The following is a 72,089-nucleotide window of genomic DNA, read 5'->3' on the forward strand; positions in this document are numbered from 1 at the left end:
CTGACCAGAGTCTTTCTACGGTCTGGCGTAGCTCATCTTGCTCCCTGTGCAGCCGGGCGATCTCCCTGGTGTCCTGATTCGCCCTCTGCTGTAGGGCCGTGGACCTTTCCTCGGCCCTTAGCTTGAGATCCCCCTCCATCTCTAGCTCAGCTAGGAGGACAATGGCCTGCTGGCTGGCCTCGGCATCCTTTTGGAGCAGCTCATCCTACTCCTTTCAGACCCTGGCGGCTGCCTCCTCGTCCCGCTGCACCCTCATCGACAGATCCTGGAACATCCCATGGACCTCCTCCGCATCCCAACGTGCCTCGGCTTACCGCTGTTGGGCGATAGCAAGCTGGGTGCTCACATCTCTGCATAGCCGGGCCTCCTTGGTGAGGCAGTCCCATTCCACCTTCTGCTCATGGAGGAATTGGGATTTCCCCTGGCTACGAGCAATAAAGGACTTAAAAGAAGACCAATATCAAAAATACAAAAATACAAGAATACATGAAGAAAAGAAGAAAGCAGGAGGGAAGATCAAGCGCATACCTAGCCAGTGGGAATGATGACATCACGTAGGACGCCCCTGGCCTGGCTCAAGGCATCCATCATGGTTGAGCACCCAATGTTGAGACTCTCCCGCTCCATGCTCTCGGAAGCATCATCAAGCGAGAAGATAGTCGACATTGGGTCCTAAGGCGCCATCCACCAGAGCGATGGATCAACCCGCGTAGGCGACCCCCCGCTGATCCTCTCCACCACCACCACTATGCCCGGGGACCCTCTGGTCATGCCCTCCTCTGTCCAGCCTACCTCAGGTGTCGCCGCCAGGGCCACCGGTGGCACGGATTGCGTTGCTCCCTCAGACACCGCCGTGGCTACGTCCGGTTGCTCCTGACTTGGCGCGGTCATGGCCACCTCCGCTCCCTCGGGGGCTCAACTTGCGACACCGTGCCCACCACAGGAGGCGCCACAAGCGTGGGCGGTGGCTCCATCCCCTCCAATGTAGGCAGTGGAGTCACCTCCACCGTCGTCTACTCGGCAACCCCCGAGGGCACCTCCTTAGCCCCGGTGCTCACCTAACCCACTGAGGGCACAGGCGCCACCGCTAGCGGTGCCTGACCGACCGACGAGGCCACAACATCGGCTCCGCTCCTGCTCGAAATAGGAGCGACATTAGGCGACGACACCCGTTTCACCTGAAGAGCGACACTCTTCTTGGGCACCAGCACTAAGGAACGACCCCATCGCAAGAGTCTGCAAAAAGTCAAAAGGCATAAGGTCACACCGAAAAAACCAAAAATAGGAAAAATAGAGGAATCAGTGACTTACTCCGGCACTGTTGGGTGGTAGGGATGATTTGGGTTCGAACCCCCGGTTTCCTGCCCCAACTCATCTAGGCGTGGCGGCAGAGCCACCCCTCTCTGTTGATACCTTGGGCGTGGCAGTAGATCCTCCTGCCCCATCGGCTCGTGGGGCGTGGCAGTGGAGCCACCCCCTCCATCAGCACCTCAGGGGCGGTAGATCCACCTCCCCTCATCCACCAATCCTCCGCCGGCACCCTAGGTGTAGCGACGGATCCACCGGCTCCCACCAGCCCCGAGGACAGGCCGATGGTTTTTGGTGGCCTGCATGGCCGACGGCGACTAGGAAGTAATTAGACATGACGTGCTCATCAGCCATGGCTGATCTGCATGTGGTTTCGTAGAGCATGACCCATAACTCGGGGTTCACCTTGCCATCGTACTTCTGGAGTTTTTCGAGCTTGAAGTTTTTTGGCCACTAAACTTGGTGAAGGTGAGGAGTAAACTGCTTCAAACCCGGAGGGCTGTGGGTAGTATCATATTCCATACGGCGATAGCTTTCGTGGGATGCACGATCGTTGGCTCTTTGGTTAATGCGACCGCGCAGATCACGTTCTCCGAGGGAATGGCAGAGATCGTTATTGCCATCACAGCAATCCCGATTGCCACCCTGGTTGACCCCGTGACCGCGGTTATCACGGCGATTGTCGCGGTTGTCGTGGCATTTATCGTCCCGGTAGTCACGGTGGTTATCGTCCCGACCACCATCATGACCACCGTTTCCGCCTTGACGGTTGTCTGGTGGGTCGTTATTGCGCGAGCCACGTTGGTTGGGTGGCTGTGGGTGACTTGAGTACTGGCGACTACGGCTTGATTCGACTGAGATGGATGGAGCCCGGGCTTGGTTTGCAATCTCTGTGGTTTGGGCTACAGCAGCCGTCAGGTAGGCTTGTACATCATCACGAATTGCCTAGATTTCCAGGATATTGGGTAGTCGTTGTATTGTCGCCATAGCAACAGCTACGTTGGCGCTTGGAGTCCTAAAGACCTGCTTTTCCCCTACCCTATCAAAGGCATTGTTGAGATCACGTGGCTGGAACCTTATGCGTTATGCCTCCTCTTCTGCCTCAGCTTCGGCTTGTCTACGATTAAACCGGTCAATATTGCGTGCTTCGCATGCTAGCCTTTCTTGTTCTGTTTTGCCAACTGCCGGTGGTTTGTCATTACTGACGACATTGATCAAGTCTCCTCACCTTGGTGGGAAGGATGGGAATCGTGGGAACCCCGGGGAGTGGTCTGGGATATCTAGATCATATTCAACTTCTTCATTGTCATGATGCTGAAGCTCAGTGTGGACGGAGCCAATAGATGCGATGCTGGACGGGGAGCTTGAACCGCCCTCTTGAACTATGTGGACCGATCCTTCTTGATACTCCTCAATCCAAACCATGTTGATGAAGTTGCGTGGCTTTGGCCGAGGTCGATGTATAAAACACAGATCCATGCAGCGTTGTATATTGTACGTGTAGTTGGAAGCATTGTTTCGTAGGTCGTAGGGCTGAGCCTGGTAATTCTCCATCAAGGCTTCGCACTCGGAGAGCTAGAGATCCGTTGTGGGGGCTGGTTGGTGACGAACGGAGTGCCCTTTATGAGTAGACGTGACCACGAGATCCATACCAAGTCATGTAGGACGACTGGCCTGAGCTGGTCAGGTAGATCTGTTGTAGGTAGTGGTTACCTGCTCGGTAGGTTGATTTTGAATCGAATCTACCAGAGCTAGGGTTTCAGCGAGCTTGGTGCCGACCTGATCGAAGGAGTCAAGTAGGTCGGTGTTGTCGATCTGCCTCCCTTTATAGTGAGGAAGCGAATGACGGGTTGTCGGCGTGGCTGAAGACAATGCTAGTGTGGCCGGAGCCAGATCCAACATGGTCGGAGCCGTAGCTGATGCTAGTGAAGCAGTGGTCGACACAGATTGGATCTGCGCCTCCTCCATGGTCATGGCGATGAAGTTGTCGGAGCTAGTGGTCTAGGTGATCTGACCAATGGTGAACGTGAGGCCATTTGGTGTAGCCATGGAACTAGGGATGATGACCATCTTGTTCATCTAGGGAGCAGTACGCACACCCCCTACCTAGCGTGCCACTATCGACGAAATATGGTCGGCAGTCTACCTAGGGGTATGCTCAAGGTAGTAGATTATCGGCAGATAGGTGCGCAAGCTACGAACGAGATGGTGATGCAAGACAGACACGAGGTTTTATCCATGTTCGGCCACCGTGAAGGCGTAATACCTACGTCCTGCGTCTGATTGTATTGCTGTGTGTCAATGAGATAATTTTTGAGAGGGGTCCCCTACCCGCCTTATATAGTCTGGGGGCAGGGTTACAGATATGGAAACTAATCCCAACTAGTTACAATTGCCATAGGTTGCTGGATAAGGATTCCTATTCTAACCGACCAGGATCTTGCTTGATCTCCAAGTCTACCTTGATTCCTTGCACGAGACTCTGAGCAGATCGGTAGGGCCGCGTGTTGTCTTCTAGTGGACCGGACCCCCTGGTCCGGGTCGGCCCAAACCTAGCTGTAAGGGTATAGGGGTTAATACCCCCATAGACGCACATTTAATAATGCTCCTGTAGATGCAATAAATCCACAAGCCAGATAGCCTTATATATCCTTGGAGTCTTTTCTTTTCTCCTAATGGGTAAGTCTTGCGGAGTATAATTGAGTACTCAGGGTTTGTTCTACCCTGTTGCAGGTGACAGGTGGATGCTAGAGCTAACACTTGTGTGCGGGAACCTCCTGGTGGGCTCAGCGAGGATTTCCTTAACGTTGCGGACATAGAGTTTAATTGAAACTTCCACCCAAAAGTTTTACCATGGAAAAACTTATAACCTGTTATGATGTATAAAATGGATCATCATGTTAATGTTTAACTTGTCATTACATGATTTTATTTCCGCTAAAACTCTGATAACATGGTTATATCCCGCTGTTATAAATAATAAATATTATACTCTGATGTTGCATGAAAAGGGATGTAAGAAATGGCTAAAATGTTGTAAGCTTTATTCTCCCATTTATGATCTTGTTGAAAATGTGAATTTTCGGGTTCTCCCATGGGGTGTGCTCGACAGAACTGTTTAAATTACCTCGCTCTTGGGGTGTTTAGTGTCTAATGGAAGACAACCACCTCTGGAAGTGAGTTGTTTTAGGCAGTTCTACCACACATTTTCCTGGCAACGACGCCATAAAGCTTGTTGGTATATTTTAACGCACACAGATAAATTTGCAAGCGCACGGATACCGCTGTAGCTTTCACTCGGAAGTATTCCAAGTATTTTATCCATAGGAAAATATGTGATACTAACTATGGTCTAACTTAACGAGGGGTAGTGAATAGGTTAAGGGTTAATTTATCTAGGAGTAGCAACAAGGTTAGGATAAATAGGAGCGTAGAGAGGACAACTGAGGTTCTCTAGTTCTAACTTGGATATGCTTGTCTTCTACTATTCAACTAGGGACATTACTAGGGAAAGACACCAGCAGAGGATGCTTTCCTTCGCAACCACGTCCTACGTGCACCTACAGACAGGAGGTGGACTACAAAGGATTCAATAAGTCTATAAGAGTCACCCTCGCGAGCTACCACCGATCCAGAATGTAGGGTGCATCCACGATTAACCTAAGTCTAAGAGCACCACACTTACACTTACAATTAATACTCTACTCCCTCTAGTGTAGGAATAAAGCACTCAAAAGAGTCATGAACCTGAAGAACAATATAAACAAGATACTTACTTGAATCATAAGTTGATTACCAGAGAAATCTCAGAAGAAAGCTCAATTAGAACTTGAATCCGCCAAGGTACAAGCTGTAGAGAGAGCACTGACAGGCAGACATCTCCTCCAAACTATTCCCTCACTCTCTATCTCACTATTTCTAATTATAAGACTAAATCCTATAGATGACTAATCTTCTCTTGATAGCTAGCTCTGATCCTCATGAGGAGAATATGAATTAGGGTTTTAGGATCTAATGAGGGAAGGGGGTAGGGGCTGCTATATATAGGCCAGAGGTAGAGTAGCGGTCAAGTAATCGATGTGGAGTAAGGGGCAAGGACTCTAGGAGGAGTAGGGGGCAAGGAATTGCCACGTCATCGATCCACGTCATCTCTCCCACCACCAATTGATGAACCGACCTAAAACTGCCTTAAAATCAATTATGTAGATCGTAGGAAGGAGTACGTAGTGGTGGAGGGTGATGGGCCACCCCCATGGCCCGGGTGGCTTCCCTAGTGGGTCAGCTGGCCCACTATGGTGCTAGGTGGGCTACTCCTTCTAGTCGCGAGGCTTGGGCTCCGTCTTGGGTTGACTTTCGTAGGTGTCGCGGGTAGAATCACTTGTTGTCATCGGTTTGCTCATTTGGAGTGTATGACAGTAGCCCTAGGAGTTGTTTTCTGGATGGAGCCACCCTTGGAGCGGGATGGGGCAGCCGCCCCAACTACTGGTGGCGGTGCCTCAGACCCTTGGACCCCTCTTCTTCCTTAGCTCCGGCCTTTGGTTGTTGAGCTAGCAAGCAGAGGTTGTGGCACCGTGACATGGTGACGAGCGAGCCGCGAGAAACGAGCGCGACATGGTGATGATAGCGAGCCTTTTTGTCACTTTAGATTAGCCCAACAAGGCCCAATTTAGTTCCCCAAATCCCCAATCCACCAACACCGCTCAGGCCTTAGGTGCTCCCAATTCCACATCGACGTGGAGCCGTCGCCCACTGCCTGGCGCCAGCCGTGGCTCAATGCCACCCCGCTAACTGCCGCTACCTACTGCTAGGCACTAGCCGTGGCTCACCGTCAACCCACTCGCCAGCCATCGCCAGGCGCCAGCATGACCCACTGCTTGTTCGCCCACCGCCAGGAGCGATGGAGGGAGGAGAGGAGGAGGGGTAGAGGGACACGAACTTGGCGCCGGGGCTGGCCGCGGCCGTGGCCACGAACAGGTTAGCAGCAGAGCAGGAGCAGCATATTGTGTTGTTCATCCACCTTTTCACCATAATTTGTGTCATCTAGCTTTTTCGCTATAATTTGTGCAATCGTATTATGTGAATACGATGCGATTTGGGCCATAAGCTTTTTCGTTCATCTTTGTTTTAGGGCCATAAGCCTTTTTTGTTCATCTTCATGTTAGAACTCGCCCCAACCATATTTTTTTCTAGCTCCGACACTCCCTGAAGATTGGCACTATCAGCCTTTTGCTGGCGATGTTTGTCTTCGCTATGGCATAATTGATCGTTGTCATTGTTCCCAATGCCACCGCTATTGGCAATGGCCAAAACATCAAGGCAAATAGGGAATAGTTGTCTTTGCTATTGGTGGAGAATGTCACCGACTTGATGCGGATCATCAAAGACTCGCCAAGTTGGTTATCCAAGAATTTACCTCAGTTATCCATAGGGGCAAATAAAATACTTTCCCTTGTTGATCAATGTCTACATCATTACCTTTATTTATATTTATATAGGGAACTTAATAAAATTCAGGTGCTTGAATTTTAGTTTCTTTTCAGACGACGTTATTGCACATATTTTTTAATAAAATTGCAGATTTCGTTCATTCTAGTTTCTATAGGCGCAATCAGCAATTTTTGGTACAGACAATAAAAACCCCATTAGACAAAACCACAAACCCGACAAAATCTGATTTGTGTTGGCACAAAGACAATTAACAATTTACAATTATTTCTATAGGCAAACAAGGACACAAATTTAATATGTTATGACACAAAGACAACATATCACAAAAGTAACAATTTACTTGTACTAGTTGGTGGTACAACAGTGTTGTCTGAAATCATCTTAAAATTTAGGTACTTGAAATATAGGAGGAGTGATATTTATAATATATATAACCAGCATGGGCAACCCCTCTGTATTCCTAAAAAAATTAATAACATAATTGTTGACGACAGAAGTGATCCGAATCAAACACCAATAGGGCCTTAGACGCCCAGGCCGCTATGGACCGAAGAACGCAGCGAGGATGTCACTCTTTTGTGGTGAAGAATGGAGAGGTTTACAAGCAAACCACCAAAGGATAACCAATGTGCTTACATGACGAAGAACCGACTAGTTTTCAGGCAAACTAGCAAAGAAACCGTTGAAGCTCTTGCCCGAGAGGGACCCCGTCAGGGCAAGGACGTCACTGGGTTTCCCTAGGTCGGCCGGCAAGCCTAGGGCACCATCCTTGGTCGTCGGATCAAAGGATGAACAACATGGAGATTGGAGAAGAGGGTAAAAGGGTTGGGGTAGAGGTAATAGATTGATTTGTTTGTCGATTGGATAGATGGTAACTCAATTGGCCATGATCCTCTCATATATATAGAGGGGGTGGTCTTATCCTAGTAGGAGACATCTCCAAACCTTATTTTCCAAGTTTCCCATGAGTTTGGAATAGTTCAGATTGGAATCCAAAAGGCCAGATCCGAACAGGATTTTCTGTCAGGTATGTCGGAAGTCCCGACTTGGGTCGAAACTCCCGACAGTCGCAACTTCTGACTTTTGTTAGATCTCCTGACATAGGGATAACCCTAGACACTCGAGTAGATTTCTTTAGGCTTCCCAGAAGTCCTGACACCTATCAGAACTTCCGACAATTGGAAGTCCCAACTTGGGTCGGAACTCCCGACAACGTGGCATCTTTCCGAGGGCATAACTTCTTCATCCGGACGTCGAATTAGATGTTTCACATATGTTTTTTGACCGTCTCGACGAGAGGAATGCAATGGTGAAGTCTGTTTCACATTTTGACAACTTCACAAAATTAACATTTTTGGTTGTCAACATATGCCTCCCTGTTTTCAGGTGAATGATGCATAAACCTAAAAACACTTAATCAAATAAATTAAAACCAAACAGCGATGATACCCATCTCATCGACTCCTCAGTGGTTAAGGACGATGTATACATTGGCCATTTTTTCTAAGGGAGATACATGTATCGGACATTGTTTGGAGAGCACTTAGGCTTCTTGCCAAACACTTGGAAAATACCCTTTCAAGTACCTCCCGTTGAATGCTCTCGTGAGACGTTCACCTTGCAATGTCTCTAGCACATATGAATTTCTGAATATAACTTTGACCACTTTGTAAGGACCTTCCCAATTAGATGACCACTTGCCAAACTGATTGCTCTTCGATCCAATTGGTAGTATGGTTTTTCACACCAATTCTCCCACTTAGAAGGATTTGCTCATGACTTTCTTGTTGTATGCTTTGGCAACTCGAGCTTTATCCTTCTCTATTTCCTTGAGAGCTTTTAATCTCACATCAGTCACCTCATCAATGTTATCTATCATCAAATCATGACACACAACAACTGATAAATCATTTTGTTTAGCAAGCCTGTATGCATCCAAATTCACTTCGATAGGCAGCACAGCCTCTTGACCATATACTAACTCAAAAGGAGTAACCTTTGTAGTATCATGCCTTGAAATGTGATGTGCCTATAGAGCCTTAGACAAAACTTCATGCCATCTCCTTGGATTCTCCTCAATTTTCTTTTTGATGAGCTTGATTAAAGTCTTATTACTAGACTCAGCTTGGCCATTGGCTTGAGCATAGTATAGAGATGAATTGAGCAACTTGATCTTATATAATTCAGCAAATTCCCTCACCTCTTTGGACACAAAAAATGTCCCTTGATCTATAGTTAACGTTTGAGGGATGCTGAATCTATGAATAATATGCTCAGTGATGAACTCAATTACTTCCTTGTGTGTCATATTCTCGGTCCACTTAGTAAAGTAATCCATAGCAACTAACACAAATCGGTGTCCCTTCAAAGATGGGGATATATTTGGCCCATGAAGTCTAGCCCCCAACCACGAAAAGGCCATGGTTTGATGATAGGATGAAGCACAGCAGCAGGCACAAGCTGAATATTTTCAAACTTCTGGCACTCTTTTGTAACCTTTGTAGTAGCAAAAACAATCGACCATCATAGTAGACCAATAGAAACCGGATCTACACAATAACCACTTCATCTTCGGGGCCGATTAATGCATACCATAGATGCCTTCATGGACTTCTCCCATAGCCACTCTTACCTGATCTGATCCCAAGCACTTAAGCAGCAAATCTTCGGTGGTTCTTCGATAGAGCTCATCATTATGCAATACATATTTGAAAGTGCTCCACCGAACACTTTTATCAATTTTGGCACTTGGACCAAACACTTTTATCAATTTTGGCACTTGGACCACGTAGATATCTCAACAAGGGAGTCCTCCAATCTTCTAAATCGGCCCTAACATCACTAGAAATTATATCGGGCCAATTTGATAGCTTCTCGAGCGAATTGACCGGGCTGGTCACAGGGGAGTCAGCTGAGCCAACAGGGCTAGTAGGCTTAGCCAACTTGGCCACAGCAGAAGAGTAGTCAGTTGAGCTGACTTGGTCAGTCAGCTTAGCCGACTGGTCTGTACCTACACAGGAAAAATTGAAATCTTCATGCATCAGTTGTTCTTGAATATGGAAATTATGTCCACTAACATTATAGCCAGATGCTTGTTGAGCTAACATGTTGGCCTTTTGATTTTCATGCCTCGAAATATACTGAATTCGAAATTTGGCAAAATAATCAATAACATCAAGGCAAGCATCAAGACAAGCTCTTAGTGATCCTTCTAAACATTGAAATTCACTAGCAACTTGTTGTACCACTAACAAAGAATAACCATAGGCTTCAACATGTTATACCCCATGGATTGCAATATGGCCAAGCCGAATAAGAAAACTTCACATTCGGCTCAAATGTTGGTGCAGATATAATTTTCATCGGCTTGATGTCTCCAATAGCACCATTGTGAGAAATAATGATTATGCCAACACCTTGGCCTTATTTGCAAGCCGACTAATCACATTGTCACATCCATGAAGTAAATCAAAATGCATATATCATGCCCCCCGGGCCTTATGGCCATCAAAGTAAATTCCATGGGGGCTTTCTAATAGTACGATGGTTGCAAGCATTCATCGACTATATTTTATACTAAGGGCGATATCAAAATATCGGCCATATGAATTCATCCACATAAATATGCATAGCCGAAATAAAATATTTTGGCTCTTGATTATTGGTAAGTAAAATAATTTGGCAACCCTCCATAACATAAAGATCCACACCAAGGATCAAAATAAGAAGCTAAGGGATAACCATGCATACCAGGGGATGAATTCCACATAGGCATAGGCAAAAAATATGGATGATGCCATGACCAATAATTTTGATGATTTGGTGCAAACATCCAACTTGACAATTGTTTCTTAAATCTCCTCTCCTTTGTTTTTGTTGCACCACTTGCTTGAACATCATCCTTCTAGGCTTGAATACTTCCTTTAGGAACCCATGCCAAGCCTTTTCCCTTCGGCTTCTCTGCACTAAGCTTCTGTAACTTCTTCTCTTACCACTTTGGTAAACTGACTGAGCATATCGATTTTATTTCTGTTTTGGATAGCGGCAAATCTTTCTTGATTTTGGGCACTCCCACCTTTTGTTCAGATTTGGCACCTACAATATCAATAGATGATTTCCCCACTTCTTTGCCATCAATAGCCAAATTTTTCAGCAATGTAATCGGCTTTTCAATAGTTGAATTTAGATCTGAACTCTTCTTCTTTCGGCCATCATACTTCACGCGGTAAACTTGCTTTACCGCTTTCTTCTTTGGTTAAGCTCCAGACCAATTTTGATCAAAACAGTCTTTATAAGATGATGATCTCTCTAAATGTCTAGGAGCTGCATACTCTACATATTCTGGCCTCAAATATGGACCAGCCCCAAGATGAATAAGGATAAAAATATGTGAGTTGTGGTCCATACGACATGGGAATTGGCTGCATAAAAGGAGAATATGTTACTGCTGTGTGAGGTTTATCTCCTTGCCGATTCCACTCTTGAGACTTACGCTTTGGAGGCAATTTTGATGAATGAAATTTCTTTGGCCACTTGGTGACATTTGCTTCTCCTATCTTCTCATATTTAGCTAGAAGTTCCTCGAAGATGAGTTTTGGCCTTTTACTTCTTTGTTTGTCACGGCCTTTACCTCCATTAGCTTTACGAGCATCCTCTTTCTCCCCATCTTGACATACATACTCCAAAGGAGGATCCTTAGCTGATTCCCCTTGCTCAATGAGATCAATCGGCTTTTGCTTTGGTTGGAGAGATTTCAGCTGCCCCCTAGTGTCTTCTAGAACTATGATAACTTTGTTGTCCTCTAGAATATCTTCTATTTGCAATTCATCAACAACAACCTTGCCTTCACTTGAGGGCTCCACATCTCTCTCTTGGGTGTTCAAGCTTTGAGCTTTGAGTGAATCAGCTAATACAAGCCGATTCGAAACCTGTTTGCCATCAAGACCAATTGAATCCAATTGGTCTATGTGTTGAGCTTTAGAAAATCTCAATCGTCCTTTATCAATGGCCGATTGGATCACCCGATGAAACATATTGCAACTAGAGGTATTATGATTAGAAGAATTGTGCCATTTGCAATATGTAAGCTCTTCTAAATTTTTAACATATGGCAAAGCATTGTGATCAATGATTCTAATAAAATTATTCTTGAGCAAGACATCAAAGACATGATCACAAAAAGTAAAGACAAAGGTGTACTTTGATTTCTTTAGCCGATTCTTTTGTGGAGCTGGCTTTAAAGCTAGGCAAATGAATGGATCGGATTTATTATCAATCCATTCGGCCACACCTTTGCAATTGCTTACAGGAAGCTTTAGCTTTGACAAATTACCACTATCGGCCTTGCCATATGGAACAATGTCTTGGCCGATAAAATTTGAATTTATTTTATCATCAACAAATAAATTGCTATTCTCAATCGGTCTATTACAATAATTAGCAAGGATATCTCTAATAGATGCAGAAATTAAAATAGTATGACCAGATTGGAATTTGAGCAAAATATTTGTGTTTTCTACCTTGTTGATCATGTTGGAAAGGTGCACATCCTTGATTTGCATGATGTTGCTCTTCATCTCCAGAGAATGATCAACAATAAGTGCTGAATCATCCAAAGATGCATCGATAGCTGCCGAGACCGAGAAAAGCCGACTGGAAATCGGCTAGGCCGACTTGAGCACTAGCAAGGGCAGTCGGCTTGGCCGACTGGGAAGTTGGCCTAGCCAACTCAGGGAAGCCGGTATAGGTAGTCGACCTAGCTGACTCAGGGTAGACAACAATCAGCTCAGTTGACTTTGAAGTCGGCTCAGTCGATTCTGAGGAGGCAGGCAGCCCTCATTTGTTGCTTGTAGGGGCTTGATCTCCATCAATGATGTGGAAATCACTAGATAAGTGTACAACCCCTTTAGCTCCTAAAAAATCAAGTCTAGCTGGTTTCTGGTGTTTTTCATGTTTTTTTGTAGCAAGACTTGTTTTTTGAGATGTGATTGATTCAGAAAGGATATTGTATTGTTCGGCTTTTGTAGCCAAACCTTTGCTTACATCCAAATCAATTCTTTCTTTCATGCCCACTAGCAATCCTCTTTTAGCCGATGATTCAACTGTGATCGGCCTTTTCTCTTTAGTCTTTCCAAAATATTCATAGAATTGCTCCTCTAATTGAGACCATGAACCAATAGTACATTGCGGCAAAGATGTAAACCATGCAAAGGCAATACCTGTGAGAGATAAAGGAAAATTTCGCACTCTCATATAGTCTTCTTTACCGGCAAAACCCAGCTGTGAGAGATATATACTAATATGTTTTATAGTGATTTTATCATCTTCACCACTAAATTCATAAAATCAGGTACCCACCAACCATTAGGAGTTTTCAAGTAATCATAGCATAATGGGTACGGTCTATGATAAGTGGACACCTTCCATTTAGAGGAACCATATGGATTCCTAGCATGGGCTAAATCTTCATCGATTCGGCTTGATTTGATAGCAACAAATGAAACCTGAATCATGATTGTTTGCAAGTGCACACATTGCTGAATTTTCATTGATTCGGCTACAATTATTAGCAATATGTGGAGCCAAATCACGAGTTTTAGCACTCGAATGCCTTGCTAAAATTTCACTAATTCGGCTATGGTCATGAGCGAAATATAAAGCTGAATTGTGAGCATTGATCTTTGCATAAGGTGCTGAATTTTCGTTGATTCGGCTATGGTTATTAGTAACACGTGAAGCCGAATCATAAGTATTAGCACTTAAACACCTTGCTGAATTTTCATTAATTCGGCTCAAGTTGGGAGTAACATATGGAGCCGAATTATGAATAGGAGCATTGGCATATGGTGCTAAATTTTCAGAGCAATTGGCTAAATAATTAGCATTATTATAGCCAATTCTCTCATTCATCGGCATGTCTTGTGGTGGAACCACATATTGTGAACTTATAGCCGATGAATAACAATTTACGTGTTGTATGTTGCTAGTAGCATCAAAACTCGAAGAATTTACAACATGCATCGGTTGTTGACCATAATATTCATAATTATGATGTGTATAATGAGGATCATTAACAAAAGTATTAGCCGATGTAACATATCTAGTATCATTACAGCTAGCAACACCAACATGAGAGCTCATAGAACTTGCAAAATAACTATTAGGATCATAAGATGCATTTGCAAGTTGTACCTCAGTGTGATTGTAGTAATATTGTGATGCAACACCTTGGTACTTCATAATTTATAACTTGACCGCCTTGCTGAATTTTTCGATAAGCAGCGCAACTTGTTGTAAAATCGCAAACAAGATCACAAGGGGTCAAAACCAGATGCGATCAGGCCTTTTGGGCCAGATGCAATGGTAATGGCAAGATCAAGAAGATATATTAACAAGGAGTAAGGCTAGGTCAGAGAGATCAGGCTATAAGAGATAGCCTGAACCAATCATCCCTAGCGGAGTCACCAAAAAGTGTGTTGACATCAGAAGTGATCCGAATCAAACACAAATAGGGGCCTTGGATGCCCTAGGCCGCTATGGACCGAAGAATGCAGCAAGGATGTCACTCTTTCGTGGTGAAGAATGGAGAGGTTTACAAGCAAACCACCAAAGGATAACCAACGTGCTTACGTAACAAAAAACCGACTAGTTTTTCAGGCAAACTAGCAAAGAAACCGTCGAAGCTCTCACCCAGGAGGGACCCCGTCAGGGCAAGGACATCGTCGGGTTGCCCTAGGTCGGCCAGCAAGCCTAGGGCGCCATCCTTAGTCATTGGATCAAAGGATGAACAGCATGGGGGTTGGAGAAGAGGGTAAAAGGGTTGGGGTAGAGGTAATAGATTGATTTGGTTGTCGATTGGATAGATGGTAACTCAATCGGCCATGATCCTCTCATATATATAGAGGGGGATGGTCTTATCCCAGTAGGAAACCTCTCCAAACCTTATTTTCCAAGTTTCCCATGAGTTTGGAACAGTTCGGATCGGAATCCAAAAGGCCAGATCCGAACAGGGTTTTCTGTCAGGTATGTCGGAAATCCCGACTTGGGTCGGAACTCCCGACAGTCAGAACTCCCGACAGTCGGAACTTCCGACTTTTTTCAGAACTCCCGATGTAGGGATAACCCCAGACACCCGAGCAGATTTCTTCAGGCTTCCCAGAAGTCCCGACTTGGGTCGAAACTCCCGACAACGTGGCATCTTTCCGAGGGCATAACTTCTTCATCCAGACTTCCAATCAGACGTTCCACGTATGTTTTTTGACCGTCTCGACAAGAGGAACACAATGGTGAAGTCCATTTCACATTTTGACAACTTTACAAAATGGACATTTTTTGTTGTCAACAATAATACATCTGCTTCTTTTTCTTTCAAAAAAACATTTAATTATGTATATAGAGTGGAAGAATTGCAATGAATACAGTCTTGATATCATCTTCAATGGACAAACATTATAAAACGTGTTCTTCTAATGTCATGGAGAAACACAGTGAAACAGACCATGACGTTGTTAGATGAAAGAGTTCTAGAAGAATCTGCTGTGCGTATCTTGCCTTGTGTAACAAACCGTGTATACAGAGAACAGTCCGAATTTTTAGGATCTCATTGAGAATAGAATGGCGTGTAATTATAGGCTACCAAATATAGCTCCTTGAGTTACAGACTATGATCGGAGTACACCTATTTGTATGCCACAGTTGGGGTTTTTCCAACCATCAATTGATTCAACACGCATCCGCCTGGTACCCAAGATAGGGGCCAGCGTTCCTCCACCTGCCCTCTGATTCATCTAACATGGTAATCAGAGCCAACAAACACTAGAGTTCATCATGTAGATCTGCTCCTACCATGGTGAGATCTTCTTCGACCGCCAACATCAATCCGCTCGCAGGACTCACCATGGCTGAGAAGCTCACGAAGACGAACTTCGCCTCATGGAAAGCGCAAGTGAAGTCTGCCGTGTGCGGTGCCATGCTTGAAGACTACCTCATCGGAGCAAGCAAGGCTCCTAATGCAGAGATCATCATCAAGGGAGCCGACGACAAGGAAGAGAAGAAGCCGAACCCGGCCTATGTGCTATGGCGAGCTCAGGACCAGCAGGTTCAAAGTTATTTGCTGTCAAATATATCACCTAGTGTTCTGACTCAGGTTAACGCAAGTGAAACAGCAGCCGAGGCTTAGAGAATCATCGAGGGTGCGTTCTCATCTCAGTCCCGAGCGAGGGCTGTGAATGTGCGCATGGCTCTCTCCAGCACAAAGAAGGGCAGCATGACTGCCACGGAGTACTACACCAAGATGAAGAATTATGGCGGTGACATGGCGGCCGCAGGACGGCGGCTCAAGGATGATGAACTTGTCGAGTATATCCTTGCTGGACTTAATGAGGAGTTCTCTCCGCTGGTCTCGTCCTTGATCACCAGGACAAAACCAGTTTATCTTGAGGAACTTTTCTCACAGCTCCTTGCATTTGAGACACATCTGGAGCTGCTATATGGCGGGCGCCATAATCATAGCGGCTCAGCAAACTACTTCAGGCGTGGTCGCAGCGAATCACGCGGCGGGCGCTCGTCCTCTCGTGGACGTGGACGGGGGCCAGCAAGAGGTGATGGCGGCTTTGGTCAGCATCAGCCGCCACGCCAATTCAGCAATGGTGGGCGCCATGTTGGCTACAACCATGGCGGCAACAGTAGCAACTATAATCAGCGCAACCTCTACAACACTGCCAACGACAAACCGCTCTGCCAGGTGTGCTTCAAGCCAAATCACACCGCTGCTGAATGTTGGCATCGCTTCAAGGAAGACTTCGTCCCTGACAAAAGACTTGTTGCTACTGCTAATCGTGCACCGGTAGATCCTACCTGGTACACCGACACTGGAGCATCCGACCACATCATCGGAGAACTTGAGAAGCTGCACATCCGTGACAAGTACTACGGCACGGATCAGATCCACACCTCAAGCGGTTTAGGTATGAACATTAGTCATATTGGGCATGCCACTATTCACACCCCTAGTAATCATGATATTCATCTACGAAATATTCTCCATGTTCCAGAAACTCAAAAAAATCTTATTTCCGTTCATCGTCTTGCCACTGATAACAATGCTTTTCTTGAGTTTCACCCGAGTTATTTTTTGGTAAAGGATCAGGACACGAAGAAGGTCATTCTTGAAGGGGAGTGTCGCCATGGTCTTTACCCTTTCCCAGCACCATCCAATAAGAAAGCCTACATCGCCACCAAAGTTCCCTTCTCACGGTGGCATAGTCGTTTGGGTCATCCTTCGTCAGCTATAGTAAAGCAAGTTATCAGTAGGAATAAACTCCCTTTGTTAGGTGAGGCATCTAGTTCTTTAGTTTGTGATGCCTGTCAACAGGCAAAGAGCCATCAACTCCCCTACACTAGATCTGATAGCAAGTCTAGTTCTCCTTTAGAGCTTATCTTCTCCGATGTATGGGGTCCTGCCATTGAGTCTGTAGGGAGATATCGCTATTATGTAAGCGTCATTGATGATTTTAGCAAATTTACCTGGATCTATCTTATTAAGCACAAGTCTGATGTTTTTTCATAAGTTTCAAGATTTTCAAGCCATGGTAGAACGATAGTTCAATAAGAAAATCCTTGCTGTGCAGAGTGATTGGGGAGGAGAATATGAGAGACTTAATTCTTTTTTACTAAAATTGGCATCGTGCATAACGTGTCTTGCCCTCATACACATCAACAAAATGGCGATGCAGAACGTAAACATCGCCATATCGTTGAAGTCGGCCTTTCTCTCCTCTCATATGCCTCCATGCCTCTAAAGTATTGGGATGAGGCTTTCATTGCTGCCGTACATCTTATTAATCGCCTACCTAGCCGTGTCATTCACTTAACAACTCCCCTTGAGCGCCTCTCCAACCAGAAACCTGACTACTCATCCATGCGCACCTTTGGATGTGCATGTTGGCCTCACCTACGACCCTATAATTCTCACAAACTCCAATTCCGATCGAAACAGTGTGTTTTCTTAGGATATAGCGTCCTCCACAAGGGTTTCAAGTGTTTAGATGTTGCCTTGGGACGTATCTATGTCTCACGTGATGTGATCTTTGATGAGACAGTATATCCTTTTTCCCACCTCAATCCTAATGCTGGAGCAAAGTTACGTGCTGAAGTTATTCAACTACCATCGAAAGTTTGGGTTCCAAGTTCCTTCTTTAGGGGTGAATCTGTGGCTAACCCATATGCTAATGTTTCATCTAACCGTATTACTGAGTTGTCTGATGAGCAGGAAGAAAACTTGGCACAAAATCCTGAAGAAAACAACTCAGAAGAGCTCACCGGCGCAGCTAACATCACGCTGCCTCTGGTCATTGAGCACGAGGAGGATTTGCCTCCTGCTGCTGTGGCACCAATGGTCACATCGTCTTCGGGAGTTGAGTCTGGCTTGTTGCTGCCTTCAGGGGCGACGGAGGCCTTGTCTGGTGGCGACACGCGGCTGACACAGACTGCACCGGCGCCCGCACATGCGACCGAGGGGGGTGATTCGCTGGGATCTTTTGTGCCGTTGCCTGCAGCCAGTCCTTCATCGCCAAGAACTAGGTTACAGCATGGCATCCGGCGTCCCAAGGTCTACATTGACGGAACTGTTAGGTATGGCCTCCTTGCTAGTACTGGTGAACCCAACAGTCTTGATGAAGCCTTAGCAAATGATGATTGGAAGCAAGCTATGTAATTAGAACATGATGCTCTTATGAAGAATAAAACATGGCATTTAGTTCCTCCTCAAAAAGGCATGAATATAATAGGATGCAAATGGGTATACAAAGTTAAGAGGAAAGCTGATGGTAGTCTGGATAGATATAAAGCAAGGCTGGTTGCTAAGGGATTTAAACAGCAATATGGCATTGATTATGAGGATACTTTCAGTCCTGTAGTAAAGGCGGCAACCATAAGAATTATTCTATCTATTACTGTTTCTCGAGGCTGGAGTCTGAAGCAACTTGATGTTCAAAATGCCTTCTTGCATGGTTATTTAGATTAAGAGGTGTATATGCAGCAACCACCCGGCTTTGAAGACTCTATCAGACCCAAATATGTTTGTAAGTTGGACAAAGCTCTCTATGGCCTTAAACAAGCTCCTCGAGCCTGGTATTCACGTCTAAGTGCTAAATTGATGAAGCTGGGATTTCAGGCATCAAAGGCTGACACTTCTTTATTCTTTTATAACAAAGGTGACGTCACTATGTTTGTTCTAGTTTATGTGGATGACAATATTGTAGCTAGCTCTACAGAAAAGGCCACGACAGTCCTGTTACAAGATCTAAAAGCAGAATTTGCACTTAAAGATCTAGGGGAGCTTCACTATTTTCTGGGCATTGAGGTGAATAAGGTATGGGATGGAATTATTCTAACTCAAGAGAAATATGCTACAGACTTGCTTAAGAGAGTTAATATGGCCGAAAGTAAACCTGTCGCTACACCTATGGCATCAAGTGAGAAATTGTCCTATATGAAGGTACTCCTCTCGGTCCAAGAGATGCAACTAATTATAGAAGTGTTGTAGGAGCATTGCAATACCTTACTCTTACTAGACCTGATATTGCATTTGCTGTTAACAAAGTCTGCCAGTTCTTACACTCACCAACTACTGTGCATTGGGAAGCAGTAAAGAGGATTTTGAGATATATAAAGTATTGTACACGGCTGGGACTAAGAATACATAAGTCACAATCTACCTTGGTGAGTGCCTTTTCCGATGCAGACTGGGCTGGTAATATAGATGACAGGCGATCTACAGGTGGTTTTGCTGTCTTTCTAGGATCAAACTTAGTGTCCTGGAGTTCAAGGAAACAACCCACTGTATCAATGTCTAGTACTGAGTCTGAATACAAAGCAATTGCCAATGCTACTGCTGAGGTGATGTGGATCCAGATTTTACTATATGAACTCAAATTAATTGCCCAAGAACAGCTAAACTATGGTGTGATAATATTGGTGCAAAGTACTTGTCAGCAAACCCAGTTTTTCATGCTAGGACTAAACAAATAGAAGTGGATTATCATTTTGTCAGAGAACGAGTAACTAGAAGACTTCTGGATATTGATTTTATATCTTCAGGTGATCAAGTTGCAGACGGTTTCACCAAGCCATTGCCAGTTCGGTCTCTGGAACAATTCAAGTTCAATCTCAACCTATCTCGGCTGTGATTGAGGGAGGATGTTAGATGAAAGAGTTCTAGAAGAATCTGCTGTGCGTATCTTGCCTTGTGTAACAAACCGTGTATACAGAGAACAGTCCGGATTTTTAGGATCTCATTGAGAATAGAATGGCGTGTAATTATAGGCTATCAAATATAGCTCCTTGAGTTACGGACTGTGATCGGAGTACACCTATTTATATGCCACGGTTGGGGCTTTTCCAACCATCAATTGATTCAACACGCATCCGCCTGGTACCTAAGATAGGGGCCAGCGTTCCTCCACCTGCCCTCTGATTCATCTAACAGACGTATCATTTGAACGGACGCAGCCTGCTAGGTTCTGAACAGCTCCAGGCAGTGCTCCTGGTCCAGGTTCCTGCTCCAGAACTTCTTGTAGTACTCGTCGTACGTGTAGTTCCTGTACACGGCCGGGGTGTCCTCCGTGACGAGCTTCTGCGCGGGGCCAAGCACGACGTGGTTGCACGGGCACAGGAACGACGCCACCGACATCCGCTCCCGGTCCGAGTTCACCACCGCCCGGTGCCACACACTCCGATACTGCCCGTTGCTCAGCGCCTGCATCATCAGAATTCAGAACCACCGCTGTTCAGTTAGATGATGAGCATGCATGTTTTAATTTGCTTCACTGTCACTGTCTCGCTGAACGGCCGTCAACATACTACTAGTCGTCGGCCACGATGACATGGGATGACAGATAGCGAATATAATCATGAGTCACCTGCAGCTGGTCGCCGATGTTGATGATGAGCGCGCCGGGCTGCGGGTTGACGGCGACCCACTTGCCGCCGTGGAGCACCTGCAGGCCGGCGACGTCCAGGTCCATGAGCAGGATGGTAAGCGCGTTGGGATCGGTGTGCGCCGGGAGGCCGTACGTGAGCTCGGGCTCCGGGCACGGCGGGTAGAAGTTGACTGCCATGTGCTGCTCCTGCTCGCCCAGCGTCTCCTTCATGTAGCTCGCCTCTAGACCCAGGCTCTCCGAGATCGCAGCGTACAGCCTGAACCCGAGCTCCCGGACTTCCTTGCAGTACGTGCTCATGGTGTCCCTGATATGATCATACGTGCGTGACAGTGTCAGGATCAGAAATAACTGCATTCTCACCGACTGATACCGTTTACACGCCTAGGAATCGAGCTACGGAACAGACACTAGGACATGTCTGGATTCCTAGTCAGATCGAATGCTTCTACATGTGGCTACTTTCCTTGTGACACTCTTTGTCATTCTCCGATCCGTGGCGCTGTCCACACTCCACATGCTATTCGGCATGTGCTTCTTTCAAACATGTGGCTGCAGGCTGCAGCGCTGTTAAGACTTGTTTACCTGCTTGCCTGCTAGCTCACGATGGAACCACAGCAACGAGTGGACAACTAACTTTCGCGTGGCAATGTCCCTTGCCGTATATCCTTGAAACGAAAGTGCCGGAGCTCTGCCCTTCTCTCGACCTTGAGTGACGCTGCGTGCAGCGGTGCAGGGCTATCAACCAGCCGACCTTCAACAAGCGTGTCGCCGCCTGAAGCTTGAGCTCTCCAGAGGCTGACCCAAGCTCGATCTAACGGGTCAACCACGGTTCGTTTGTAATTGGAGCCGATCCACACTCAAGCCTAGCTAAAGTAAACCAAACCCGAGTAATTAGCGAGCCATAATCTTTTTTATCATTCTAGATTTAGATAGTCAGAGTCTATATATAGTGTTCAATCTGACATTGATGGCTTTATAAATGAGAAGATAATAGTTGTAGATAAGTCATATATACTTAGTCATGCTGTCACAAAAACCAGAGATAACGATGTCCTAATTGACATTTCGGTCAGCCTCTGTTGTTTAAATGATTTAGAGTGAAATCTATTTTGCCGCCTCAACTTGTCATGAAGTATGAACCCCCCTACCCCCTAAACTCGAAAACCATTGATTGCACACCCTCAAATTGAAAACCACTACAAGGTGAGGGCATTGGGGATGTACTAGTACTACTGACAGGAGGATGAGTGGTGGGTTTATTATCAGTGATAGAAAGAGGGGTGTGTGTGTGGGGGGGGGGGGGGGGGGGGGGGGGGGATCCAAGGACGCATAGAGAGAGAAAGAGGAAGGATTCAAACATGTGGGGTCTCCATGCCATACTATCAAAACTATCTTATAGACCACTTTGAGCTGCCAAATGGGGTAATTTGTTTGATTTTATGATTTGAGGTGATGCACGATGCCTGGTTTAATTTTTAGCAAAATCATCTTAGAGTCTTGGCTGGTAATAATGCACAAGCTTACTCGAGCTCTTGCTTGCTAGGTTCATGATATTTGGCTTAAGCTCGAGCTTGGCTTGTTTATAATCCGAACCAATCTTGAGACAAGTATTAGAGGAGTCAAACACACATAATCTCTTTTGTTCCAAATTATAAGTTGTTCTGACTTTTCTAAATACATAACTTTTGCTAGGCATCTAGATATATGTTATGTCTAGATATATAATAAAAGTATGTAGCTAGATAAGCAATAACGACTTATAGTTTCGAACGGAGGGAGTAGCTCGCAAGCCTCGACTTTTTTTTTATTTGGCCTAACTCGATGCTTGCCGTATTCTCGGCCTTACCCAACTGATCACTGCATGCTGAATTGCTGATACATTTTGCATCGACACCGGCATGAATCACGTTGTTTTGTTTTGATATGTCCTTTTGTGTGATGCCTATCCTGCTATCATGTGAAAGGAAAGGACAGGATGATAGATTTTATGATCATCTTCGTTGTCTATTTGCACTAGAAAGCGTCAGCTCAAATCAGGCCCATCAAAGTTTTTTTGTTCTGATGCTGTACGCCACAACATGGATGTCTGCATCCAAGAAAACAGGCATTCATAATAGGCCTGATTTGCGTGCATGCACAGGATTTCCCTTTATTTCTGAACAGTCTAGGACTGGTTCCCCCACCGCTAAACAAGTGCTTTTCTTTTTTCCCGAAAAATTGACTACTTTTTATGAGTGACTAGACTACCACCGTTTACAAGTAATTGACACTATTCAATTTAGCTGTTTCAGCTGTGTACCATGTGCGGGTGGTAGATGTTGGAACTTTATTTGTTTATTTTAAAAAATAGCTGTTTAAACTATATCAATAATACTTTAACTATATTTTTGTTTAGGGTTATCTGCGCACTATTTACAGATGAACGTTAAACTCTGAATGGCAGTAAAGCCGAGAGTATTACATCTTGTTCGCTTGGCTTATAAGTCGTACTTTTTCAACCAACGAACAGTGTTTTTCTCTCACAATAAATCAGTCAATAGTACTTTCAGCCATGACTTATCAGTCAAACGAACTGGGGCATTAATACTGTACTATTCGTAAACGGTGGTGTACTACTTTCTGGTGTGATGTTGCCCAAAAACAGGGCGGTACATGTGAAGTGGCCCAAAGATGATGCAACTTTCTCTTTCTCCTGTTCGCTTATTCTTGGAAGCAACGGTCCAAAATGCTAGTGACTGTGGATTCAGTATTATGAGACATTCCGCGGAGCTCTCCGCAGGAGCTGAAAGCCTACTATAGAGTGCAGTATAAACTATATACCTAGACTACATGGGTATATAAGTTTCAGATATTATTTCCTTTCCATTGTTCGCTTGTTGTGCTGGTGCTGGTTTGAGCTGGCTGATGCTGGTTTTTTATGAGAGGAAAACACTGTTGGCTGATTGAATAAGCCTGGCTGAAACCAACAAGCGAACAGGATGAATGAAAAAAAAAGTAGTGTGCTTATGCCACTACAAATGGCGACCCTCTCGTCAGGTTCAGATCGTTTTCTTTCCCGAAATTGAGTGTTTTCTTTATTCCAGCTACTGCACATCATTTGAAATGTACATATCTACCTGAACCAATTCCCCCCGATACTTTGCACTAGCAAACCTCCGCTTGCTAGCTGTTTTTAACTACTAGGGACTAGGGAGTAGGAGTACTAACAATAATAATTGAATAAAGTGTGGTTAGTTGAGGAATTAAGCAGAATAATTAAGGACATACTTGAAATCGGGCGGGTTGGACGGCCAATCGGGCACGAACTCGTGGAGGGGATGGCAGTGCAGCCGGAGGTAGTCGCGCCAGTTGTGCACCGTCTCCTTGCGCACGTTGAAGCTCGTGGACAGCCGAATCTTCCTGGCCGGGTCGTCGGAGTACAGCTTGGCCTTCTCCTCCGGCGGCAACCGGAAGAAGTCGCGCCCCACGGCCGTCACCGACGCAATCAAGTCGGCATGTATCCCGTGGTTGAGGACCTGCATACGCACACGCATGCAATCGATCAAATGAGCCACACGCTCACGCGCGCTCAGCAGCGGAACTGCCGTAACTGGCCGGAAGCGTGCGTGCAGATTTGTATTTGGGCAGTGGACCGACCTGGAAGAAGCCGTGCGAGCGGCAGGCGTCGCCGATGGCGGCGACAACCTCGGCGCGGTCGGGGCTCCCTAGGTCGACGACAGGGATGCGCGCGCCGGTGACGACCTCGGCGAGGCGAGGGCGCTGCGACTCCGGCCGGACGTAGTTCCCGGGCAGGGTGTCGTGCACGGCCGTCGAGAGGAGGTGCTCCGCCATGCGTGGTCACCGCCGCCGCGCGCCTACGGAAGTCGTCGGTCTTGCGTGCGCGCGCGCAACCAGGAGGAACCGTGTTGTGCGGTTCGCCTCCAGTCCAGCAGCATGGCTCTCCGGGAGGCGGTCGTCACGCGCTCTTTATAGCGGCCGAACGCGGATGCGTAGCCTGTGGTGTGGTGACTGCGCCGTGGGCCCGTGGCGTCAGCCGCGCCGACGACGACGACCGAGAAGAGCTTAACCCTGCGGTCGTTGGGTGGACTCGGCCGACTGATCTCCCTCGCGTCATCGCCGTGGCAGCAGGTGACGTCACCCCCTCCGCATCACGCCGGTCCTCGGTGGGGAGCTAAGCAGCCTCTTATTCGTTCCTTCTCCGTCTTTTTGTTTATATGCATCTGCATCTGCCGAGATTAGTGACCCAGCACCAGCACCGGCACCAGCACGTGGACGGTGGTTATCCTCCTGCAGCGGATCGCAGGATCCAAGAGGCAGATGACAGAGTGCCAGAGCAGATTCCCCGTCGTGCGAAGATGTCTGGTCGTCACACGATCAATCGGTGCAGTTGGCTTACACCACCAAGTGTGGTGTCCACGTGACGTGCGCTGCCGTGTCGAGGGCGTACGTACTGTGTGTATACAGGAGAAGCTTTCTTGTAGCAGATCTGCATCGTCAGCCCAGAACCATTGTGCGGTGGTCCACGGCGAACGTGGATCGGCATTGGCGCATTTTCCGTGTTCGCCACCATCCGCTTGGAACTTGGGGTCGATCGAGCCAATGGCCTAATGGGTCTAATGGGTGGCTCACGTTTCCTCGTTAAGTCGCAACGCAATGTCTGTGGAGACAGTCGAGAGCATTCAGTCCATTCCATGCTTTGAAAGTTCGTCGTTCCAACACTAGAGTTTTCCACTGCTTTGGAGGAGGGCCACCGGGACATCTTCATGTTTGCAACCGCACAATGTGCTCCTTGCTTACATTTTTTCTTCTTCTTCCGTTTCCGTTTTTCAGGTCGCCAGCTCAATCATCTCCCACGCATAACAAAAGATGAATCAGGCGCCAGTCGTCAAGCGTCATCTCTATCTGACATGTTCTCCAAACTGATTTAGAAGAAGTGGTGAAAGGAACCAGTCTCGGCAAAATACGTCTTTTTTTATTATAGATGATACACTGGATCAAAATTTTTACGTATAGTAACCACATATGTCCCGAGGATCATATAAACGGTTATGCTTGGTTGTGGACGTCCGAATGGAGGGGCTGACCCCGCGCGCATTACGCCCAATAAAAAAGGAGGTGTAGTTATAGCCCAGCGGAGTCCACACACAACAGCGCGTACAGCCACTCGTTCGGGGTGCATGTGACGTGTGGGGGTCCTTGCATGTGCGTGAGAGAGGACTAGTTGCCTGTTGCGTCTGCTGCTGGCTGCACCAGCCGGCCAGGCCCCTAGCCGCACGTGCCTAGGGCCGTAGGCCTCCCTACCATGCTTGCCCTCTGCTGCCTAGCGCCTAGGGCTGCTGCTACTCGCTATGCTGCTCTTTTTCTCTCTGTGTGTTGTCTGCGCCTAGGCCAAGCTGCCCCTGCCGCATGCTGCTTAGCGCGTTGTTGCTTTGGCCGACCAGCTTAGACGCTTAACCAGCTACAGGGCTGGCAAGGCTGCTTGCCGGTTTTGTGAGAGGAGCATGGGCCCACATCTGCATGCCAGCTGAGTGTTGGTCCAAATTTTTTGGTCACTCCATGTCATTTAGCTCCGTATGTTTCATGTGTTTCAAATGTATGTTTTATCTGGATGTTGCATGTGTTTTATCTGGATGTCGTATATGTTGTAATGGCTATACACATATGTTGCAAGTGTATGTTTCAAATATTTCAGCTATTTCAAACGTATGTTGTAACTGTTTCATTTGGATGTTGCGTATGTTGCGATGGCTATACACATATGTTGCAAGTGTATGTTTCAAATGTTTCCGCTGTTTCAAACATAGGTTGCCAAGTGTTTTATCTAGATGTTGCATATGTTGCACTGACTATACACGTATGTTGCGAGTATATGTCTTAGATGTTTCAAACGTATGTTGCAAGTGTTTTAACTGGATGTTGCATATGTTGCAGTGGCCATACACATATGTTGCAATCGTATATTTATAAATGTTTTACATTGTTATCGACAGACACATCTCCTACCACTCAAAAATAATGCCATTAGATCCTAGAATAAATCAATAAAAATACAAGTACACAACTCAAGTCAAATTACTTGAATCTGGGTGGGTTGTTTTCACCGCAAGTAGCCTGCGGCTAATATGGCTCTAGGTGGCTTCACCTGGTGGATGGACAAAATCTGCTGAGCACTTGCTTTGTGGGGTTTTTTTCATCGAAGATAAATACTTGTATTGTCACGTACACGTGCATATAACAGCTCGTAGCTCGGATGCTCCTCTGTTCTAAATTATAATTTGTTTGACTTTTTTATCTTAAATTTACCGTTTGTCTTATTTAAAAAATTTATACAAATATAGTCAAATTTAAGTTATTTTTGAAGAACTTTTGTTAACAAAGCAAGCCACAACAAAAGAAGTGATATTTAGCATAAATTTTTGAATAAGATGAGTGGTTAAACTTGGAGTAAAAAAAGTCAAACGAACTATAATTTAGAACGGATTTACTACATAAAAAATACGAGCCATGTACGTCCGAGCTGCGAGCTGCTATATGCATGAGCCATGTACGTGACAATACGAGTCCGCTCGTAGCGTAAACTTCCAACATAATACGTGCGCAAGGGAGATTGGTTTTTGGACCGTCTATGCACCAAGATGACAAGTTCATGTACCCGAGAGCATATTACAAGTTGTTGGGGGTAATTTACACCGACAAGTCTAGTTCTTTTACCCCAGATGCAATTTACTCTTTTTTACCTTTGTCTCTTTTCATGGGATGCCTAGATTTTCGTGCTAGTCAAATATTTTTAAATTTGACTAGATTTATGAAAAATATTATTAGTAACATTTTATATCTCTAAACAAGTATGTATTATAAAAATATATTCGATGATTCATTAGCGGACCCAGCACTAGGGCAGTCCAGGCCATGGCCCTAGTCGCAGCCTATGTAACAAGGGAGCAAGTCCTCAGTTTTTTAGCCCATCAAGCAATCCAACACAGGCAGCCCAGGCCACGAGTAGGGCAACGGAGACAGAGAGCCGCTCGGCGCTCACTTGCTCGCTCCTTGCGTCGTCGTGAAACTCACGAGTCGCGCAGGGGAGTCGCGACCGCCGCTCCACGGCCGGTAGAGCCAGCAGCCTACGCCCACCGGCCCTCCGCTCCGCCTCCGCTCTCCGGACTCCACGCTCCGGCTCCGACGCTCTGCTGCGGCGTAGCCTCGCCCGCTCCGTTGTGCGCTCCGCGACAGCACGGCCGGTGGCTCCTTTCTCAGCTAGTCAGCCGGGTGCCGGCCGCCCTCCTGCTGCCGGCTGACCCTGACTGGTGACCGCCTCCTTCCTTGCAAGTTGCAACATGTTTGCATCTGAAACTGATTTAATTCCAAATTTCCAATTTTCAAGTTCCCAATTTCAACCCTTTGATTCTAATTTCTCATTACAGTGTACAAGATGAAGAGGAGCAGGACTTTAGTTTCATATTTCTCTCGAGTTCCTGAGCAACAGGGTGCTGCCGAACAACAACCGCAATCTCAAGCTCCTCCACCGCAATCTCAAGGAACAGAACAGGAGACAATTAGGACTAGAGCTAGTGCTGCACAAGCACAGAACCAACCTGAGGAAGTAAGAACAACTACAACTAGTTTGTTTGTAGTGGAACAAACTAGAACTGAAAATGTTGATTTTGTGGAGGAGGAGGAGGACGGTTCCAATCATGTCCTTAATCCTCAAGATATTATTGCAGATCCAGGTTGTCGAAAACCAATTGAGGAAATGCACCCAAACATTAGGGATGATGTAAAAAGGGAGTATGTCTTGTTAGGTCCATGTCAACCAAAAGGTCATGCGTATCCCAAAAGGAAAATATATGGACATCTTACTGTATTTTCAATAATTGAAAACCCGAAAAAAGAAGTTACCTAGTATGTTACGTAAGTTGCTCATTTTCTTATTAACCTTTACTTGCTTATTTTCTTATTAACCATTTTGCTTGCTCCTTTTCTTATTAGGAGTTATTATTGAGGACAAGGAAGTGGACGATGCGAATGCACCAAATCAGGAGCGTCACTAGACACTAGGTATTTATTTTTCAATGTTCCATAATATTTCTTAGCTATTAATTGTATAGTTGAAGAACTTTTCTTGCAAACTTTGCTTGAGAATAATTGTTTTCTGTGACATGTATATATATATATATATATATATATATATATATATATATATATATATATATATATATATATATATATATATATATATGGTCTTATAGACTATGATGTAGCTTTGGGTTTTGGGCCGCTAAGATTTGTCCCTAGTCTTGGCCAAATCCTGGGTCCGCCACTGCGATGATTAATCTAATCATACTCATTACGCTTCATAAATACTCCACATTATTTAGTTAAAGTCCAGTACGTTGGACTATTTGATACGTGAAAACAATATTTAAAAAAGAATGGACAGTGGAGGGAGTAAGTCTCTGCAAAGTCCACGGCATAAGAGACACTAGATCGAGAAAATAGAGAGAAACAAATCGGTGGTCTTGGTCCAAAGTTAGTCCATTTCGTCTTTAACTCTATAGTCAGGCCTCAGACTTGAAACTTTCCAAGTATACGTGAACCTGTCATCAACCCGACACCTGCACGGACTCACACTGTCACACACACCCCACGGCGGCGTTCCACGGACGTTCTGCGAGTCGACGCCGCCGTCGGCAGCTGTCGTTTACCCGTTCTGCGCACGCGGTCAGTCGCCGCCCTGAAACAACTTCGCTCTGTTCGTTTGGCTTATAAGTCATATTTTTTTTAGTCAACGAACAGTATTTTTCTCTCACACTAAATCAGTCAACAATATTTTCAGCCATGACTTATCAACCCAGCGAACAGGACACCAATCGCAACGAAACGGACGACGTACGGCGGCTGAAGCTGCGACGCGGTCATGCAGAATCTTGGATGCCAGTAGGCACTACAGGGGCCGGAGTTGAACTAGTCGCGGATCCGGCTCAAGCAAGTGGCCGGCCGGGGACGCGGCGGTGGACCGGCACATGCATGGCTGCACGCGCACGACGCCGTCGATCGGTGCTGATGTTGGCAGCAACCTCACTGCTCCCACTAGTAGCGGCGTACGGGACGGGGCGAAGGTTTACCTGACAGGCACGTATGTGCTCACCAGTCACCAGGATCATCAGGAGGCGTAGCGATCGAACTCGTACCAAATACATGGTTACATGGTGATTGCCTGTTACCATCACCAAATCTGACATGAAGCAGATTGGAATAGTACATCCCAGACTGACAAATAGCAAACGAACAAATTTCGGCTGGTTGCTGGTTTCGATGGATTCAATAGTATTATATGAGAGAAAATAAGAAGCTGAAATAAGGTGAGATTAGACCAGCCGAACACGCTGTTAGCAAACGGCTGCTTGAGTTCTACTGCCAAATTGACTTAAACTGTACTCCTGGATTACAGCGCGTGTTTTCTCCTGGATCAGGGCGTTTGGTTTCTGCACATGCATGATGACGGAACGGGTATATGAATCCGTTACACGGGATATTGGCGTCTTTCGTAGACTAAAACTGGAAGCATAGATCGCTGGGATGGGACATGTGCGTCGTATACCAGTATACAGTGTCACTATGTGCGGAAAAATGCAGTGCGCAAATCACGCCGCCTAACGAGTAACAGTCTATTCGTTTCGTCGTAAACGATTATGGATTATTTATTGTTGGCTGGTTTGATTGATTTTGTGTTCGAGAAAAATACTGTTCCAGCTTATATTCACGATCGTATAAGCCCAGCCAAACATGCCATAAACCTTCGGGAACGCTATCAAGATGCAAGTGTGGAGAGGAAAATCCAAAACCCGGTATTTGGTGACATAGAAGGGGGGGAGGGGGGGTAAGGAGCCTTTAATCAACATCCATGCAACCGTACTGCTCATCTACATACGACGCACAGGCAATTTATACCTAATAATAAAAAGACAAAATTTCTTTTTTTTTATCGGTCCATTTCTTTTTGTCCATCTTCCCTTAACTAACTCTGTAGATGTGAAAATTATCACTCTTCACGTCGGTCTATAGCTCTCGCATTATATATCTTGGACATATGTATGACATCTTCAAATAACCTGAATATAGGGAGACTATATATTTCACGTGCCTGAAATCTAACATTTTTTCAGGCGACACATAAAAGCCATCAGATCTGCATCCCATGCTCAGGATCTGTTGCAGCTGTCTCCCAGCCACTTATCCGGTCCGCGAATCAACCCGCCAAACCTTAACGGGTGCATGAACCGAAACTCGCTAACTGAAGTTGCTGCTCATTTGGGCAAAAATGCAACAATCGGCCCAAAACTCTGTAGGATCTGTTGTCCATATTGAGAAACAACAGTCTTGCACTCATGGGCTGACTACACTAGGAGCACCAATCTTTTCATTCATTTTAGTAATTGTCGATAGAATATGGTCGACAGTCCTCCGAGGAGTATCCCTCGAAGGTAGATTGATCGACAGAGAGGCGTGTAATAAAAAAACAAGAAGGCAACAGAGACACACTGAGTTAGACAGGCTCAGGTCATCAGTATGACGTAATACCCTACTCCTGTGGTCTGTTGATTTGTATTGGCTATCGTATAATATTGCGTGAGTTTGGAGGGGGTCCCTGCCCGCCTTATATAGTCCGAGGGCAGGGTTACAAGTCGGTTAGATCTAGAGGATAACTGGAAAGTAATAACAGATTACAAGAATCATGGATCATACATATCCTAACAGATATCATAGTATCTTCAGGATATCTTCCCAGTGTCTTGCGGGAGGCGCCGAGCAGAGTCGTGCCCCGCAAGACTTCGTCTTGTGCGCTGAACCACCCCTGGGGGCGCAGCCCATATGGTCCGCCGTGGGTATCTGGGTCGTACCCCCCACAACTAGTCCCCGAACGCCTTGTACCCGTTGTGCAACGCCGTCTTGAGCTTATCCGAGCAGGTGCGAACAAAGCCGAGCAGTCAAACTCATGGTCCGACCACCGTGATGAGCTGCCGAGCAGTTGTGAGCAGTTGCCGAGCAGCATGAACCGTCGCCGAGCAGCGCGATCTGTCGCCGAGCAGTGTGACCCAAGTTCGGCTTGCCATAAGAGTGTAAGGAGCTCAAGTTCATAATCGAAAATTTCTTCACAGTGGACCAAGTGTGCCCACTTAGAGTCCGACCATGAGAAAATGATATAGTCTTCTTTAGCTTCAAGAGGCACGGAGTCTTCCAGAATAAAGCAAACACATTCACCGCGAGGTGAAGTATGCACACTTAGTCCCCGAGCCTGAAAAGTAGGTGACGTTGTCACGTGGTGATAGGGTCCAAAGTAGAAGACCAGCCGAGCAGGCAGCCAATCTCCGAGCATAGCCTCCAGATGAGAAAAGCACATTCACCGAAAAGTGAAGTGTGCCCACTTAGTCCCCGAGCCTAACAGTAGGTGACGTGGTCATGTGGTGCCAAGGTCAGAAACAGTAGTCTGAAAGCTTGCCGACGTCATCTGACATGTGCGTATCAAGACCCCAGACGTGCTGCCCAAAATCAGCACCCTGATTCGAACAGCATGGAGCAGCTTGATAGCACACCGATGAGACGTAGCAAGACCCAACCACCAAGGGAGTCCTCAGCTGAGCTGGCAATGTCCGAGCACCGAGGAGTCCCCGACGTAGCTGGCAATGTCCAAGCATCGAGGAGTCCTCGACGTAGCTGGCGATGTTTGAGCACCGAGGAGTCCCGGCGTAGCTAGCGATGTTCGAGCACGGAAGAGTCCCCGGCGTAGCGGGCGATGTCCGAGCACCGAGAAGTCCCCGGCGTAGCTAGGCGATGTTCGAGCACCGAGGAGTCCCCAGCGTAGCTGATGATGAAGCACGAGCGACGAACAGTCTGGTCAACTGGTGGCGACGCAAAGTGAACATTGAGTAGAAACGACCGACGAACAGTCTGATCAACTGGTCGGCGACGAAATCCATGAACCTAGCAGGTCCGACCAGTTGATCGGTGGAGAAGTCCGAACACTAGGTGGTCCGATCACCTGGATGATGATCCTGCAATACAAATATGTAGAACGGATAGTACATGATGTAAAAATATATAAACTCCGAAGAAAAATCAGCAATGGCGATGAAATAGCGTATGTAGCTCGACGATCAGTTGGTGTGAACACTTAGTGTTATTCTGAAAATATATTTATATTTAATACAAACCTGCCTGACCAGTTAGTGTGTAGCTGAGTCTCCAGCCCTAGTTAACCCGTTAACCATAACGCGGAGCGTGGAGCCCGTGTGCGTGTAGGAAGAACAAAGTGTCGCTAAGGAGCCTGCTACCGACCACCCATAACGCAGAGGGTAGACGCTCGTGCACGTGTAAAGAGGAGCTAGAGACAGGATCGTTTCTAGACGACATCCTGAGCAGTCAACATGATTGTTCGGGGGTTCGAAAAATCGTTTGGAGAGCAAACATAAGAAAACAGTTTGGAGAAACATCATGGCAATATACGAAGATTGAAGAATATTTAGAAGAATATTAAAGCGTAACTTAGCTTTAGACAGAAATGTCTGGTCAGCGTGGCAGCAGGCGGTGCAGTTGTTGGTGAAGACGACATCGGAGACGGTTCCGAGATCGGATCTGCAGTCGCAGGTGCTGGGGTGATCGGCGCAGAATCAATCTGACATCGGCTCGATGAGCTCTCCGACTTCGTCAGCGTTGATGATCCACGAGATCGATCCGACCGTGAAGATCTGACCGAGCTGCGGGAGAGACGAAGAACCTACGAACAGTACTATCTTGTTCGATATAGAAACAACACGCACACCCCTACCTGACTGCGCCAACTGTCGACAAAATATCGTCGGCAGTCCTCCAAGAGGTATCCCCGAAGGTAGATTGATCGGCAGAGAGGTGTGTAATCAAGAACAAGACAACAGAGACACACGAGTTAGACAGGTTCAGGCCGTCAGTATGACGTAATACCCTACTCCTGTGGTCTGTTGGCTTGTATTGAAGGAGGTCCCTTGCCCGCCTTATATAGTTCAGAGGACAGAGTTACAAGTCGGTTAGATCTAAAAGATAACCAAAAAATAATAACAGATTACAAAAACCATGAGATCATACATATCCTAACAGATCTCGTAATATCTTTAGGATATCTTTCCAGTGTCTTACAGGAGGCGTCGAGCAGAGTCGTGCCCCGCAAGGCTTCGTCTTGTGGGCTGGACCACCCCTGGGGGCGCAGCCCATATGGTCCGCTGTGGATATCCGGGGTCGTACCCCACAGTAATTGTCATGAAAGAATAAACTTTAACGATACAATTGTCATGAATCTCTAAACGCAGCTATGGTTCAGTTTCCCACCGACACCGACAATGATGTAGCAAATGATTTATAGAAGGCACTCCAAAAAAAAAAAACAGGCCACCAGATTTGTCACAAACTCTGAAACAACTGAACCAGTGAAATTTACAAGTACCGGCTAACTAAAGATGCTACAAATTATTTGAAAACTCTGCATAAATCAGATATGTTTCAATAACAGAAACAAACAAATTAGAGTTAAAATTTGAACTGCAAAATCACTCTGAACATAAATTAGAGCTGCTACATCAGATATATTTTGATTGCAGAAAAACAAACAAATGCTCATTTTATTAAAAAAAGTTCAGATTTTCTAAAACATCTATGGCATTTGATGGGTCATTTCATTCAAGGAACAACTTCCTCTTCATATAAGCAATAGAAGATCACTAAAGCACAAGCAAAACAAGGCCATTGCAAACAAATATAGCAGAATCAACATAAAAAACTAGGAAACATCTCAACCTACTAAGAACATAATCCAAAGGTAAATGATTGGAGTTAGACAAATGCAGCAAAAGAAATGAAGTCAGAAAAATGAAGAAACAACATAAAATTGTGTTTTCTTCTACCCTTTTCTGAGAGGGGGGCTCAGCTTCGCCTTTGCTCAATCATTTAACCGTATCCCCAGCATCTCTTCTCACCAAATCAACTTTTCCTGGTACGATAAGCAGCATTGTCCTGGTTATCACACAAGGAATGGCATGACCATCCAAGGACAAAGCCACTATCACAGAACATAATTGAAAAGGTTTCTAAGAGAGGAAAGGGAGGATTCCAGTTTGGTACCCATAGGCCATAGTAGCCTTGGTTGCTCAAAGCTGCTTATGTCAGGGTTGTTGATCATTGCCCCACATTGGAATTTTATGGCTTCATTCTTGATGGGCATTTACATATTAGTCCCACAAACATTAACCCAGTACCAGGATCAAATCCAGCAGGAAGGCAGGTGAAGAAGAATAGCCTTAGATCACGGTAGAGCATCAACAGGACATGCAAAAGAACAAGCAGATAAAAGCACACGAGGACAAAATAAAAGACAGAATAAAGTATGAATGGACTCAAAGAGTGGATTAGCTGCAACAGTGGCAAGACCAAAGTAAAATGTCTCAGGCAATTGCAGGGGAAGGAGATCACCACTGCAGCACATCAAGAGAAGTATTCATGTTCCAACCATCCATTAGTAGCGAAGATATGCGGACGACCACTACTCCCAATCAGAGCATCTCCAATATTTCCCAAAACCCACTCCCAATCTTGGTTTTTTGGCATGATTGAAAGAAAGGCCTCTCCAATCATGGGAAAATCGATTGATACGCACATGTGCACATAGAAAGAAATGGCCTGCTCACATGTGAATAGCACACGCATAGAGAAACTTTCACACACATGACCAAAAAAGTACAGCCATGCTCATGGTAATGATTTGACATGTCTATCCTCTTGAATGATCAATCAAGATTCATCAAGGCCATGGCACGCTATTAGGAACACTAACACCAAGGCTAGCAGCCCAAAGGGATTTCCAGGCCAATGCCCAAGGGCTGTTGACACAAATCACAACTACCAATTTTTTCCATAGGAAGACAATGACAAATAAGTTTTCTCTGTGTCGGCACAAATCAAAACTAACAATTTTTTTATAGGAAGACAAGGAAACAAATGGTTTGTCTATGTTGGCACAAATCACAACTAACAATTTTTTTCTATAGGAAGACAAGGGAAAAAAAGTTTTGCCTGTGTCAGCACAAATCATTGTTTTTGAGGCGCCGTGGCGAGGCGCGGCGCCTGACCCCCTTCACAACGCCTAGGCGTTTGTGGCGGACGCCTAGGCGACGCCATACACACATTGTAAGGCGTTGTAAGCTAGAATTTTATATACTAGTGCAGCACATACATACCTCGTTTGTTGCCAATTCTTGAGCCCAAGAACAAGCAGCCATTTGTATATGTGAGTGATAACCCATATAATATAAAAAGTAGGCATCAGCAGTTCATCTTACAATATTCAGAGGCTCAGAGCAGAGTACATACAGGCACACACCATGAGCAAATGCAGAGCAGAGTGCAGAATAAATATTCAGAGCAAGGGAGGAGGCAGGGATAGGCATGCAGCATGAGCATATAATATTCAAATCAATAGCAGAGCACGAGGCATCAGATCAAAAGCAGAGCAGCAGAGCACGAGGAATACTATAGTCAGAGCAAAAGCAGAGCACGAAGAGCAGATAACACTACAAGAGCAAAAGCGGAGGCGCAGACACGAGGCGGACGGACAAGTGCGGTGCGGATGGACCTGTGGACGGCGACTCGAAGCGGACGGACAGGTGAAGTGCGGATGGCGACGGCGACTCGAAGCAGAGAGGAGGCAGGGAGCGTCCAGGCCCAGGCTGACGGCAGACGGTCGACGGAGGCGGGCGATCAGCTGCAGACGGCCGACGAGTACAGGTCCGGCCGGTCGACGGAGATAGGCGAGCAGGTGCGGACCGCTAGTGGACTTGCGCAGCCAGGCGGAGATGCAGGGGCGGCCTCGTGGGAGATGCAGGCAGCCGCTGGACTCGAGCAGACGAGCAGCAAGCGGAGATGCAGGGCCGCCGCCGCCGCCAAGAGTTCCCGCCCTCGGCCTTCTCTTTTCCTCTCCCTCTCTGGCTCTCTCCCCGTGAAGCTGCCCGCACCCGCAGTAAATGCCACCGAGCGGGAAATTTCCCGCGCAAGAGCATATATGCGCTCACTTCGCGCCGCGGGTCTTCTGGCGTGGACGCGCGCTCGATTTCCCGCCCACCCGTGGTCGATTTCCTATCCATTCCCTGCAAAATCGCATCCGGCGTCCCCTACGGCGCTGTAGGCGTCCGCCCGACGCCATTCGCGCCTAGGCGACGCCTAATCCTATGAGGCGGACGCCATACCCGCGGAGGTCGTGGCGACCCCAACGCCCAGCACCTCTACCACGCCTTGTCGCCTAGGCGACGTCTAGGCGACGCCTCATAAACCATGGCACAAATCACAACTAAAATTTTTTTTTCTATAGGAAGACAAGGACAAAACTATGGTGTGTTCTAGCACAAATCACAATAAACAAAGAAAAGCTGTGTTAGCACAAATCACAAGAAACTATTTTTTTTTCTATGAAAAGACAAGGACAAAAATGTGGTTTGTGCTGGCACAAATAACAATAAACAAAGAAAAAGGTGTGTTAGCACAAATCACAAGAAACAATTTTTTTTCTATGAAAAGACAAGGACAAAAATGAGGTGTGTTCTGGCACAAATCACAATAAACAGGTTTGAAACGGAAATTGGTCCCCTTACTGAATGTTTTTGTTCAAACCTTGTGCCATTAAATTTTGAAATAAACAAATTAATTCTAAGCTAATCCATTTGTCTTTTTATATGCAGGGTGCTTCTGCAAGAGATTTGGAAATGAATATTGAAAGTTATTACAAATTCGATTCAAACAATGTGAATGCCAATTATAATGAGGTAAATTCAAATTCCACTTATTGCATATTATGACACCTACAATTGCGGTGTTAAATACTTGTAATTTACACTATTCCTGATTGCAACTAATAACTTAGTGTTTTATTTGTTTTCCTGATTACAACTACTAGGATTTCTGAACCAGCCAGCACAACACCAGCTAATGCGAAGAAGAATAATTTCAAGGAAATGATCAGTCAGAAGTAGTAAACACTTTGGCAATGATTTGGACAATGAAGAACGAAATGATCAATCAAAAGCAGTAACACTGTTTGGCAATGATATGGAGTTTGATGTGTTTACTAAACAAGAGAATTGTTTAAGTTTATAGATCCCTCACCTTTCAACTACAGGCTTTAATGTTGCTTGTTTACCAAATAAGAGAATTGTTTCATTACTGAGAAACACGACAGTTGGTTGTACAGTTCCATTGTCACTAGAGCACCACAATTATGATTGAGATAAAGACCTATAGTATCTGGAATCATATAACCTAATCAATTGATCATATGAAGGTCAGAACATAATTAATTATTTCTCTAGTTTCAACTCAATCACCAGTCACCACATGGGCTTATGCAAATTATATGTAGTTGGGGTCCAGTAAGACATTACACAATTCTAGAAAATATGGAAAACAGACAAACTGTGAATCCCAAACCGTAAAATACTGGAACTTATGCTTTCTATAATCAGCTTCTTCCTTTTGGCCCATGCAAAAGTTGGAGCTCAGGTCAACTACACCATGTACAACCCACTACACACCACCCAGGTCAACAAAGTTGGAAGGATTCTTGTGGAAGAATGATTTCCTTACTAATAGGCAACCCCTGCAAGCAAAAAGGGACATATTGCATATCCTTAGCACTAAAATTGCGGTGCTCGATACTTGTAATTTACAACATTACTGATTGCAATTATTAAGAAACTGAATGTTTTATTTGTTTGTTTTCGTGAATACGAAAGATTAATAGGAACAGAGACTACTATGGACAAGAACAATGGGGCGTACCCAGGCAGAGCTCCGCGGGGTCTGGGGAAGGGTGTTAGTGGCAAGCCTTACCTACGACTATTGTGGATGCATCTTATTTCTTGCACCAACACAACTTGAAAGTAGCTGGAGCAAAAATGCAGGCCAAGCTCTATTAATAGTTTCCAGATGAACAAAAACAACTAGATTCGAAAATCATCAATAACGGTACAGGTCATGATAAACTAGATTTTATCGAGACATGAAATGTACTCACAATTGCTTAAAATGCAGGCCTCAAAGCAGTCATCTCATAGTTGCAACAACATGCAGGAATGGACATTGCAGAACTTTAGCAAAGATGACAGACACCCAATAGTTAATATCTCAATAATAAATATTTGCAAAACAACAATGACAGAGCCTTAGGTTTTACAACAAGATCAAATTGAAACATAAAAAAGAGTTGTTCACAAGAATCACAACATGCATTGTAGTAGAAGATATATTTTGATCCATTTAGAATAGAAAGAAATGAAGGGCGGGCCTGGTGCAAGCGGTAGTCTTACTGCCTGTGACCGGAAGGTCCCGGGTTCGAGTCGCGGTCTTCTCGCATTGCACAGGCGAGGGTAAGGCTTGCCACTGACACCCTTCCCCAGACCCCGCACAGAGCGGGAGCTCTTTGCACTGGGTACGCCCCTTAGAACAGAAAGAAATCCAAGCAACTTAAGTTACAGTGGACTGTAACAGAAGATATAATTCAAATCACAACAATGAGCACTTGTCACTCACTGGAACCTACATACACCATAACCGTAGTAGGCTCCAGATTCAAGTAAAAGAAACAAGCACAGCTATATCCGAATGTCAAACTGAAACATGAACAAGCACTGCATGCAAAACCAGATCTACAGATCCAAAGCAAACACCATTGATGACCATAAGAAACATTTTGTTAGACTAGATCTTGAGAATCTATAGCCAATCCAAGCGGTCATATCTGGTTACTGAAATAGTCATTTGAAACAGCTATTTGACACATAAACAACCAATTCAATCAGCTATATATGATTGCCCAAAATAGCATTTTGAAATCTATTTATTGACACCTAAATAGACAACTCAGTCTGTACATAAACACTAGATATTATTACCTTCTCTGCAGAAGCACCTTCAGAAGTTGCCTCACAACTTACTCTATATTTCCTTCCACGTTTCTTCACAAGTAAATAGGGCGGCATTTCTAATAGTAGGTGGCACCTGAAATTAACAAAGAAACATACCAAAACACTGTATTCTTTTTCTGGAGTTGACTCAAGCGTAACCACAACATATGACAATGTGATAAGATCATGCACAAAAGAGAAAAACTGAGAGAGGATAGAGCTACTTTACACCGCAAACAAATAAAATGATAAGGAAAATAGTCTTGTGAAGCCCCATCTTACAACAGATGCATAAATAATGATGAGAGTGAGAGAGGATAGAGCTCTGGCTGTCCTCTGGCTAGCTGCTGCTAAGGCAGGGAGACAGAGAGAGAGTGGGTGGGTGGAGAAGACCAACATAATGTAAGAGTTGAGATATGCTAGTAACATGCAGAGATTAGTAACAGTTAATAAAAGACCACATTTATGCAACAACTTAGGATCAACCGAATCATAAATGTTAAAACATAAATGTTGTGGTGTGCTCAGAACACCACAGTATTTCATCTCGTCTAACTCGACCACTAAAACTCAATGACCTAAACATTGAACAAAAACAACACTAGGCACAGAGGTGTTCCAGGAGCTCTGCCATTCAGTAGAAGCAGAGGTGTTCCAGGCAAGCGTCGAGCACAAAGGTTGCCCCCAAGCTGCCCACCAAATAGGAGAAGAAACTGACTAAGAGGACGAAAATACACAAACACCCCCCCCCCCCCCCCCCCCCCCGAGGGGCGAAAAGGTAATTGACCAAGCAGCAAGATAGTATTACTAATTGAAATAATGCAGAACTTCTGGCAGTGCGTCATCTCAAATTTTCAGCAGGCTCAAAAAACATAAATTACTAAGTAGCAAAGCTCACTTCCCCATCTGCATCCGCGCAAAGTCAATACAAAATTAAACTGGTTATAGTAGCCACACCAAACAAAACTGGAAGATAATTCTAAGACAATCAGACACACATGTGCACACACTCGCACAAAGGAGGTGGGCCACGCAATATACACACACCATTCATCTCGAAGACATTTGTGTAAAAAGATTAAAAGGAAAAGAAAAGAACAGAATCATCCAATTATCCCAGACACATCAAGTAATAGCAGCATGCAATTTGATATCGGCAGGCAAGTCTGTGATTTTGGCATGAAGGTAAAACAATCAACATATTACAGTTTTCTTTTTAATATAATGATACGCAGCTCCCCTGCATGTTCGAGGAAAAATCAACATATTGCAGTGATATTTTCAAGCTACTTGTATCAAGCTGTTGCACTGAACCATGACTGGAACCTACATACACCATAACCGTAGTAGGCTCCAGATTCAAGTAAAAGAAACAAGCACAGCTATATCCGAATGTCAAACTGAAACATGAACAAGCACTGCATGCAAAACCAGATCTACAGATCCAAAGCAAACACCATTGATGACCATAAGAAACATTTTGTTAGACTAGATCTTGAGAATCTATAGCCAATCCAAGCGGTCATATCTGGTTACTGAAATAGTCATTTGAAACAGCTATTTGACACATAAACAACCAATTCAATCAGCTATATATGATTGCCCAAAATAGCATTTTGAAATCTATTTATTGACACCTAAATAGACAACTCAGTCTGTACATAAACACTAGATATTATTACCTTCTCTGCAGAAGCACCTTCAGAAGTTGCCTCACAACTTACTCTATATTTCCTTCCACGTTTCTTCACAAGTAAATAGGGCGGCATTTCTAATAGTAGGTGGCACCTGAAATTAACAAAGAAACATACCAAAACACTGTATTCTTTTTCTGGAGTTGACTCAAGCGTAACCACAACATATGACAATGTGATAAGATCATGCACAAAAGAGAAAAACTGAGAGAGGATAGAGCTACTTTACACCGCAAACAAATAAAATGATAAGGAAAATAGTCTTGTGAAGCCCCATCTTACAACAGATGCATAAATAATGATGAGAGTGAGAGAGGATAGAGCTCTGGCTGTCCTCTGGCTAGCTGCTGCTAAGGCAGGGAGACAGAGAGAGAGTGGGTGGGTGGAGAAGACCAACATAATGTAAGAGTTGAGATATGCTAGTAACATGCAGAGATTAGTAACAGTTAATAAAAGACCACATTTATGCAACAACTTAGGATCAACCGAATCATGAATGTTAAAACATAAATGTTGTGGTGTGCTCAGAACACCACAGTATTTCATCTCGTCTAACTCGACCACTAAAACTCAATGACCTAAACATTGAACAAAAACAACACTAGGCACAGAGGTGTTCCAGGAGCTCTGCCATTCAGTAGAAGCAGAGGTGCTCTAGGCAAGCGTCGAGCACAAAGGTTGCCCCCAAGCTGCCCACCAAATAGGAGAAGAAACTGACTAAGAGGACGAAAATACACAACACCCCCCCCCCCCAGGGGCGAAAAAAAAAACAGCACTAGGCACAAGGAAATTGACCAAGAAGCAAGATAGTATTACTAATTGAAATAATGCAGAACTTCTGCCAGTGCGTCATCTCAAATTTTCAGCAGGCTCAAAAAACATAAATTACTAAGTAGCAAAGCTCACTTCCCCATCTGCATCCGCGCAAAGTCAATACAAAATTAAACTGGTTATAGTAGCCACACCAAACAAAACTGGAAGATAATTCTAAGACAATCAGACACACATGTGCACACACTCGCACAAAGGAGGTGGGCCGCGCAATATACACACACCATTCATCTCGAAGACATTTGTGTAAAAAGATTAAAAGGAAAAGAAAAGAACAGAATCATCCAATTATCCCAGACACATCAAGTAATAGCAGCATGCAATTTGATATCGGCAGGCAAGTCTGTGATTTTGGCATGAAGGTAAAACAATCAACATATTACAGTTTTCTTTTTAATATAATGATACGCAGCTCCCCTGCATGTTCGAGGAAAAATCAACATATTGCAGTGATATTTTCAAGCTACTTGTATCAAGCTGTTGCACTGAACCATGTTCACCTTTATGAGCGTCAACTACAAGAAAAAGAATCATATATGGTTCCAAATATTACATTCATTTTCTTACAAGACTCCAAGGGAACTGCAATGTCCATAACAAGATGCTAGATAACAATACAGACTTACAGAGACTGTGTGTTGGCACAAATCAGAATTAACAAAGTTCATGAAGTGTTAGCACAAATCACGAGAGACAATTTTTTTCTATGAAAGGACAAGGACAAAAACTTGGCTTGGGCAAGCACAACCACAATAAACAAAGGAAAAGGTGAGTTAGCACAAATCACAAGAGACAATTTTTTTTCTATGAAAGGACAAGGACAAAAACTAGGTGTGGGCAGGCACAAATCACAATAAACAGATGAAAAAAGGAACACTGTTGCTTTTGTGTGAAGGCCCTTGGCAGTTTAAATCGAAACACTGTTGCTTTTGTGTGGGGTCATAAATGCAGGACATTTCTCCATTTCAGACAAAACTAATAACAGACCCAAAACGACACAAATTGACTGCAGAGCAAATCCTAAGGCACTAAAATTGCATATCGTTGCTAATAGGCAACCCTTGCAAGCAAAAAGGGACATATTGCATATCCACGGAACTAAAATTGCGGTGCTCAGTACTTGCAATTTGCATCATTGGTGATTGCAATTAATTAACCAAAAGATTTATTTGTTATGCTTTCTTGAATAGGAAAGATTAATAGGAGTAGAGCACTACGACTACTATGGACAAGAACAATAAACAAAAAAAATTCATTAATATACTGTGGATGCATCCTATTTCTATAGTACTGCACCAACACAACTTCAAAGTAGCTGAAGCATATTTTGAAAGCTGTGAGGTTTTCTGAACTCAAAACTCAGTATTCCATATGTGAGAAAATTTTCTATTAATAGTTTCCAAATAACAAAAACAACTAGATTCGAAAATCATCAATGAAGGTACAGGTCATGATAAAACTATATTTTATCGAGACATGAAATGTACTCACGAATGCTTAAAATGAAGGCCTCAAAGCAGTCATCCCATAGTTGCAACAACCTGGAGAATGGGCATTGCAGGTCTTTAGGAAAGATGACAGACACCCAATGTTCAGAGGAATAGATGCAACTAAAAATCGATGCATACAATCTTACCAAAGGATAATATGGCCACTCAAAAATGCTTACAATGCAGACCTGAAAGCAGCCATCTCATAGATGATGGCAACCTGGAGAATGGAAACATGGACAAAGATCACATTTCTAACAATAAGCAACATATTTCAGATCACCCAATGCAGCATCTATATCCTACCACTACTGCTAGCTTCTATATCCAAGCAAGCCACTAACTGAAAAATAGGAGCTAATAGCACTCTTAAAAGGATGTAGTACCAAGCACGAGAAATATTCAGTTAACCATTGTAATACTCAAGGAGCATAGTTGACTGAACCAGAATTTAGACTTTACATATTCACACAAGGGGTAGTAAATGCAAGCTATATAGCAGACAATCATGTGCTAAATTCGGAAGCTTGATACTACTCAGAATATCGTAAAATTCTCACAAGGGGTAGTACTAGTAAGCTAGGTAGCAGACAATCGTGTACTAATAAGCTATCTAGCAGACCATGCATATTCATACAAGCAACTTCAAAATACAATATATTTAGCTTCCTGGAAGCCATAAATATTATCGATCGAATAAGTGTACATCATAACGAACTGGAAAGAAGTGGTCAGCAAGATACCATGACGGCCATGAAAGCCAACTGAACATGAAAAAAAATTACTACCTATGCAGCCTACACAAGATATCATGACAATGCTGCAAATAGCATTATATACACTGACAGATGGAGGGGTGAGCATGTGTGCAGTTACATATTACTTTTACTGCATGCTTATATAGACTGATAGATCTGTCTAAAACAAAATGTGTTATTAGTTATAAGTACTAGTCTTAGTCTAATATTACTTTTACTACATGTTATAGACTAATACGAGTGTGCTAGACAGTGGATACAACAGATAACCAGCCCAAAACAAAAATGTGTGAATTAGTTGCCTGTACTAGTCTTAGCATAATATTTACTTTTATTGTATGCTTATAGACTGACAGACGGACAGTGGACACGATAGATAACCGGCCTGAAACAAAGTGACAGACAGTGGACAACACAAATTGATAAAGTGAATGAAATATCCCTTGAAATGAATGCTACTGTCTTTTAAAAGCCAACTCAAGAACAAAATCCAGCGACAACGGAATATTAATTGCATGAAACAACAGAGGTGAACAACATTGAAGGGATGCAGCTGCTCCGTCAGAGGAGCAAATAACAAAAGAAATAGCAAGTGGCCTGAAAACCAGAGTAAATCGAAGATAACGACACCTGAGCCAAAGAACCTCAAAGTACCTCCCAGAAAAAAACAATCTCTACTTCTAAGGAGTCTGTCCCAGAAGAAACAGAAACAGAAAAAACCATCTCTACTATACACAGTTGGTACTGTTCCTAGAACACATTCGAATATACACTTTGGCGTTTTTGGTTAATGAACACAAGCAGCCACCATTCAGTTTTCAGAAAAAAAAAAAAACTGTTAAGCTACATATAAAACACCGAAGATGATGAATGCAACATTCACATGCCTTTATCTATTTGAGCTTTTGGATCAGCAGAGTTCATCTATTTTGAGATACTTTCAGTTAATGAGAAGTAGGGCATTTAATTTCCAGAAAAAAACAAACAACATCACAAAATGTGGGGTTCAGTGATTCTCCATCGATTACCCAATGGCATGCCTTACTTTCAGCATAGTAGCTATGCTCAAGCCCACATATCTGCAATTGAAAATTTGTTCAACCCCATCAAGTAAGACAGACAGTGCTGCATATAGAATAGAAAAAAAGAAAAAGAAGAACCAGACCGTTACACTGTTACATAGATAGTATTAACAGTTTAGCTTCACATTGCACTCTTAGTTTTTACCACCATAATCAGTGCCATCTTCCTCTCACATGAACTAGACTGGAAGTATGCTAACTGTGACAAGTACTAGTTACTGCCCTGACAGGAATAGAACTTGAAAACAAGCAGAGAGATAGTAGAATAATTTTTACACTACAGTCAATGTGACTCAAAACGGCCAAAAAAATATTAGCTAAAGTAATTGGAATTTGGATACATAATTAGACACAAACAAATTTCAATCCACTCAAGATCAGCAAAAGAAAAAAAAAAACAGCTCCTCAAGAGGAGAGCCTCTAATAATCCGGATCAGACCCATGACTAAAAAACCATAAACAGGTGCTGCGGAAACTAAACAGTAGTCTTTTTTTTTTCTAATGCGGCACCAGTCTGTGTAGTTGTTGCCGAGCATGGTAAAATGATTGTGCCCAGCAAAACAATGCAAAGTATAGTAACATTCATGCCATCCGTAGGCAAGTATGGAGCCACAACTGAAGACTGTGTTGTCCCATGCCATCTAGCAATGCTGCTCCGGATCTGCTAGATCCCTGCTTCACCTGGATATTCTACCAGCACAACAAGCCTATTCACAAATTAGTTTGCCAGGCTACTTCAGGAAGACGAAAAATCAAACAAATCCAAGCTGACAGAGCAGTCGAACTAGCTCTTAAGACTGCCGCTATCCTAGCAAACAAATCCTACCCCGATCCCAGCCGCAAATCGAACCAGAACATAGCAAGGAGAGCAAAGAGGCGTTATCCCAGCATGGAGGCAAGCTGCAGCTGCCCGGCCGCCTGTAAAGCTCACGGCGAGCAGTGGGACTTCCGAAACCCGCAACAAAATCGAACAGGCGCAAAATCAAGGGGCTAAATAAGGGAGCAAGCGCCGAACACAAGTACCTCCCGAGCTCTGGGAATGGCAGACGACACCGAGCAACCGAATCGGTGAGGGGGAGCGACGCGCAGAGATGGGGCGCGGCGGAGAGGCGAGGTCGCCGAAAAATTCGCCGAGACGAACACCTCTCCCCTCTCGCGCGCGCTTCGAGAATACGAACAGGGCCAAAAGTAGTCGGTCCGAAAACGCTGGGTGTAGGTGCTAACGGGTGCGCTCTCCAGTGCCGGACCGGCAAATTGTCTGGTAGCATAATTTTGAGACGACTTAAAAAAAAATAGGGAAAACGGTGTTTTTTTACCGGTGCAGAAGTCGGATTGTGATTTTAATCTTATTTTTTTTAACTTTGTGATTTTACCTCTTTTATTTTGAAACGAATCAGCAGTTTGCCCCTGTTTGGATGTCCGTTATTTAGAGGCTGATTAAACGATTTAAAAAATAAAACACATAAAATTATATGCGAAATAACTGAAATGTTCTTATCACAGTTATCCCATCCAAAAAAAATAGGGGTACAATAGTTAAAAAACAGGAATAAAATCACAATATCGATATAAAATAGAGATATGGATGCAAGAGCCCTAAAAAATAACACGTACAATAGTTTGTCTTCTAAATTGTCTCATAGTAATTCTAGAGTCCTTAATTTATGCATACAACAAATGAATGTTTGTTAGTTGTATGACAACAACCACTTGTACAATGGTGTATAAATTGTCTTATAGTCCTAAATTTTAGCTATGAGGTGATTGCTTCGCGAAACAACCACCTTTGTCTCTTACCTCTCTCTCTTCCATGTCACCAAAAATCCGATGTAGCACTGCATGAGACAACCTATGAGACTGCTTACAGTATACCAATGTACTTGCCCTAAGGAACATCGGACCCTCTGAGCGCATGGATAGTCCATCCAACAGACAGAAGCGTCGCCTGAGAGGGAGACAGATTTCAGGCGACTGTGGAATAGGAAATGTGCTGAATATAACTAGGAATCCTAATTATAAAAAAATCCTTTTACGTCTGTTTTTGGAAACTAACGCACCACGTGTCGTAAACGAACCCAACTCGCTCGCATGGCAACAAAACCTCGTGACGGTCTCTTAAATCTAAATAAAATACAAAAGCATAAACAAATAATATATTAAAAAACTATAAGCCTGTTCGGTTGGCTGGTTCGTATCATTGCTGGTTCGTAAAGATGTACTGCTGGCTAGATTGTGTGAGACAAAAATACTATTCCAGCTATAAATTTACGATCATTTACGATAAGCCACAGCCAAACGAACAGGCTGCATGAATTTCTTGTAAGCTTCTTGCCTCTATTCTATCACTCACGTTGTGCTAAAAAAATCACTCACACACGAGAATACATGAAGCTCCGGATAATGTACGTGACTCGGACTACAACTTCAGACAGGTACCACTTCAGCGCTTCGTCTGGGTGGCTTTCGATTTGGATTACACAGGTTTTCGAGGTAACCTAGATAGTTAATCCTAATCAAACAGATCTCTCCGGTCCTAATTAAGTTGAATAGAAATTCTAACCTAAAAAAGCCAAAGTCCTATTGTAACGTGTAGTATGCTCCAATTCTAAATATACACATGGAGTGTTAGCTATCCATATTTGATCCTTAGAAAAAGACAATTAAATATTCTTGCGTGAGGAAAAACAAGTTTCATCTCGCAAAGAAAAGGAAAAAAGAAGTTTGAATAGTGAAAAGCAATCCGTATAGAATACTATAACAAGTATACACAAGCCTGTATAAATATCGAACACTACGGAGCAAATCAAAACTTCAAATGATTGCTTCTCCCCACGGAGACGACAACCTACACCTTTGCAAAGAAGCAACTCGCCGTTTTTTACACCAAAAAATATGAGTATGAGTAACTAAAAAAATAATATGTACCATTAGATTTTATAAAGATCTAAGGGTCTACATTAAATATATATTAGTTAGAACTAGAATTTATTAATTAGAAAAAAATCTCAATCGAGATAAGAAAAACCACTCCTATATATACCTAATTAATGGTATATCTCACCACATGACTGTGAAGTTTTTTTTTTTATCAATATAGGAGTTCTAATCCAATTCCATGGTCTAGGTGAATACAATGCTCCCACACAGAAAATATAATAAATATACCTCTGCAATCACTAACAAGGGCTGCCATGTAAAAAACGAGAAAAGTCTTTTATCGTAATCATCGGTAGACAGATCAATCCTTCACGCATCCACATTTTTAAATTTGGGAAAAACCAGCTGCAGGGTTTTTCTCAGAGAGCACCAAGCATGTGTTGAGTAGTGCATGTGGTGTGCATGAGTTGTGCTTGATAGGCAGTGTTCCGAGTATGTCCACTTAAGTTCTTGTATGATATAGAGAGAATTCCTTATTTGACACCAGACAAATAACCCGTTCCTTTCTTGGCCCTCAAAAAAAATTTCGTTCCCTATTTGACACCGAATTCAACTTTCGTTCCTTATACGACACTCCGTCGGGTTTGCCATCCGTGAACCGTTAACTGACATGTGGGCCCCACCACCCTTCTCCCCTTCTCCTCCCTTTCTCGGCCGGGGAGTGGCCCCGCGACGACGGCGCTTGGACGGGGCGCATCCGCGCGTGGAGGTGACGGCATAGGCGCGCTCGCGCGGCTAGGGGCGCGTCCTGTCCCCGCGGCGAGGAGCTATCGTGGCAGCAAGGTGGCGGCGGCGGCTATAGGACTGCACGGTGCCACCACATCGAGCTTCTCCGACTCTTCGAGTGCTCCAGCTATGACGGGTTCTCGTCTCGACGGAGCAGCAATAGCGGCATAGCACCTACGGTTCATACGCATTCGCGTCGCCGCCGCCGCGAAGTCCGAGCCCACGCCGGAGAAGAAGGCTGCCAAGGAGGCCGGCGTCCCTCGATGCGCGGCTCGCGGGTTCCTCAACGTCATCTTCAATGGCAGGCCTGAGCCGCCAACGCCGCCGTCGTCGTCACGGGGAGCGGAGTCCGCGTGCTCCACGGCGTCCTCCTACTCGCGCTCAGGTCGTCCTAGAACTGGAGCAGCAGGAGGCGAGTTGGGCATCGTCGTTGTCACGGTGGGGACGTGGATCGACTCTTGCACGACGACGCGGGCGTCGTCGTCGTCATCGTCATGGCAGGGATGCGCCACCGTCGCAGACGCGCCACCGCCATGGGGATGCGCCCCGGCCGAGCGTTGTCAAGCTCGCATCCTTGGTCCTCGTCTCCGCGCGGACGTGGCACCATCGCAGATGCGCCGCCACGGCGCGAGCTTGCCCCTACCGCGCACCGACACCATGGGGACACGCTCCGGTCGAGCGCCGTCGCCGCGGGGACAGGACGCGCCTCTGGCCGCGCGAGCGCGCCTGTGCCGCCACCTCCACGCGCGGATGCGCCCCATCCAAGCACCGCCATTGGGGCCATTCCCCGGCTGAGAAGGGGAGGAGAAGGGGAGAAGGGTGGTGGGGCCCACATGTCAGTTAACGGTTCACGGATGGCAAACCCGACGGAGTGTCGTATAAGGAACGAAAGTTGAACTCGGTGTCAAATAGGGAACGGAATTTTTTTAGGGCCAAGAAAGGAATGGATCATTTGTCTGGTGTCAAATAAGGAATTCTCTCTATGATATATGCCAGTTCTCCCGATATATTTTTTTAAAAAAAGAGAGAGATCAATCCTTGACTGTGTTGGTAACGAACACTCTACTAACTTTAATTAGAGACTATAGTCATAATTTACTATAAATGCTTGATAGATTTCTTTTCTTCCGTTGCAACGCACGGACATGTTTGCTAGTATAACATCAATAAGGCTCAGCAAATTGTACTCCACATAGATAGAAGGCCACAAACTCCAAAATAAGAAAACTCATTTTCATCTACAGATCAAATAACAGTATTGTAGCTGAGTTCGGGGTATTCTAGATCCAACAACAAAGGTTAAACTAAGACAGGAATCGAGTGAACTTACTGCAGATCCATAACAAGGTCGACCAGTGAACTACAGATTTGTGCATCGGCGAGGTAGGAGAGCATGAGAGAGGCTTGCCTTCCGTCCACTGAGAGCAAGGTGAAGTAGAGGAAGGAAGCAGCAGAGCACAAGAGAGGCTGCCTTCCATCCGCGGCAAGCAGGGTGAAGCAAAGAAAGGGAGTAGACAGGGGAATGGTCGGGAGGGAGGTGTGGTAGGACCGTAGGAGTGTAAGCTCAATAAATTGTTTGATTCTGTAGCAGGACCTAGGGTGTAGGGATGCAGCATGCCTCTCTCGTGCATTTAGTTAACCATAGGGTTAATAATGTTGCATTTAGTTCAACAATACTTCAACAAAAGTGACACAATTCAGTCTGACACATCAATACTTGAACTAGACAACACAAAAGTAAAGAACACTAATCCTATCGAACTTAGGACTACTTTGGTGAACCAAGGAACTAGCCAATGATCATGCCAAGAACTAAGATAAGTATAAAATAGGTGAAAGAAGAACACCAAGCACATTTCTTTCTCATAAGTACCAAATCTTCTTTCATCTGTGTTGGAACCCTCGCCATTTCTTCAATCTTTGGCATTGCTTAGACCTCCTGCAGGGTCGTTGTCAAATGTTGCAGATTGGAACTCTTGCATTGTTCTAACATTCGACATTATCTTGTTACTTAAATCCAACAACAATGTATATGTAGAGCATTGGGTGATCTCTTCGGCTTCTCCTAACATAAGTAATGGTGATGAAAGGGTGCTAGTAGTGGGGACACTACTCGATAGTTGTGAAGAATATGGATCGCCGGTTCCACTAAACGTTGTTTTAGGGCTGACGACCATAACAGGTATCACAGGTGGCTCAACATAATAATACGGCAACGAAAAGAAACCCCAACATGACCGCCTGATCCAATGGTAACCCACCGATGATGCAACTTTTCTCCGCCGGTTTGATTGCACTCCAGGCCCCGCCATCCCTTTAATTGTCGGTGAAATAGTTTTACCAGTAATTACATAAGCGGCGATGATAGCTCAATCTGTAGTAGTGTGGTAACGCGTCGAGTAATGAGATGAGCCGCCACACACCTAGTGTTCAACAAGTCTTAGATGTACCAGCACCCCTTGTGACTTTTGAGAACCAAGGCACATGTACACCTGATTGCTTGGCGAAGACACCCCTGAGGGAGAAACGTAGATTGAGTCTAACCAACCCACTGGATAGGTCTATAATCAAGTTGGCAATACAACAATGTAGTAGATATATTCGCCAAGAAGAGATCTAAAAGGGAGCATGTCCAAAATGGACTCTTCATCCAGGAGTTGTATAAGCCATCTATCAAGACAGATGAAGCATAGGGAGCCAGTTGACAACATATAGAACCTACAAAAGAGGTCAAGCTGAAAGCTCTAGTTTGGTTTTGGTGAATTGATAAACCCCTAGGTGCTAACCTATTGCTCTGAGTGATCATGAGATAGGGTAGCACATTCCAAGTGGTGGAGCAAATGGATGAAGATCATGATGGTGGTGATGGCCATGGTGATGATCAAGTGCTTGGGCTTAGGAAAAGAAGAAAGAGGAAAACAAAAAGCTCAAGGTAAAGGTATACTTGATAGGAGCTCTTTGTTTTGGTGATCAAGATACCTAGTGGGTGTGATCATATTTAGGATAGATGGTCCATACTATTAAGAGGGGTGAAACTCATCATAAACTGCGATTATCAAAGTGCCACTAGATGTTCTAGCTCATTGCATATGCATTTATATTCTAGTGAGTGCTAACACTCTTGAAAATGTTTTTGAAAATATGCTAACACACGTGCACAAGGTGATACACTTGGTGGTTAGCATATTTGAGCAAGGGTGACGACGTTTGAGAAGTGAAGGAGCTATCTCGAGGTGATCGGACGCTGCTCTGGCAGCGATCAAACTCAGTCGGGTGCGTCCGGTCAATTATAGCCATGAAGGTGAAGTCTTAGTTTTTGAATGGACTGCTGGTGCAGAGGAGCTGATCGGACGCAACGGTGGTACATCCGGTCGAGTGTAACATATGCTGACGTGGGGCGTTTGAACTTGGCACGCAGTAGGGAGAAGGGATCAGACGCTAGCCTACGTCTGGTCGAGGTTGAGCAAACGCGTCTGATCGACAAAAATCGTCTCTAGACCATTACTAGATCTGATCAGGACAGTGAGGTGTCATAGAGTCAAGTGGTGGCAATGTTGTGTCCGGTCATTGGTTTGGGCGCTTAGGCAGTGCGCGTGATTCGAACGTGGCTCTGGCGTGTCAGGTCAGTTCACGGGTGCGTCCGGTCTCCACTTAAGCGTGAGCGAGTATAGTCGACCATTGAGATCGAAGCGGTTGCGGTCAAATGAGTAGGACAAATGGCAGCAGATGCAGTGACTGGACACTAGGGTGTGTGCATCTAGTCAACCCAACTAGTGTGTTCGGTCAGCACGTAGAGCTACCCCTCGTGTGCCCAACGGCTCTTTTTGTTTGGGACCTCTATAATTAGAGGTTGGCCGCCTTGGGCTCACTCTCTTAGCCATTTTCATTGACATAGCAACCTAGTGAGCTAAGCCAAAGCTCTCCCACTCATCTCCATCATTGATTCATCATTTTTATGAGATTGGGAATGAATCCAAGTGCATTGCTTTAGTGATAGCATCTAGAGGCACTTGGTGATTGTGTTTTGCTGCGGGATTCGCTTGATTATCTTGGTGGTTGCCACCACCTAGACGGCTTGGTGCAGCGAGGATCATCAAGGGAAGGAATGTGATTGTCTCTGGCTCCGATCATGATGATTGTGAGGGGTTCTTGACCTTTCTCTAGTGGAGAGCCAAAAGGTACTCTAGTGGATTGCTCGTGGCTTGTGGATCCCCATCTTGTGTTGGTTGTATGGCACCCAATTGTGGGTTAGGCATGTGATGCCTATTAGCGCGTGAACCTCTAAGTGAGTGAATCATCACAACAGGGAACTAGCTTGCCGGCAAGCAAGTGAACATCGGTGAAAAATCATTGTGTCATCTTGTCTCCGAGGATTTCTTTAGTATTCATTGATATATTGTGATTGATCACTTCCCATGGTGGTATAGCCCTCCTACCTCTCTTGTACATTTACTTTCTTAGTGTAGCTAAGCTCTTTAGTGTAATTAGTTTTAAGAGCTAGCTTATGTCTTGTCTAGTGGTTAGTGAGGCTCTTTAGTTAGTCTTTAAGAGCTCACTAACTTAGTGGTAGTGACTTAGCCTCTTTGTGTGAATTAGAGACCATAGCAACTAGAATTGTGGATATGAGGCTTGCATTTTGAGTAGGCTAGCGCAACACTCGTTCGCTTCATAATTATCTAACCACTTGGCTTAAGTGTTGTTGTAGAAATTTTTATATGCTATTCACCCCCCTCCTCTAGCCATTAAGGACCTTTCAAGTGGTATCGGAGCCGTGGTCACCGTGATTTGAGGCTTAACAACCTTTGGTGTCAAAATGGCTTAAATCAACAACACCAAGAAGCCACCCTAATTTGATGTCTCAAATTATCCATATTGGAAGGCAAAGATGACAACATACATCAAGTCAATCAATAGAAAGGTGTGGAAGGTGGTGGAGACCAAGATTGAGATAGCCGATCCTAGAGACTCCCACCGCCAGTCGAAGAGGTGCTACTCCAAAACAATGACATTGCTCTTACTATCATTCATGATGCATTGGATGAGAGGACATTTGAGCAAATCAAGAACATTGAGATGGCTTATGAGGCATGAAAGAAGTTGGAAGAATTATTTGAGGGCACTCAAGCGGTGAACGGGCGCTAAAGCATATATTCTCAAAGAAAAGTTTATAAGCTTCAAGATGAAGGATGATGAGAGTGTGCCGGAGATGTTTCATAGGCTCTAAGTGCTTGTCAATGATCTCAAAGCACTTGGTGAAGAGGTGAAGGACAAGGACTTCTCCCATAAGTTCTTGAGATGCTTACCATCAAGATTTGGGATGTTGGTCACCTTGCTAGTGAGGAGCGGTTTGGACACCATGACACCAAACCAAATGTTGGGAGATGTGATGACTGATGACACTTATAGAGATGATGATGAGAAGAAAGAAAATAACAAGGAGAAGAAAGATGAGAAGAAGGATGAAAAGAAGAATAGTGTGGCATTCAAGGCCAGCATCATCATCCAAGGGCAAGGCAAAGCAAGAATTATCAAGTGAAGATGAAGAATACATGAGCTTTGATTAGTTAGATGATGAGAAGATGGCTCTCGTTGTGAAGAGGTTTGGCAAGTTCATGATGAAGAAGGGCTATCGTGCAAGAAGGAAGAAGTCATCATCAAGGGAACAAGGATAAACCAAGAAGGTGCTTCGAGTGTGGTAGCAAGGATCATCTTGTTGCTCAATACCCTTACAATAGTGAAAATAAAGATGAAGACAAGAAGGGCAAGAAGAAGAACAAGAAGGAAAAGAAAGAAAAGAAGGACAAGATGACCTTCAAGAAGAAGAAGAAGAAGGGTGGTTCATATGTGGTCACTTGGGATAGTGATGCTTCCTCTAGTGATGATGATTCAAGTGATGATGACAAGATCACCAAGAAGAAGGCTCTTGCAAGTATTGCTATAAATGAGAAGCCTTCCCTCTCCGACACTTCATCGGCATGCTTCATGGCTAAGGCCACTAAGGTACAATCTGATGATGAGTGTGATGAGGAACATGATAAAAATAAAAGTGATAGTGATGATGATAAACTAACTAAAGATGAACTATTTGACATGCTAGAAGATGCTAAATAACATTTTGATATTAAGAGAAGAGAATGCAAAGTCTTGACTAAGGAACTAAAAGTCCTTAGGAAAGCCTTTGATGAGCTCAATGCATCTCATGAGAGTCTAAAGGAAGACCATGAGGAGCTTTGTAAGGCTCACAAAAATCTTAAAAAAGGTTATTCCTCTCTACTTAATGAGCAAAATGAGAAGGAGCATGTTATAACATGTGAAGTAGGCATAACATGTGACATAATTGAAGAATCATTCTACAAGCCTAATATTGTTGGTTCCACTAATCCCTTCTTGTAGCACTTCCACTTCTATCTCATCTAGTAAGTGATGATTTACTTGTGATGCCTCACTAATGGTTGAGAATGAAACCCTCAAGAAAGAGGTAAATGAGCTCACTCGTGCCTTAGCCAATGCCTATGGTGGTGAGGCCCACTTGCTAAAGTGCTTGGGTAGCTAAAGATTTTCTCTTAACAAAGAGAGATTGGGCTATACCCCCAAGAAAGTCAAGGCAGCCTTTATGACTCACAAAACTAGTTTTGTGAAGGGCAATGGTCCGTTTTGCAATAGATGCAAGCAAGTAGGGTATTAATGTAGACAAGGCCCGATCTTCCGATAGGTACGATAGCGTCGATTGGTGGAGACTCGACGTTCATGATCTAGGCTTCGACCTAAGACTAATTTGGACTCTCGCAATCGTTACACCACTGCTCTATTGGTTATCAACCACACAAACGCGATTGACCTCACCGAGAAGGCTTTCCTACAAGCGAATCGAGAACACAAGCAAGAACGGAATGAACGCAATCTGAAATTGCAAATAAATATGAGGCTTATGATAATGAGAAGGAGTTCAAGTCTTTATTCGAAAAGACTAATCGCCATAGGTGAACAAGATCAAGAACTAGGGCCCTGATTCACAGCAAGCGGCCTTGGCGGCACAGTTGTAGCAAAACGACGTCTGTTTCATGAGGAAATCAAGAACTAAACAAAACACAAAACCCTAACAAGAGTGACAATGATATAATATAGAGTCTTGGACGTCACCCCCCTAGATGCGCCCCTAATGGGCCTAAACACGATACACGGTCCAACGGACCAAAAGACGGTGTCGCAGCACCTTGGTAAATTCTGGATGCTGACTTGTTTTGACGATTCCCATTGATTTCAAAGGGCTTTTGATGTGAGACCACTTGCATTGGCTTCCTTATCTAATTATCTTTCCATCCATATATGGATCGTCAAAAACAGAGCTCGGACACACCCGTGTGACTAGTTTTATGACAAACTGGTCCTGGAACCCGAGATGGGCTCGAACTTGATTTGGGCCTCCTTCCTAGTTAGGGCACCCTCGCTAATCTCCTCATCCTCTATCTCCAAGCATGGTCATATGCATAGAGCTCATGTCCTTATCAGGTATGTAGAGCAATATTGCAAGAACAAGAATAAGGACACTAATGTATCCTTAATTAAGTTTGATTCTTGTTATTTGCTTACCAAGGGTGTTAATAGAGTGAAAGCTAAGTTTATTAGTACACCAATTGTGGGCTCAAAGAAGAAAGTCATTTGGGTGCCAAAGAGCTTGGTTACTAACCTTCAAGGACCCAAGTAAATTTGGGTACCTAAAAAGAATTTATCTTCTTTTGTAGGTCAATTACAAAGTCAGGAGGAAGGCATTGGGTTCTTGATAGTGGGTGCACTAAACACATGACCGATAATGCATGAATATTCAACTCAATCAACACCAATGATAGCAATGGTTATGATAGTATCACATTTGGTGACAATGTCAAAGGCATGATCAAAGGGCTTGATAAGATTGTAATATCCAATGACTTGAGCATATTCAATGTGTTGCTTGTTGAGAGCTTGAACTTGATTTCAAAGGATTTAGATATGAGAATCTATACTTGGTTGATTTCAATGCTAGTGAAACTCAATTGTCAACATGCTTGTTCACTAAATCTAGCATGGGTTGGTTATGGCATAGAAGGCTTGGTAATGTTGGAATGAAACAATTGAATAGATTGATTAAGCATGATCTAGTTAAAGGCTTGAAAGATGTGGTATTTGAGAAGGATAAACTTTGTAGTGCTTGTCAAGCTAGAATACAAGTTGAAAATGCCCATCCTAAGAAAAGTATGATGAGCACTAGAAAAGCATTTGAGTTATTGTACATGGACTTGTTTGGGCCAACAACATACACTAGTATTGGTGGAAGCAAATATGGCTTTGTGATAGTAGATGACTTTACTAGATGCACACGAGTATTCTTTCTAGTGGACAAAAATGATGTGTTTGCAACCTTCAAGTCATTTGTCAAGGGCATTCACAATGAATTTGAAACAGCCATCAAGAGAGTTAGAAGTGACAATGGTAGTGAGTTCAAGAACACTAGAATTGATGAGTTATGTGATGATGTTAGAATTAGACATCAATTCTCGACCAAGTACACTCCATAATTAAATGGCCTTGTTGAGAGGAAGAACAGAATAATTATTGACATGGCAAGGTCTATGCTTAGTGAGTACAATGTGAGTCAATCCTTTTAGGCCAAAGCAATCAACACGGCTTGCTATTGTAGCAACCGCTTATATTGTCACCCACTGAAAGAAAAGACACCTTATGAGCTCTTGAATGGTAGAAAGCCCAACATTGCATATTTTTGGGTTTTTGGTTGTAAATGCTACATATTGAGAAAAGGCACTAGATTAAGCAAGTTTGATAAGAAATATGATGAAGGATTCTTGCTTAGATACTCAACCATTAGCAAAGCTCATAGAGTTTGGAATTTGGCAAGTGGTACTCTTGAAGAAGTTCATGATGTGGAATTTGATGAAACCAAGGGTTCCCAAGATGAAGATGACAACTTGGAAGATGTTAGAGGTATTCAACTTTCAAATGCTATGAAGAACATAGATGTTGGTGAATTGAGGCCTAAACAAGTGATAGATGAAGGAGATGATCAAGTGCAAGTGCTCTCTAACTCAAATGTGCAAGATGATACAAATCAAGTAAGTACCGGTGGCTCTCATGATAATGTGCAAGATCAAGTGGCTAGCTCATCATCTTAGCCGAATGATCAAGCAAGTGCAAGCAATCAAGTTCTAGTTCTCCAACCAACTAATATTGCAAGAGATCATCCATTAGGCACTATAATTGGAGATATATCTAGAGGTGTATAAACAAGATCAAGATTGGCATCATTCTGTGAGCATTTCTTATTTGTGCCATCTATGGAACTAAAGAAGATAGAAGAAACATTGATGGATGTTGATGGGATGAATCCCATGCATAGAGAATTGAACAACTTCACTAGAAATTAAGTATGGAAGTTAGTTGAGAGACCAAAAGGACACAATGTGATTGGGACCAAATGGATCTTTCGCACCAAGAAAGATCAAGATGGGATAGTGGTAAGGAACAAAGCAAGATTGGTAGCATAAGGTCACACTCAAGTAGAGGGTCTTGACTTTGGAGAAACATATACCCCGGTTGCTAGATTAGAAGCAATTAGAATCTTGCTAGCCTATGCTTTTGACCATAATATCAAGCTCTATCAAATAGATGTCAAGAGTGTATTTCTCAATAGCTATATCAATGAAGAAGTTTATATTGAGCAACCTCCCGGTTTTAAAGATGACAAGAAGCCCAACCATGTGTACAAGTTGAAGAAAGAAGTGTGTGGTTTGAAGCAAGCACCTAGAGCATGGTATGAGAGGTTGAGGGACTTCCTACTCTCTAAAGGGTTTATTATGGGCAAGGTTAACACCACACTTTTCACCAAAAAGATTGGGAATGACTTGTTTGTGTTGCAAATCTATGTTGATGGCATTATCTTTGGATCAACCAATCAAGACTTTTATGAAGAGTTAGGGAAGATGATGGCTAATGAGTTTGAGATGTCCATGATTGGAGAGTTGAGTTACTTCCTTAGTCTTCTAATCAAGCAATTAAATAATGATACATTTGTGAGTCAAGGCAAGTACATCAAAGACATGCTCAAGAAGTTTGGCATAGATAAGAGCAAAGCCATTAGCACACAAATAGGAACAAATGGCAATTTGGATAGTGATGCAAGTGGCAACATGGTGGATCAAAAGTTATATCGGTCTATGATTGAAAGCCTACTCTATGTGACCACATTAAGACCAGATGTTATGTTTAGTGTATGCATGTGTGCAAGATTTCAAGCCTCACCAAGAGAAAGTCATTTGAAGGCTACAAAGAGAATATTAAGGTACTTGAAATATACACAAAATGTTAGTTTGTGGTATCCCAAAGAAGCAAAGTTTGAGTTAGTTGGATATTCGGACTCCGATTATGCGGGATTTAAGGTAGAAAGGAAGAGCACATCAGACACATGTTAATTGTTGGGAAGATCACTTGTTTTATGGTCATCAAAGAAGCAAAATAGTGTTACATTATCAACCACTGAAGCCGAATACATATCCATCGATAGTTGTTGTGCACAAATTCTTTGGATGAAGGCCACCTTGAATGATTTTGGAATTAAGTTCAAGAAAGTTCCATTGCTATGTGACAATGAGAGTGCAATCAAGCTAACCAATAATCCGGTTCAACATGCAATAATAAAGCACATTGATGTCCGCCACCATTTCATTAGAGATCATCAACAAAAAGGGGACATTTATATTAAGAGTGTGGGCACCGAAGATCAACTTGCCGACATATTCACCAAGCCACTTGATGATAAAAGGTTTTGCAAGCTAAGGAATGACTTGAACATATTGGATTTCTCAAATATGTGTTGATGCACCCCCACTTATATGGCATGCCTCTACTTCAAGCAATTCAAGGTAAAAGTTGATTGGCATGGCATACATTCTTTGCTAAGAACTTGTTTAGTGCATCTAGTCATTCCTCATGTTTAATAGGTTCTTTTATGGAAATCAAATGAATTTGTTGCTTGTATGGTATCACTATTGCTTCTATGCTTGACTTGATCTAGTGGTAGCATATGACATGTTTGTGGGCTTACAATCCTAGTGTTTGATCTAGAAAATGAACTATAAGTGTTTAACTCAACATGGTTAAGATAACCTTTGAAATGAGGTATGAAGAAGCTTGTCCTTGGATCAAACTGAGTTAAATATCTTTGGCAAGTGTTCTAGATTGAACCAAATTTGGGAAAATGATCCTCACCCCCATCGATTGACATTGATAATCTCAACCTATCTAAAATTAAACATTTGTGGTCATTGTTGACAAAGGGGGAGAAGTAATTCACAAAGATAGGGGGAGAGAAACAAAGATAAGGAAAAGATGACAAAGGGGGAGAACTATGAAAATAAGGGGATCAAATTAAAATTTTAGCACACAAGTAGGGGGAGCAAGCTCATAAACTTGATTGATGTATTTGAATATGGATTTCATATGTTTGCTTGCATGGCACAAGTTTTTTTTAATTAAATTTCTATGCTTGTGTGGTGTATGCTAGTTGTAGGTTTGAATGATGAAATGAAAAACTAGCATGCATAGGATGATAGTTAGATATACCTTACTTACTTGTTTGATTTTTAAGTGGTACTAGAGCCTTGCATATAATGTGATCTCACCAGGTATCTAGTGTTTGTGTTTTACAAGTAATATCTAACTAGCACTGGTGCTAAGGTTGGTATATTGGTGCACTCTGATTGGTATCACTCTTTAAAGGTCCATCTCTTATACCTTAGCATTATTTGGTAGACATTACTCTCCCACAACTCTAATCTATGCATATGTGCAAGCTTCAATCCAAACTCTTAGCACATATGTAGGGGGAGCATGAAACTTGTCCAAATCCTTTTACACATGGTAAATATGTATGGGCAAGCAACATGGATTCAAATGAATTTCAATTCATATCTTTGTGAAAGGGTTATCATCAATTACCAAAAAGGGGGAGATTGAAAGCTCTAGTTTGGTTTTGGTGAATTGATGAACCCCTAAGTGCTAACCTATTACTATAAGTGATCATGAGATAGGGTAGAACATTCCAAGTGGTGGAGCAAATGGATGAAGATCATGATGGTGGTGATGGCCATAGTGATGATCAAGTGCTCGGGCTTGGAAAAGAAGAAAGAGAAAAACAAAAAGCTCAAGGCAAAGGTATAATTGTTAGGAGCTCTTTGTTTTGGTGATTAAGACACCTAGTGGGTGTCATCATATTTAGGATAGATAGTCGTACTATTAATAGGGGGTGAAACTCATTGTGAACTGCGGTTATCAAAGTGCTACTAGATGTTCTAACTCATTGCATATGCATTTAGATTCTAGTGAGTGCTAACACCCTTGAAAATGTTTGTGAAAATATGTTAACACACATGCACAAGGTGATACACTTAGTGATTAGCATATTTGAGCAAGGGTGGCAAAGTTTGAGAAGTGGAGGAGCTGTCCTGAGGTGACCAGACGCTGCTCTGGCAGGGACCGGACTTAGCTAGGTGCGTCCGGTCAATTATAGCCAGTGAAGGTGAAATCTCGGTTTTTGAACGGATGCTGGCGCGAGGAGCTGATCGGACGCGACGGTGGTGCATCCGGTCGAGTGTGACGTATGCTGACGTGGGGACATTTATGAAAGTGCATCTGGCCCTTTAGTGGGTTTTGAATGATTGAATGACAACGTGATTAAAAGTCTAACCCATTTGCTAAGTGTAGACTAGGTAATAGGTTATCTCACAGGTACTTAATGAAAACCAAAATGATGTGTTGTTGTATAAACAATCTAGTTCAAGCACAAGACAACAATGCAAATAGAATTCATGCAAAGGCTTATTTATTGTGGGATTTCCATGTACTGTGTGAAAGCAAGCTTGTAAGAATTAATTAATGAGGCATGAGGGATTGCATATGGAATGGTCTCATATTTGAAGCTTTCTAAATTGAAATGAAAAAGATAACAATACAAATGAATGGTTGATTCAATACAGGATGTGACTTGATGGCTTGAGATGGTGAAGATAGCAAGGAAAGGCTTTGAGGTACTAAGCAAGGGTGAAGCGCAAGTGACGGCTTGGCAGCCAAAGAACCTAGCTAGGGTGAAGAAGGAAGTACTTGCATTTAGTTGAGGTACTAATCAAGCTATGATGGTCATGTAAATGTGAAGGATCAAATCACTATTGAAGTGTTTGATGGAAGTGACTTGATACATTTGGGATTACTCAAATTTGATGAATGGAATCAAGTCATGTGCTCAATATGGTTATGCTCAAGTACAAAGATCAATATCAACATGTTGGCAACCTCACTTGATGAAGATTAAAAGAGACGGCATCAATTTCAAAGAGATCAACTCAAGTGGTATAAATTTGTTTTTCATTTAATCTTGAGTTTAATAGGAATGTCGTACTATTAAGAGGGATGCATCATGTTGATAGATAATGTTTCATAAGTGCTTAAGCCAACCCATGTGAGTTTTGAGTGTTTGAGAGACAAAAGAGCTAACTTGTGTTTTGTTGGTCTGGCAATCCCGGACGTGTCTGGTATGTGCCAAGCCACGATAAAATTCTTATTGTTCTCGGGTTGGTTCGTCGGGAGTTCCGGCATAGGTCAGGAGTTCCGATGTTTTGCGCTTAACTAACTTAGAGGGTTCACTATCCTAGTCATACTGGACGTGTCTGGTATAGACGGCCATAAGCCAACGGCTAGATTTCAAAAGCCTTGAGGGTCGGGAGTTCCGACGTGAGTCGGGAGTTCCGATGGTCGAAAGTTCTGGCATGAGTCGAGAGTTTCGACACCTCACATACTTTAACTTAGTTACATGGTTTTCAAATATGCTGAGGGTCGGGAGTTCCAACGCCTCACATTGTCATTGTAAGGTATGGCAATGGCTATAAAATGGCTAGTTTTTCCAAATGGGCTATAAATACCCCTAAGCCTCCACCTTTGGAGGCTACTGATTCTGCTGGTTGCTATACATGTTTTTGAGCCTTGCTAACTCTCCCAAACCCTCTCTTAGTGAGTGTGTGATCCAAATAGCAAAATCCATTTATGGGTTAAGAGAGAATTTGAAAAAGAGAGCAAGCCACCACTTGAGCACTTATGCATATTGTCTATTTCATGATTCGTATTTGTTACTCTTGGACTCTTCGGTCCTAGACGGTTAGGCAGTCGCCAGGAGAGCACCCTGAGATATTGTGGCGTGCCTCAGGAAAGTTTGTAACGATTCGATTTCGCTGCCTCAGAATCAACTAGTGGAAGGAGGAAAAGGTGTTGAAAAGGACTCCGGCTAGAGTGACCTTCGTGGTATCCTCTAGGGCTGACCTTCGCTGGGTCGCCCGTAGCCTCCTCAACGGAGAGTAGGACTCGAACGAGTTCGAACTTCGGTAAAACAAATATCGTGTCTCAATTTGTATTTCATTGGATATTTGTGTTGCTCTTGCTCTTATACAGGTTATCTATGTATATTGTCATATCTAGTAGGTACCTGCAATTTGATTTGAAGTTAGAAATCGAAAGAAGTAAGTTTAGGGTTGTTCCACTGAAACCGTGTATACCGGACACGTCCGGTATTGATCACTGTGCCAGGCTGTTCTACTGAACATGTGCATACCGGACACATCTGGTATTTTCTACCTGTGCTGAATATATTCATTCTCTGTTCTAACTTTGTGTTGTAGGGTTGTAGCTTCTAGATATATTCTTTATACCTTGTATACTCTGTGGCTAACTTGTGAGGGGTGGTACTACTCTTTATTTAGAGTTTCCATTTTGGAAACTCCCTTTACTAATCGTTTCTACATTTAAAGGTGTTATTTTTTAGAAACACCTATTCATCCCCTTCTAGGCGGTATCCTAGGTCCTTTCAGTTTGAACTTGGAGCGCAATGGGAGAAGGGATCAGATGCTAGCCTGCGTCCAGTTCGAGGTTGAGCGGGCGTGTCCGATCGACAAAAATCATCTCTAGACCCTTACTGGATCTGATCAGACGTGAGGTGTCAGCAGAGTTAGGTGGTGGCAGCGTTGCGTCTGGTCATTGTCTTGGGCGCTTGGGCGTGTGCGTGATCGGACATGACTCTAGCGCGTCAGGTCAGTTCGCGAGTGCGTCCAGGTCTCTACTTAAGCGCGAGCGAGTACAGTCAACCATTGAGATCGAGCGGCTATGGTCAAACGAGTGGGACATGTGGCAGCAGATGCGTGACTGGACGCTAGGACATGTGCGTCTGGTCAACCCAACCGGTGTGTGAGGTCAGCATGTAGAGCTACCCCTTGTGTGCCCAACGACTCTTTTTGTTTGGGACCTCTATAAATAGGGGTTGGCGGGCTTTGTCTCACTCTCTTGGCCATTTTCATTGACATAGCAACCTAGTGAGCTAAGCCAAAGCCGTTCCACTCATCTCTATTATTGATTCATCATTTTTGTGAGATTAGGAGTGAATCCAAGTGCATTGCTTGAGTGATTGCATCTAGAGGCACTTAGTGATTGTGTTTCGCTGTAGAATTCATTTGTTTCTTTTGGTGGTTGCTGCCACCTAGACTAGCTTGGTGCAGCAAGAATCATTGAGCAGAGAAAGGTGATTGTCTCTTACTTCGATAGTGGTGATTGTGAGGGGTTCTTGACCTTTCTCCGATAGAGAGCCAAAAGGTACTCTAGTGGATTGCTCGTGGCTTGTGGATCCTCATCTTGTGTTGGTTGTGCGGCACCCGATTGCAGGTTAGGTGTGTGATGCCTATTAGCGCGTGAATCTCCAAGTGAGTGAATCGTCACAATAGGGACTAGCTTGCCAGCAAGCAAGTGAACCTCGGTGAAAAATCATTATGTCATTTTGTCTCCGAGGATTTCTTTAGTATTCATTGATATATTGTGATTGATCACTTCCCATGGCGGTATAGCCCTCCTACCTCTCTTGTACATTTACTTTCTTAGTGTACCTAAGCTCTTTAGTGTAATTAGTTTTAAGAGCTAGCTTGTGTCTTGTCTAGTGGTTAGTGAGGCTCTTTAGTTAGTCTTTGAGAGCTCACTAACTTAGTGGTAGTGACTTAGCCTTGTTGTGTGAATTAGAGACAATAGCAACTAGAATTATGGATAGGAGGCTTGCATTTTGAGTAGGCTAGCGCAACACTCGCTTCGCTTTATAATTGTCTAACCACTTGGCTTAAGTGTTATTGTAGAAATTTTTATGGGTTATTCGCCCCCCCCTCTAGCCATTAGGACCTTTCACAAGCTCACCAACTCGAGCTTGACTCAGTCCTACCTAAGCTACCTCCTATGAAACACACTACCATAGGACAAATCCAAGCTAGGCGCCTCTCCCCGTGTGCCAAGTACTACTTTGTGATAGGGAATGAGCTATCAAGGCAAGCAACTATTACACAATTGAAAGCTCTAGTTTAGGTTTTGGTGAATTGATGGAACCCTAAGTGCTAACCTAGTTTATCAAGTGATCATGATATAGATAGCACTCCAAGTGGTGAAGCAAATGAAGATCATGACATGATGATGGTGATGATCTAGTGCTTGGACTTGAAAAGAAGAAAGAGAAAAACAAAAGGCTCAAGGCAAAGGTATAAATGGTAGGAGCTATTTTGTTTTGGTGATCAAGACACTTAGAGAGTGTGATCACATTTAGGTTCGATAGCCATACTATTAAGAGGGGTGAAACTCATATTGAAATGCGGTTATCAAAGTGCCACTAGATGCTCTAACTCATCGCATATGCATTTAGGATCTAGTGGAGTGCTAACACCCTTGAAAATGTTTGTGAAAAATATGCTAACACATGTGCATAAGGTGATACACTTGGTGGTTGGCATATTTGAGCAAGGGTTAGAAACTTCACCGACGAAATGTCCGCTCGTAGAGTGCGGACAGTCTGATGGTGCCATCGGCACCCTAAACTCAGGTGAACGTGGTCACTGTAAGTGATCGGACTGCTGGTCTCTGAAGGACCGGTGTGTCTGGTCAGTAGTAGCAGAAGAAGCGCAGCGTCGGTCGTCGACCGAACGCTGGCGCTGAAATGACCGAACGCTGGCTAGCTGCGTCTGGTCACACTGACATGGTCATGCATAGGGGAAACGCCAAGTGACCGGACGCTGGGTGAGTCCGGTCGAGCATGACCGGATACGTCCGGTCGTGAAAAGTCGTCTCTGGATGCTTACTGGAAACGATCGGACGCTGGGGTTCAGCGTTCGGTCACTTTGAGCTGCTACTTCCGATCGTCACTTGACCATTGAGATCGAGCGATCAACATTTGAAGAGAGGGGACATGTGGCACGCATCGTATGACCGGACGCTATGGTCCAGCGTCCGGTCAATATGACCAGAGCGTCCGGTCACCCTGTGTTGTGCCTAGTGAAGGGGTACAACATCTCTATTTTGTGGGGGCTTCTATTTAAGCCCCATAGCCGTCTCAAGCTCATTCTCTTGGCCATTTGCATTGACATAGAAACCTTGTGAGCTTAGCCAAAGCCCTCCCACTCATCTCCATCATTGATTCATCATCTTTGTGAGATTGGGAGAGAATCCAAGTGCATTGCTTGAGTGTTTGCATCTAGAGGCACTTGGTGTTCGTGTTTCGCTGCGGGATTTGCTTGTTACTCTTGGTGGTTGCCGCCACCTAGATGGCTTGGAGCAGCGAGGATCGTCGAGCGGAGGTTGGTGATTGTCTCCGGCTCTGATCGTGGTGATTGTGAGGGGTTCTTGATCTTTCCCCGGCGGAGAGCCAAAAGGTACTCTAGTGAATTACTCGTGGCTTGTGTGATCCTCATCTTGTGTTGGTTGTGTGGCACCCTATTGAGGGTTTGGCGTGTGATGCCAATTAGCGCGTGACCTCCAAGTGAGTGAATCGCCACAATGAGGAGTAGCTTGTCGGCAAGCAAGTGAACCTTGGTAAAAAATCATTGTGTTCATCATTTGATTCCGAGGTGATTGGTCTTCATTGGTATTCATTCTTGTGATTGTTTGGCTCCTTCCTCGACATGGCGGTATAAACATCTTGCTCGCTCTCTTTACATTACCGCAAACTAGTTGTTAAGCTCTTTAGTGTAGCTAGTTGTGAGAGCTTATTAGTTTGGTTAGTGTGGCTCTTTAGTTAGCTTTTGAGAGCACACTAACTTAGTGTAGTGTCATGGCTATTGTGTGGATAGAAACTATATAAACTAGAATTGTGGTAAGTAGCTTGCTATTTTAGTAGGCTAGCGTAACACTTGCTTCGCCTCATAATTGTCTAACCAGTTTGTTAAGTGTTGTTGTAGAATTTTTTTAATAGGCTATTCACCCCCCTCTAGCCATTAGGACCTTTCAACAATATCCACTCAAGAGTCTCCTATCATCATGTGGCACCAAAGTCACTAGTTGGTAAGGCCTTCTGAGTTCTAACAAAGCTTCTGCTGGTTAATCACAGTTTGCTAACACGGGTCACATCATACGCACATGCGAGGGTTGATAGTAATATGCTCGGCAGACATACATGCCAATTGACTCAGGAGTTCTAGATGATTCCAATCCCATGGCCCTTTGTTGTTTGGGGGCTCTAGACATTGTTGATCCCCTCAAAACGACACCTAGGGGCTACAACCATCTCTATGTTGTGGTGGATAGATTCACCAAATGGGTTGAGTCCAAGCTGGTTGTCAAGATAACTCCATAGAGGGCCATTGATTTTTTCTAGACATTGTCTATCGATTTAGCATCTCAAATAGTATCATCACCAACAATGGCACTCAATTCATAAGCAAAGTCCTATTTCAATTCTATGATGACTACAATACTCGACTCAATTGGGTTGCGGTGGCACACATGCACCAAAGGCCAAGTCAATAGGGCCAATTGTAACGACCCAAAAATCCATCCTTTTAAGACTTTTGCTAAAATTCTTGTTAAACCTAAATCTTCATTCTTTGCCGAGTCAAGCCGAAGAGCCAAAGCCTTTGACATGAATACATAGCCCACACTTGTGGCATGCATGTTGATATATCTTATGCTCAGGTAGATAATTCCATAAGTGCACAAAATATCGTTATAGCACTTCACCTGGAAGTATTCCAGGTATCGGATTTTTATCCTCAAGGAAAGTTTATGTCTAAGAGTATTGATGAATATAATTTACATGAATAGTATCACAATCAACTACCAAAGTCTAGATGGGGTGAACGATAGTAATAGGGTAGTGTGACACCGAAGGATAGAAGGGTAACTTAAGATAAATGACATAGCTAGTGGGAGGACAATGACTGAGTATAAATTTCCTAAGATCTTCTCTACCACTATGATCAACACTGGTATAGAACTTTAGAAAATACAACTAAGACCAAGGTATAGCAAGCTAGGATTCAATGGCACTTCGGGGCATGACCCAAACCATTAGCGGAAAAAGGATGAGAAGGGTGTTTGGATTAAGCCGCAAAGAGCCCTACAATTCAAGAACCAACCCAAACATGGTGCACTACGTAGGCTAGGCAGGGCTTTCACCACCTCCTAGCTACCACAAATCCATGTGGCAGGTTGTAAACCAAGGTACCTGATAGTATAAACACTACATTTATACTATATTATACTACTCTAATCCTGTGGGACGGATTAGACTTGAGCATTCACTAAGGAACGAGGAAACCCGTGCTACTAAACAAGACTAAGATCGTATAACATGTTACTCGGGGCTACAACTTGAATGTGCACTTGAAAGGTTTGAAAAGTTGGTGGAGCTTAGAAAATTGGTTTTCCGATTGGAGGAAATAAATACGCCCACAACGGATCTCGGCCCAAAAAGGCCGCAGTGGCGGCGGCCGAATCTGCTCGCTCCAGCGGAACAGCGCCCACATATCCCAGCAGCGCCAGTGTCCAGGCATCCCTTTGCACCGCTACACTACACGTGCAGCCGTAGCGAGTTGTCGGTGTCGCATGCGACATTTCAAGTGAACTCTAGAGACTTCGGCAGCTGCGTATAAAAGCAGCGCGTCAATGGACATCCAGGCAATCCGCAACCCAGATGGTAAAGAGAGCACAAGCTTGGGTGGGTGTTTCCGTGAATGGAATTTCACTAGAAACCACGCGCGGCGTTGCCGCGCGCCTGCTTGCGTCGGCCTGTCCCAATTTTTATAATTTAGTCTTTTTTTAAGAAAATTTACATTTGGTCTCCTGAAAGACGTAAACTCATCTTTGAACCCTGAAGGTCGGCGCCAGGACTCATGACGTCGATGTAACACGTCTCGGCGCCACAGATCTTACTCCGAGATGCCTGACCGTGCACAGCAGGGCATCCTAGGTGGCGTTCGCGTGGGTGGTACCTCGGTGCCAGAACACATGACGCCGAGCCGAGCATGGATTCAAAAACCTCGGCCGCATCTCTCTCTCTCTCTCTCTCTCGTGCTCTGTCTCTGCCTCTCACCGCCGCCCTCATCGCCGTGTCAGCGCCCGCCGTCCACCCCGCGTCGGTCGCCTCCCTCGCTCCCCCATCCACTCCCTCAGCCGCCCTCATCGCCCCAGAGACTCCTCCGCGCGCACCGGCGGCGAGGGCGGCCTCTGCTTCTCCCCGGCGTCCCCGCCGGCCGGCGGGCGAGTCTGGCGGCACCCCCGCGCAACCGCTCGCCGTTCACCCCATCCGAGGTGCCGCCCGCTCCACCGCAGCAGGCCGCCGCCACGCCCCGTCGTCGTTCCATTCCCAGCCACCCTCGTCACCCCTTCCCTCCTCCTCCTCGCTATTCGGTGGTTAGGGTGGCCTGCCACCGCTCGTCGGAGCTCTCGCCTGTCGGCGGGCCTCCAGGCCCTACGCCCCTGCCCCTCCAGCACCCGCCCCACTCCTCTACGCCCCCTGCCCCTCCGGCGCCCACCCCCATGCAGTTAGGTAATTTTTTAGTTAAGTTAAATTAGTTAATCTACTTTAGGTAATTTAGTTAGTAATTTTTTAGAATATTTAGCAAATTTAGTTAGCAAATTTTGTTACATAGGTTGAAAGTTAGATGCGTATTTATTTAGTTATATTATATACTTAGGAATATATGTATGTAGCTTATTTAGTTAGATTAGATTGTTAGAGACATAATTAGGGAGTTAGTTACCTATTAATTTAGTTAGCTAGTTAGTAAGTGTAGTTACCAAAACTCTTATCTTGGTAGATAGTTAGGTAATTTAGTTAGCAAATATAGTTCGATATTATGGTTAGTTATCTTATAATAATATACCCGTAATAACTTGGTTGATGTGCATACCAACTAGATAGACAACGTAGTCACCCTGTATCATGTAGGAAGTGTGGAGGAAGATGAGTTTGGTAATGTCAGTTTTGTTGGAATGTAAAGGGTGCCAGTGATATTCGATGATCGGCCATTATTTTGTGAGTTGTTTGGTAGGGCTCGTGATGAGCTTAAATGCAATTCAAATAAAGATGTCATCTTAGTTGAGGGGGTACTTCACCATGGCAGGTCAGAGACAATTTTGAGGCGCTTGGTCCCAATTGCATCAGAGGCTCAATGGGACAAACATGTCAAAACTGTCATGAAGAATGAGTTTCAATGTTTGGATTTGGTTGTGCGGAAGTTGTCCAATGATCCCACCCCTCATGGGTATTCACCCCCTAATGTTTATTCATCCCCTCATGGGTTGTCACCAGTACTAGAGAATCTGGCACCCTCTGAGCTTCTGTTACCCAACCGTGAGGTGGATGTGGAACATGCGGTTGTGGTGCCCGATGCTCAATCCGCCCCCAATGAGATTGGTGTATGTCCTAGTGTTCGTGTAGAATGTGGAACTGATGATGTTGTAGGTGCCCCTCGGAAGATCCCTTTGACCCAGAATCATCCTAGTAAGTGATTTGGTAACACTTTGGCTTTCCTTATTCTTTGTTCATTCCATTCCTTTGTCTCAGTGCTATCCATATTTATGCTTTAAATGCAGGATGACAATCCTGATAATGATAGTTGTGCTCCTGTTCCTCCATCAACCAACATGGACCCAGGGTTTATGGCCTCTAACAGTGTAGATGTTGATATTACTGGATGATGAGGAGCCTTATGGCACAGCAAGGGCCGTTGATTCTAATGATGACCACCCAGTTGCAGCTTTGAGCGAATAAAAAATAGAGCTCATCAGACGCTTGTGTCCTGATCGTGATCCACTGGTTCATGAATTCAACAACCTTAGTCATTCTCAACATGCTTATGGAGAAGGAAGAGATGACGAGCTGCTAGAGGCTCCTGAGACTGATAACAGCGTGAAAATTCAGAAAGGGCGTGGTCTTTAAGGACTTGCCCACCTTAAGAAGGTGGCTACATGGAATATTCCGTGAGGCTGTAAGAGACCATTCAAGGTGAGGACACTCCTACTGTGGAGCGCCATTACACTGGTGGTGTGCGAGATGACAGATTGCAATTGGAGGGTCTGTGCTCGCAAACAAAAGGCCACAGAGAAATTCAAGATCACCAAAATTGTAGGTCCACACACTTGTGCCCAGACAGATCTAAAATAGAAGCATAGACAGTTGACCTCTACCCTCATTGCCAGAAAGTTATACACAACTTTGAAGGGTCAGCCTAACTTGAAGGTTAGGACAATTATGGAGATGACTAAGGAGATATTTAAGTATGACATAAAGCATGGGAAAGCATGAAGGGCAAAGCAATGGGCCGAGAAGATGATATATGGGGACTGGGAGGAGGGGTACGAGTAGTTGCCTACAATATTCAATGCAATGAAAGCAGCAAATCCAGGCATGCATTACGTGTATATCCCGAAGCCGGATGAATGGAAGGATGGGAGGCAGATATTCTTTCGTGCATTCTGGTGCTTTCCCCAGTGCGTCGAGGCCTTCAGGCACTGTCATCTAGTGTTATCCATTGATGGTACTTTTCTGCTTGGCAAGTACATGGACACACTTT

General features: G+C 44.2%; 1 protein-coding gene and 2 long non-coding RNA genes across 3 annotated transcripts; all 3 read right to left on the reverse strand.

The window, feature by feature from the left end:
• Positions 1 to 20,019: 20,019 nt before the first annotated feature.
• On the reverse strand, positions 20,020 to 24,623 carry LOC136540754 (flavanone 3-dioxygenase 2-like). The gene is made up of 4 exons (XM_066532771.1): positions 24,333 to 24,623; positions 23,964 to 24,211; positions 20,676 to 21,000; positions 20,020 to 20,512 (listed from the first exon to the last, which is right to left on the reverse strand). The coding sequence occupies exons 1-4, from the start codon at positions 24,525 to 24,527 to the stop codon at positions 20,270 to 20,272; spliced, it is 1,011 nt and encodes a 336-aa protein (XP_066388868.1). The 5' UTR covers positions 24,528 to 24,623; the 3' UTR covers positions 20,020 to 20,269.
• Positions 24,624 to 38,099: 13,476 nt separating this feature from the next.
• Positions 38,100 to 38,832, reverse strand: LOC136493179 (uncharacterized). The gene is made up of 3 exons (XR_010768311.1): positions 38,779 to 38,832; positions 38,595 to 38,648; positions 38,100 to 38,361 (listed from the first exon to the last, which is right to left on the reverse strand). It is a non-coding gene; the product is annotated as an uncharacterized lncRNA (long non-coding RNA).
• A 2,522-nt stretch (positions 38,833 to 41,354) lies between these two features.
• Positions 41,355 to 46,685, reverse strand: LOC136493186 (uncharacterized). The gene is made up of 4 exons (XR_010768314.1): positions 46,546 to 46,685; positions 43,829 to 43,902; positions 43,684 to 43,733; positions 41,355 to 41,455 (listed from the first exon to the last, which is right to left on the reverse strand). It is a non-coding gene; the product is annotated as an uncharacterized lncRNA (long non-coding RNA).
• Positions 46,686 to 72,089: the final 25,404 nt, after the last annotated feature.

The sequence above is a fragment of the Miscanthus floridulus genome, chromosome 1 (assembly GCF_019320115.1).
Source record: "Miscanthus floridulus cultivar M001 chromosome 1, ASM1932011v1, whole genome shotgun sequence".
Lineage (NCBI taxonomy): Eukaryota > Viridiplantae > Streptophyta > Magnoliopsida > Poales > Poaceae > Miscanthus > Miscanthus floridulus.

Excerpts from the sequence above, each read along its gene's own strand:
- LOC136540754 (XM_066532771.1), bottom strand. The coding sequence starts at position 24,527 with ATGGCGGAGCACCTCCTCTCGACGGCCGTGCACGACACCCTGCCCGGG. Across the intron at positions 24,212-24,332 it reads GCTCGCACGGCTTCTTCCAG|GTCCTCAACCACGGGATACA; the intron begins GTCGGTCCACTG and ends GTGCGTATGCAG. Across the intron at positions 20,513-20,675 it reads ACATCGGCGACCAGCTGCAG|GCGCTGAGCAACGGGCAGTA; the intron begins GTGACTCATGAT and ends CTGATGATGCAG.